The 72,089-nt window shown below is 33.7% G+C and overlaps 2 protein-coding genes across 3 annotated transcripts; both read left to right on the top strand.

Annotated features, from left to right (window-relative positions):
* The first annotated feature begins 19,018 nt into the window (after positions 1-19,018).
* On the top strand, positions 19,019-24,499 carry LOC112783906 (uncharacterized). Of its 2 annotated transcripts, none has more exons than XM_025826986.3 (7): positions 19,019-19,399; positions 20,654-20,851; positions 21,186-21,322; positions 21,740-21,836; positions 21,966-22,457; positions 23,445-23,782; positions 23,980-24,499. In XM_025826986.3, the coding sequence occupies exons 2-7, from the start codon at positions 20,695-20,697 to the stop codon at positions 24,193-24,195; spliced, it is 1,437 nt and encodes a 478-aa protein (XP_025682771.1). In that variant the 5' UTR covers positions 19,019-19,399; positions 20,654-20,694; the 3' UTR covers positions 24,196-24,499. The 2 variants fall into 2 exon arrangements, with proteins under 2 accessions (XP_025682771.1, XP_025682770.1); XM_025826985.3 differs by having other exon boundaries at positions 19,040-19,399; positions 20,616-20,851.
* A 16,763-nt stretch (positions 24,500-41,262) lies between these two features.
* Positions 41,263-65,702, top strand: LOC112783908 (meiosis-specific protein ASY1-like). Its single transcript, XM_072230938.1, has 22 exons — positions 41,263-41,496; positions 60,018-60,074; positions 60,535-60,631; positions 60,743-60,811; positions 60,919-61,011; positions 61,519-61,645; positions 61,742-61,811; positions 61,904-61,945; positions 62,123-62,251; positions 62,338-62,448; positions 62,533-62,575; positions 62,673-62,714; positions 62,879-63,003; positions 63,057-63,127; positions 63,247-63,367; positions 63,481-63,576; positions 64,070-64,220; positions 64,303-64,382; positions 64,468-64,525; positions 64,613-64,776; positions 64,871-64,996; positions 65,123-65,702. Exons 1-22 carry the CDS (start codon positions 41,263-41,265, stop codon positions 65,174-65,176), a joined length of 2,160 nt encoding a protein of 719 aa, XP_072087039.1. The 3' UTR covers positions 65,177-65,702.
* The last annotated feature ends 6,387 nt before the right edge of the window (positions 65,703-72,089 follow it).

Genomic DNA, 72,089 nt, shown 5'->3' with positions numbered 1-72,089 from the left:
AACCTTCGAAGTTGGATTTTCAATGGAGAGGAATTGGAGTTTTGGAGCTTGAGGAACTGTGGATATTTGAAGTGTTCCGAGCATTAGGGGGAAATTGGCCAAGGTATGGTTTTGATTTTTCGTAGTTAATGTTTAATGTCATGTGAAAACTTAGGCTAGAAGGCCTTAAGATAGGAATGAATTGAATGAATTATTGATGGATTATGTATATGGTATGTGATGTGTGATTTTATTTTATAAACGGTTTGCTATTGGAGTTTGTTAGTTTTTGGAAAAGATTTAATATTAGAATTGGTTTGATTTTGAAATAATTTGATATTGGAAATGATTTGAATGACTGAGAGGTGTTTGGTTTGGTGGTTGGGACCCTTGAGGGGTGGAAAAAGTCTAAGTTTTAGAGAGGAGATGCTGCCAAAATTTTTATGAAAATAGGAGGCTTTGTTTAAAGTGGTTATTTAGAAAGATTTGGATTTTTAAGGATTTTATAATTTGATTTTGAGTTAATAAGAAAAAGATTATGTTTTAAATTTGCTTTATTTAGAAAAGAATGAATTGTGTTTTGAGTATGAATTATAATGATAATGAGATATGTGTGATCAAGTAAGAGGCAGTGGCAGTGGCGTTGTCCACTTGCTCCAAGAAAGAGATGAGGAAGATGAATGATGAGAATTGAGTTTGATTATGAAATTGAATGAATATGAATGAATTGTAATGATAATAAAAATAAATTTCTGAATGTGACTTCGGGTAAGATGCAGTGGTGTTATCCACTTGCTCCGAATAAGAGTTTGAGACTCTGGGTAAGGTGCAAAGGTTGAGTTCTGTCGCCCCTTGCTCTGGGTTAAGAACTGTAACACCACTTGGGTAAGAGGCAAGGGTGAAGTTGTCCCCTGCTCCGGGTACGCGGGTAAGATGAAAGGGTTGAGGCGTTGTTCCACTTGCTCCCTGTTTGGTGTTATGTCCAGGGTTAGCTACCGGACATGTCAGATTTGGCTATAATCGACAGATAAGACTGATCAGCCATAGGACAGGCATAGATTATATGCATATGTGTGTTTTGTTTGATTGTACATTAATTGGGCTTGACTATGTGATTATTATGCTTACCTGCTATATTTGCTACCTGCTGTATCTGTATCTTACTTGTGTTTTCTTTGTCTATATTGCTTGTTTGTGTACCGGAGTTTTGGAGGTTTGGAGGAAGGCGAGAAGCTGAGAAAATAAGTAAAATTGAGTTATACTTAAGAACCTTAGATAGCCCACATTGTATTATGGTTTTAAACTTTAACCCTAAGCTTTATATGTGAGTATCGGAGTTCTAGGATTGCCTCTGCTTTTTCGAGACCTTTTATATTAACTATGCGGGCACATTTACCATGTTGAGGACTCCGGTCCTCATTCCATACATGTTATTTTTCAAATGCAGGTCGGACATCACCGCACTGAGCATTCTGAAGACTCTGTGGAAGCGAAGAACTCTTGGGACTCAGGATTGTATTTATTTATGTTTACACATATATATAGATTCTTCACCTTGTATATATTATGTTTTGTCCCTCTTAGAGGTTGACTTGGAGAAATAGGTTTGTAGCTTGGGTTTAGGGTATTCTTTGGGGTCATATATATATATATATATATATATATATATATATATATATATATATATATATATATATATATATATATATATATATATATATATATATATATATATATATATATATGTATATGTATACTCTGGCCGGCTTTTGCTTCACAGGTCGAGTCTAGAGCTTAATTATATTTACCGGTTGAAATCCTATATAATTTGTCTTTTGGTTTTCTGTATAAGCTTTCCATCTTATCGTTGACCATGAGCGTTGTACCTTCGCTTTTATTTTGATTGTATCGTTTCTTTCAAGGCTCCTAGTTATATTACTCTTGTCCCATATATAAGTACTTTTACTTTTAGAGGTCGTAGCGCCTCGCCACCTTTAATTTACGTCCTAGGCGTAAAGCTCTATGTGGTAGGGTGTTACAAAAGCAAACAATAATCCGATCCTAAAGGATCACGCGACAACAATGATTTTCTTTCGTTGTCATCTTAACAAAAGATTGAAAAATGAATATCTTACCATAAAAATCCAACAAAATTATGGAAGAGTTCAGAAGAAAGATATTATCACAAAAAATTGGTGATTCTTCCAAATGCCCGATATGAATGGTTACATTTGCGATTAAAGAATTTTAAATCCATCGTCGATTATAATTTCGTAATGTTCGAAATAACTCCCAATTAAAATTGTGTAGGAAAAATGCTACTAATAGAGATGTGTTGGAGAAAACATATTCGACCTTTCATACCTCGAATATGCTTCTGCAGTAGCAATATCAAGAGAAGGAATTTACAAAACATTCTAAATTAATTGCATGCCTTCTTGTGGCAAAACAGAATAACGAATTGCTCATGAAAAATCACGAAGCTCACCCCTCTAGTTCTACTCCATTCTTCGAAGTGAATGTGACACATTGTAACAAATATGACAAAGAAAAGAAGAAAATATTTTTAATAATAAAAAATTCTACAAAATGTAGGATAATAAAGAAAAGAAAAAATAGACAGAATAAGAATATAAAAAGCAGATGTCATCGTTGTGGTAGTAAAGGTATTGGTCACGTACTTGTTGTACGCCAAGCACTTAGTTGAAGTTTACCAAACATCTTTAGAAGGGAATGAAAAAACATAGAAACTAATTTTGTCTCAAAAGATGTTCCTACCATAACTCATTATGATGTGTTTGATTTCTTTGAAGAAGCTGAAGGAAATATTGGCCATCTAATCAATAATGAAAATATTAAATAATTTTTTTCTTGTTGTATGTTTGATTTTTGATATATTAATGTATGTTTTTACTTATTTATATTTGACTATATTTACTATTAAATTTATCCTTTTATGTAAATTTCAAAAAATCAATAAATAAATTTGTGCCATTATAATATGTGTACAATAAATAAAATAGTTATGCAAGTAAGAATATAATTTAACTCATTATATAACGACCTAACTTTCGACACATCATGACCAATACCAATCATTAGGTGTTACTATTCAATTAATCTAGGAGACTTTAGACTTGATATATTATATTATGATTATGAACATGTAGTGTTGTTTGAAATCATAAGTTAGTCGAGGTTATACAGATCTTCTTACCATGAGGTTCAAAAGGGATGAATTATACAATTAAAGTAACGGCAAAATATAACAAAATGGCATATATTATACAAAGATGGTCACTAGGGTGCAGTTTTATACATGAGTTTGGTTAGTACATTCGATCTCACTTATATATTTAATATCCATATTCAGATATGTACATAGTTGACTCACAGGCTCCGGCTCACGGACGAGCTCCTATGTTAGACCTACCTACCAAAAGTAAAAGTCCTAACCCTCTCAAAAGATTATCTATAATGAGGGTAAATAACTAGATACTAGACAACTTCCTAAGGATACCTACAAGAGTGATGCATAACGGTCCATCAGGCGTGGCCGTTGGTTTGCTGGCCCGGCTCTCTATCTCCCATCTCAGCCTCCTCTGACGAGTTGGGGATCAAATTAATAACCATATGATCATCTCCTGCATTGGGATCCTTCGAATGGTCATCCTTGGATGAGGTCGACACGAAGCTGTTGGGCACGACTGTGGCAAATACCTCTCTTAAGGGGCCAAACTACTTGACCATCGGGTCAAGTGGCTGGTAGTCTGGGATGTGCTTCACAAAGATTATCAACTCAGATACTGGCTTCAACCAAAGAGGATACTTGGGATGGAAAAAGATGGGTCGCTCTGGTTCTGAGTCCACTTGGTATAGTGCTGCGGTGGAAAGGGGTAATGGGTGCCTCTTGGGTGCAGCTTTGATATAGAAAGTTGTAAGGTGAGTCAGGGTCGAAATCCAGACTAAGAGATGTGAGAAATGTTGATCAGGGAGAATATACATTCGCATGCACGGCTTGCCCCATATGATAGTGCTACCCCATATGGGATCATCGTAGTGGCACAGTACAGGGTACTCAAAGAATATCATTTCCAAGTCCATCTGTAGAACAGGAGAAAGAAGGGGTGAGAACTTAAGGTTCCCAGCAGGATGTGAAGAGGGAGGTTGGGAGTTTGGATTTTTAGAAGGTAGGGAGTTCATTACTATGCTACCAAGTTACCCTGATAAAATTACTACTTAGTCTTATACAACAAAAGAATGGCAGCAGATACAAGTACACACATAATTACAGATCGCAAGAAAATGCAGCAAGTAGGCATGATGCATGTCTAACCTTACGAAGGCCATGAGCTCATGTGTTGGTTAACTACCTGCAACCTGATGTTATTCGGGGTTATGCCTAAATATAGTCTCTTACTATGTCAGTCATCCTATGTACATCATGGTCATAACCATGCAAGTCCTATACCGGGTAATCGACACAAAGCTTGATGCCACTATAGGCATCACAATAAGAAAAAATTTCTTCTGTTGGCATCCCCACCTCTTTTCGACACTGGCCAGGCAAGAAATTCCTCCGCTTACCTGGTGGTCTTTACTCTTTAGGACATTTTGGGGCTATTTTATTTATCTAGGTACATTTTGGTATATTTAAGGGACCATTTTGTCCTTAGTCTTTATTCATAAAGCCTTTTACATTCTTTCTCTTTTACTCTTAAAGCTTTTAAGATATTATTACTCATATTTACTGAGCCACCAAAACATTCGTTTTAAGTCTTGATACATCTTGGTAACTCTCGGGTGTATCGAGAACTTTCCTTAATGTACCTCCGTCAAAATCTCTCGTCGTAGCCCTTCATTTTCTGACATGCATATACGGTTCTTATATTTCCATAATCCTTCACTGCCTTGTCTTAGCTCTCCTTGTTTCTCTTTATTGATGCACGCTAGTAGTTCTGACATTTCTGATCCTTGGGTCTGTGCTTGCTGTATAGCAGCCTTGAAGTTCGGTGACACTTGCATCTAAGCCAGGCAAGCTCTATGCACAGTCTCTTTTAGTCCTAGTCGGAGTTTCTCACATTCTACTACCAATTCCTCTTTTTTAATCATCATTCATAAGATACTCATGCTTTTTCTGCTCAGGGCGTCATTTCTACTCAGGGAATCGGCTACCACGTTTGCCTTCTTAGTAGTAGTTCAGCTTGAAGTCGTAGTCTTCGAGAAACTCCATCCATTTTCTTTGCCTTATACTGAGCTCCTTTTGATCAAAGGTGTACTTCAGGCCTTTGTGGTTGGAGAAGACTTTGAAATGCACTCCGTACAAATTATGCCTCCACATCTTAAGCGCAAACACCACCACTGCTAATTCTAAGTCGTGAGTTGGGCAACTCTGCTCGTGTGGCCTTAACTATCTTGATGTATATGCTACGACACTCTTGTTCTGCATCAGTACATACCCTAAGCCTTTCAAAGAGGTGTCACAATAGACTTTAAATGGTCCTTGGGGATCTGGTAACACCAGCACTAGTGCCGTTGTCAGTTTCTCTTTCAGTATCTTAAAACTCTTTGCGCATTTGTCAATCCAGATAAATCGCACTTCCTTCTTTGTGAGTTAGGTCAAGGGTAGAACTATCTGTGAGAATCTTTTGATGAATCTTCGGTAATATCTAGCCAATCATGAGGAACTTCAGATCTTGATGACAGTACTAGGTCGTTCCCATTCCAACATTGCTTCTATTTTCGATGGATTCACTCCTATGCCTCCTTGAAAAAACAAATGTCCTAAAAATTTCACTTTCTTTGCCTAGAATTCACACTTAGAGACTTTGGCATATAGTTTCCTTTCCTTCTGTATCTGTAGTATCGTTCTCAGGTGCTCCTCATGCTCCCTCTCAGTCTTAGAATATATGAGGATGTCGTCGATAAATACCATCATGAACTTATCCAAATAAGGATGAAAAATTTGATCCATGTAGTCCACGAATATGATTAGAGCGTTTATCAGTCCAAAAAATATGAAAAAGGAAAGAGTGGTGGAAATCATCTACAGTAAAAAATTAAAAATTATGCTTGATACTTCACTTTGATTCAAAGATTAGACAAATTTCCATTATTCAATCTAGCATTTCATTTCCACTCTCCACCCTATGGTATCATAATCATGCACAAAACTTATTTATTTTTCATGATATATTTAAAAAAACCACAATAACTAACACATGTTATTAGATAAATGTAATAAACTTTTTATTCATACTATAAAAAATTATTATCTTGCTATGGGAGACAAATTTCATACATAATTGACCAAAATATACTTGTTGCACCAATAACAGTGGATGAAAAAAAATATTTCTTTCATTGTCACAATTAATACATTTATAAATATTTGTTTGGAATGTATCGCCAAATAAATATCATCACACGCTTTTCACAAAGTTTATTATAAACTTGAGTTCTCCTTTCGTAAATAAATAATAAAATACAAGAATTCATACATAGTTGCCTTCCTGCTTCCAATGCCTCGTTACTATTGTTATCTTTTCAAGAAAAAAACCTAAAACAGTCTCTGACAATTATCTCGAAAGACAACGAGGTCCTTGACAAAAAAAAATTCAATCCGGCCTCTGACAATTACCTCGAAAGGACAACGAGGCCCCTGTGCCAAAAAAAAGTCAGTGGTATTTTTTTTGGCACAAGGGCTAATCAGTCCCAAAAAAAAGATTAGGGACCGGATTTGGTGTTTTTTTTTCTTGGGAGCCTCGTTGTCCTTTTGAGATAATTGTCAGGGGTCGAGTGGGGTATTCACTCTATTTTTTAATAACTCATACTTCAAAGTATTTTTAAACGCTCTACATTTATTTTTGGGACATGTTTTAATTCTATATTTTTTCAATTCATTCAACATATATCATGTCGTTATCCACTCACCAATCAACACCAACTATTAAACAAGTTTTCTTACTTGCATTAACCACGTACAATGATTGTAACTTTTCTCACATCATTTGGTAGGTGTTACTTCCAAAAAAGTCATCACAGCTTATACCTTTAAAGTGGAAACATCGAAGACAGGAATTGAAGATCCTTTTGGGGATCTTCAATCTAGCCACTAGATGCTAAACTAAGCTGCCTTATAGAAAATATAAAAAATTTGATGAGCAAAAGACTAATGTCTTAAAATCTACTACTTTATCAACTCAATAGAATCCTATAATAGATTTTTAGGTCATCTGACACTACCTGCTACTAAACCGCTTCTTCCTTACACGACTAAATGCTGCAAATTCTGCATCAAATACGCGTCATATAGAAAAAACAGGACACTTTAGATCTATGCTTGTGGATATTTTACTTCAACTATATCTCATAATTTTGGTATATTGAATCAAATTACAAGACAAAAAAAAATCAATATTCCATCCGAGATTTTAAGGCTTTATTTGTTTGAGAGAAAAATGGTAAGAAATAAAAGAGAAAGAAAGAAATGGAAAGAAAAATGATTATTTTTCATTATTTAGTTAAAGAAAAAAATTAGAAAAAAAAAGTTAAATAGCATAAAAAGTTAATAGACTCTATCAAAAATTTTTTTCTTTTATGTTGGATGGAAGAATAATGAAAAACTTGACATATTGTTTTATTCTAGTATTACACATTATCTTTTTTTCAATACATTCTATAATACATGAGTAAAATTATCTTTTTATAACATTTATTTCCTTCTTATTTTCAATTCATCTAAACATATCTAAGGAAAACAAAAATTCACTCAAATTTTTTCTTTCTATTTTTTTCTTTTTACTTTTTTCTCTCAATTTCTTTCCTTCTAACCAAACAAAGTGAAAAAAAAACATTAGTGCAAATCATCTACGGTACAAAATTAAAATCATGCTTAATACTTCACTTTAATTCAAAAATTAGACAAATTTTTATTATTCAGTCTAGTATTTCATTTTCACTCTCCACCCGCATGGTATCATGATCATGCACAAAGCTTACTTATTTCTCGTAATAAATTAAAAAAAAAAAACATAATGACTAACACATGTAAACTAAATGTAATAAACCTTTTATTCATACTATAAAAAATAGTCATCTTGCCACAAAAGACAAATTTCATACATGACTGATGAAAATATGTGTTGTTGCACCAATACCAGTGGCCATTCAAGATGAGAAAATATTTGTTTTATTGTCACAACTAACACATTTTTATAAAATTTATCATAAACATATTCTCCTCTCATAAATAAGTATTAAAATACAAGAATTCATACACAGTTGCCTTATAGCCTCCAATATCTCATGACTATCATTATTTTTTGGTAACTCATATCTTAAAGTATTTTTGAACGCTTTAAAATTATTTTCTAAACATATTTTAATTATATATTTTTAACAATTCATTCAACCTATGTCATGTCGTTATTAGCAGTGGAAAAACGGATCGAATCCGTCGGGTCAAACTGCCAAAACCACCAAAAAGATATAAATCGAGGCGAGATTTTGAACCTGCCAAAACCGCAGATTAAGGTGGGGCGACGAAGACTAATTCGACGAGCTGTCATTTTTTTAAGGCTATTTTAGTCAATTTAAAGATTATATAAATAGAAAAGTAAAAAATCACTGCCATTAGAATAGGGTTTTGCATAAACATAGGCTCCCTGGGCTCCTTCATCACTCTCGTCTCTCAAGCTCTCTTATATTCTCAAAGCGCCAGTGACAGCAGCGACAATTTCGTCGTACAGTCGCACCGGTGAAGGTGTCTCCCTCTCTCTTAGCTCTCCCTCTCGTCCCTAACCCTCTGTGTTACGACTAGTTATTCACTCATCCAAAAAAATATATATATACATCATTTTTCAAAATAATCCATTACTCTTTTTCAGCTTATAATCTAAAAAAATTTAATCAACACCAACTACTAAATAAATTTTCTTACTTGTATTAACGTGCAACGATTGAACACCATTTGACACCATCTACTACTAACCACCTCTTCTTTACGAGATTAAATACTGCAAATGCTGCATTATATGCGTCGTCTAACTTTATATATTGCTAAGTATTTCTTCCTTATACTATTGGAAGCGGTTCAAGTATACCGTTATACTTTAATAGAACATTGTTGTTCTCATCATTTCAACCAATAAGATTTATAATAAAATATAACGAAGGATGAGATGAAAGCGAGAATTTTGTATGTGAAATTGTTTGTTTGAAGAGCATAATAGAGAAGCAACTTGCACTTTTCTTCACCCACATAATGAGAGATAAAGTTATCATCTTGTCCTTTAGACTGCGTTTGTTTTCGAGAACAGGACAGGACAAGACACTGAGAACAAGACAGGACAAGACACCGATGGACAGAGACACAAAATTTTGTGTTCTTGTATTCTGTTTGGTGATAAACTAGAACAAATTATGAAAATCCAATTTATTCCCATTTTTTATTCAAAAAATTTGAGATAAAAAATATAATAATAAAATATATAATTATGAAAAATTAACAAAAATAAAGAAAGAAAAAATAAAAAATAAGTTGTGTCTCTTGTTAGTGTCTCCGTGTCTTTCCTATCAGGATGGACACAAAATACACTAATTCAATGTCTCTGAACACACTGTCTCTGTCCATGTCTCCTCTGCCAAACATAATTTTGTGTCTCTGTGTCCTTGTCTCAGTGTCCTGTCTCTGTAAACAAACGCAGCCTTAATGCTTTAACTAGTTTGTGTTGAAAAGAGCTTAACGTTGTGATGGATTAACATGAGTGGGTCTCTTTTCTACTAGCATTTTTGGTACAAAATAATTATTATTTTATTTAGATTTTTAATATAATTGAAATAGTATTTAATGAAATATTTTTATTTAATAAAATGTTACACACATATATTATTTAAGCTTTTCTAATATATATACAAATTTTTTACAGTAAATAAATATTTAATTTAGATATTTATTATATCTTTATATTTTAAAATATTATCTTTATAAATTTATTTTATAACATTCATTTTAATATGAACTTTTATATTTATCATAATCTAATAATCTCAATAAATAATATTCACCGAAAGATCAATATTCAAATTTTATTTTTACGGAAATATTTTAGATGCAACCATAAAAATATATGTTTTTTTTTTGTGTTTGAAAAAAATAATGAATTATAATAAAATGTTTTCGTAAAAATAATCTTTATATCACTTTTTATATACATGTATAAGGAAATAATTTTTTCGTGATAAAATTTCTGTGTTAGTTACAAAAGAAACTTTACAAAATTTTAATATTATTAAAATGTTTAACACTTTTATGTCTGCAGGAGTGGATTATTTAATTTAATTTTTTTAAAAAAATTACACTTATATATATATATATATATATATATATATATATATATATATATATATATATATATTAAAAATTAACTACTATGTATTTGTATAAAAATATATAATATTTTTTTACATATTTTTAATCTATATTTTATATTTTAATATGTATTTTATATGAGTTATTTAATTCTCTTGTGTTTTAAAAACATATTTAATAGTATAATAATTAAAATTTTTAATTTTTTAATATAAAAACTATTTTTTATAATTTTTAATAAAATATTTTTTTCATGATATTGTTAAAATATTTCCTTAAGATATATTTTAATAAGATTAAAATTATATTATCATTAAAAAATTTGAATAGGAAATTAATATTGTGTAAATATTATAAATGACACAAATATATATGAATAAAAATAGATAAAAATAACTGAATAATAATTTCATACGTACTTGAATTTAGTTTGTGATGTATATTTATTATATTACTTTAAAAAAATATATTTAGAGTATTCTAAAATAATGTTATTGTGCTCTGAAAAAAAGTAAAGAGTGCAACGCTCTTTAAATGTTATAAACTATAAATCTTAATTTTTGAATTCTAAATTCTAAACTTTCAATCCTAAGTTTTAAACCCTAAATCTTAGTAAATTTTAAACTCTAAATTTAAAGCATTAATATAAAATATAATAATAAAAACTAAAATTTATTTAATTGACAAAAAATATAACATTTCTTACTTAATAAAAAAATATTTAAGAATTATCTTTAAAATTATAATGTTAGCCTAATTTGGTGAAAATTCAATAACAATGTATTTTACATTAAAAGTAATATACTTATATATATATATATATATATATATGAATTTGAGAGAGATATTATCAATTTTTTTTAAAAGAGGGACATTATCAATTTAAAATTATCAAAATTAACTCACTATTTATTTATGTATTATTTGTACAAAAATAAAAAAAATTACAATATAGTAACTAAAATCTGATCATCACCGTATATAAATCTTGAATTGTAGGTGTAAAACTACTTTTATATAAATTGAAATTGTGAAAATATATAAAATGACAAAATACCTTGTTTGAATTATTCTTATTAAGTAGGTTATATTGAAAATTAATTACTAAAGTGTTTTTTTTTTTGTGTCTTGATTAGACTCTTATTTATAAAATTTAACGGATAATTATACAATAAAATAAATTATAAAATTTAACATCATTCGCACAAAAACATAATATAAATTCAATAAATGTGTCCCATTATAATTTTAAAATAATAACACTTGAATAATATTTATGTATCATCGTATGAATTAATATTTGTAAATAAATATTTTCACCATATAGAAACAATATATACCTTCTTATGAATTATTATTTTTAGGTAATGTATCAAAATCAATGTTCTGAAATGTGGATCGGACCGATCGGTCTGACCGGTTCAACCACAAACCGGAGACATAAACGATTTGGTCTGATATTTAAAACTGAAAATTATAAAACCGGATGTAAGTTGTTGAACTGGACAAAATCGGCCGGTCAAATCGGAACCGAAACCGGTTGGTTTGGATAAAACGACGCAGTTTCGCGCTTAAGGGGGAGAAACAAAACGCGCTTCTCCATCTCCTTCCTTATTCCTTCGAACAGAACACACCCTGCCTCAACCCCGGAAAAACCCTAGCCGCCACCACCGCCGCAGGGAGGAGCCGTGTTTGCCGCCGTCCGTCACAGTCAGGGGCTTTTCTCCTCGAGTCTTCGTGCGTCACAATCAGGGGAGTTCTCCAAGTCTTTGATCTGTTCATAGTCACCAGTCGCAGGTGCATCGCTTCTTCCTCCAGCTCGGCGGCCGTCGTGTTGTCGCCATTGTTTGTCGCCATCTGTCGCAGTCAGGGGTTTGTCTCCTCGAGTCTTCGTGCGTCGCAGTCAGGGGAGTTCTCCAAGTCCTTCGCGACAGTGATCTTCATCATAGTAACATGTTCATCTGAAATGTTTGTTTTACAGTTTTAAATGGCAAAGTGATGCGAAAAGTGGGTGTGGAGGTTGTGGGGTTGGGAGCCCTAAAATTCACTGGATTTCTTAGAGAACAATGCAACAAAATAACATGAGTTTTGAATCAATGTACACTGTTCGAATGATGAAACAGGTACTAAACTACTAAAACCATTCCTTTTTGTTTTTGCTTGAATTTTAGAAGAAAGAGCAATGTAATGTATTCCTATTTATGATTCCCTAAGACCAAGGTTAAATTAACAATTCAGGTGGAGTTGAGTTTTGTTTATGAGTAATTAAATACACGAAACAAGAATAGGATTGCTAATTTCTTTTGTGACTTTCATAGTTCTTTTTCCCTTGTTGTGCTGCTGTTTTGTTATGACACTGTGATTCTGCTATCACTGATAAGTGTTTTGAATTCAGAATTTCTGATTAGTGACTTGTTAAGCTGCTGTTGTTGTTATGCTGCTGTTTTGTTATGTCACTTTGATTGTGTGATCACTGATCAGTGTGATTAGTCTTTTGAATTTGGAATTTGTGATTAATGACTTGTTAAGCTGCTGTTGTTGTTATGCTGCTATTTTGTTATAGCACTGTTGTTGTTTGTAATGGTTGTTGTTGAATGCTAAAAACGGAAATCAAATCAAATGCTGGTTGTTGCTGAATGAGTAGGGTAGCTACCTGCCAATGCCATATATAAATAAACTGATAAATGATGATGATGGTAGTGGAAGGAGAGTCAAAGTATATAGGTAGTTGGTGATATGTTATGCTTTCTTATTCAATGACTACTTGTTATGTTAATACCTCAACTTGGAAACAACACTAGATCCCGTTTATGGCTTGCTCAGCAAGAAGAATCTGTTGCTAAGAGAGCTCTCTTACAACAGATGAACGCAACGCTGCCTAAGATTAAACTGAAAAGGTCATCTTGCAAGGTTCAGGTTTATGTTCAGTTAGCATAATACCATGGAATGATCAATATTTTCTAACTGAACTAGCTCAACATTCTTTTGAAATTGATAATCCTTTGTCTCCTGACATTTCTAAATTAGAATCTGAGGTGTTAAGTGATCCTGTTAACCCTCAAAGTCAAAATTTAATATTTAGATATTTCTTTTTACTATTTAACTTTTGAGTTTGTATTTTGATAAGATCATATGAATTTGGTTGATGATTTTTTGTGTAGTGTTTTAAATTTGGAAGATATTTTAGGATGTTTATTTATAATTTATTTATTATTTTATTCTAAAACGATTTTTCTGATTAAACCATCGGTTAGACCAATAAATCAATAACAGAGCGGTTTGATGACCGGTCCAATTTTCAGAACCTTGATCAAAACTATATTAATATCAATCAAGAATAAAATGTATACTTATACTATATGTATATTAAAAATTATTTACTAAATTAACTATTTATATAAAATATATAATGAAAATAATATACACATTATAATATATATATTAATGTATTCTGTACCTATACAAAATATTAGTAACATTAATAATTATAAATTAATAAATATATTATGTACAAGAGAAATACATAAAAAAAATAAGAAGTTTTCTTGCCGATGTTACTATGACATTGTTAAAAATGTGATATATATATATATATATATATATATATATATATATATATATCAAAGTATAAATAAATAGTTGACTTAAAACATTAAAAAATAATATTCAAACCTATATATATGTTTTTACTTTTTTTGTACATACCAAAAATAAAAAATAATATTCCAACTATTAAGAGTTTTTTTTAGAAATTTCTCAAATATATAATAAAAAAATATTTTACACCTAGTCCACCCACTAAAAAGATTTTGATCCATTAATACCTTATAAAAGAGAAAAATATTAGATAATATTAATTTAAAAATTAGACAAAAATTAAAAAAATATATTAACTCCTAAAATTTTTTATATAGTATTTTTTTCAACCACCTTAAAAAAAATTACATATCAAATAATCCTTTAAATTTATCGTGGTCTTTCATTTCAACACTTATTTGTAGAGTCATTTTTAAAGTTACTATTTTTATCTTTTTCTTTCTTTATTAAAGGGTTATATTCGTCATTTTATGAAAAACTACAAGACAAATAAATTTACCTACAACTTGATCGTATAAAGAACATTGAAGTTCCAAAAAAGTACTATGACATACGTGATAATTTTCCTATACTATTAAATATTGCAAATTTTGCATTACACAAACATGGCTGATTTTTTTTATATGATTTAGTGGTGTGAGTTATGCTGGGTTATGATCATTAGGGGTGAATTACACTGTTATGACGACGTTGCTTTTAAGATTCTGGTGGGAAAGAAATCGGACCGACCGATTTCAAGTAAATAGAGAAAGGAACACAACTCAGATCCACCGATTTGTGCGAGGGAGAAAGTTTGTTTGCATGAAATCGGACCCACCGATTTCTGGGTGTCCAATTTTCTAAAACGAAGAATGCAGTAATCGGACCCACCGATTTCTGTTGACCAATTTTTTTTTAATCCGGGAGTGCACCGGTCAGACCCATCGATTTGTGATGCGCACAAAATTCGATTTGATAGCACGCGGTCGGTCCGTCCGATTTGCCTGTAAGTGCATACATAAAATGGAAAAATATCACAGAAGCTCCATTTATTCAGTGTCGGTCTCAGCTGTTCTTCTTCTTCTCTCATTCTTCCTTCTCCTTCATTGTTGTAGAATAAATTTCAGTGACATTGAGAATAGTCAAGTACGTATACTGTTATGGATGATAGAGTTGTGTTGAAGATTTATTGTTACGGGCAGATTTTATTGCAAACATTTGAGGGAGTTCAATTTGTGTGTGAAAATTCATTAGATGTTATTCTGTTCACATTGTCATTTGAGGAATTGAAAGGGGTGATTTGTGAGAAGATAGATTCTCGAAGATCTAGGAGAATATTGTGTATTTTGTACAGGTATCCTTTATCTGTGTTTGGTGGGTTCGTTCAATTTCAGACTAAGTACGTGACGGATGAAGCGAGTATTCACGAAATTTTTTCAATGTATATGGAAAATCGCCACCGAATGTCGTGCATCGAGTTGTATATTGAGTTTGAGCAATCTGAAGCGGACCGTAACATTGAATTAGAAGATTATAATAGTGAAAGCGATGATGAATTTGAAAGTAACTATGACATCGTTGGTCCAGGTGAAGACGAAGATGAAGCTGGCGGCGCCATGAACGTAGATGTGGCGGAAGTTGCAAATGCACTAGCAAACCCGCATCCGTTTCAGGAGCCTTCTTTCATGCGGTCGTTGGATTTGGAGGCTATGCACGCACCGGAATTTCCGCAATATATGAATGCAGGTGTGTAAAGCTAGATAGCTATGTGAAACTCTAAAGTAGCTGATCAATAAGTCAGATGAGTAATATATGTGATATGTGGATAGTCATTTGTGACCATAGCATTTGATTTTTTTATTAATTAATAGTTCTTTGTTATGAATTATATTTAGTTGTTCTTTACGTAGATAGAATAGCGAAAAAAAAGACTATTATGATCTTACATGGTAAAGTGTGTTTATTAATTGAGTTGTAATAAATGATTTATTATTGAGTATATAATAAAGAATTTATTTCTTTTGATGTATGCAGTGCTTCCTGTTGTGGCAGATGGTGAGTTCACTGTGGGGATGAAATTCAGTTCAAGGGAGGCAGTAATCAAGGCAATGAAAGATTATACTATCCGGAGAGATGTATACTATCGGGTATATGAGTCGAAACTGACGACATTCTATGCCAAATGTACAGAATATGACAATGGTTGTGACTGGTTGATCAGGGTTACCAAAATACAGAAGAAGTACTGTTGGGAGATAAGGAGGTACAATGGAAGTCACACTTGTACCAGGTCTACTATTTCTCAAGACCATTCGAAACTGGATTCCAAGACAGTTGCAGAAGCAATTAAGCCGTTGGTAGAGGTTGACCCGTCTATAAAGGTGAAATCAGTCATTGCTGAAGTCCAGTCAAAGTTTAACTACACCGTCAGTTATCGCAAGGCTTGGTTAGCAAAGCAGCAGGCGGTGGAATCAATTTTCGGAGGTTGGGAAGCATCGTATGAAGCTTTGCCCATATGGTTTGAGGCCATGGGTCACAAGGAGCTATCAGCAGTGATTCACTTTGAAACAATGCCTGCTTACCAGGGGGATGATTTGGTTCCTGATATACGTGTACTGCATAGAGTCTTCTGTAGTTATTACTCTTGTATAAGGGCCTTCAGACACTGCAAGCCAGTGGTGCAGGTGGACCGTCCATCTCCTTGCAGTCGACATGAGTTGCCCTACACAATGATCTATACAAGTGTGCCAGGCATGCCGAACCCCCAACTAAACTGTATGATCCCACCGAAGTTACGGAGCAAAGGTAAAAATTTCCAATGCACCGCTGCACCTGACTTATCTCCAAACAGAATTATCCCAAATAACAACTTTATGTGACACTTTACATACATGTGAATGTGAACATCATCATTCAACACTATATGATCTTCTAAACCCCTAAACCACGTTAATTTTATAAAGCTTCCTCTACAGTCCGTCTTCCTCGGTGCAACTCCAAATTGGTGCAAGCACTCGGCTTCCAATGCCTCAAAACTACTCATGGTCGGCCTGTAACCGGAAGACCATTTGTCGGCAGACCGAGAATTATCACCACATCCTCCAAGGTCATGGCACACTCACCAACCGGAAAATGAAAAGTGTGAGTCTCAGGCTGCCATCTCTCAATCAGAGCATTAACCATTGCTGACTGACATTGGATAACTCAAATCTGGGAAACATAATAAAATCCAGTCTCGCGTAAGTGTGATTCAACAATTTCGTTGTATGGATCCGGTGGCTTTAAATGATCACACATCAACATCCGTGAACCCTACAATATCATATTTCCATTATAAGTATCGGTATAATATAACTATATTATCAAAAATACAATTATTCTTACATGTTCATTATAACTAATTTTCAGTATAATTACATTTCAAACATACACAATAAATCTATTATACAAAAATCCTTCAATCATATTGATTACCTTATAACAAAAAATAATTAACTTTAACTAACTAACCAGAATAATTTCACGACTGAAGCACAAATATTTTTTTTCTTTCAACCTCTATTATTATTATTATTATTATTATTATTATTATTATTATTATTGTCTAATTTTACTGAATTAAAATTCAATTATTAATCATCATAAATAAAAATAATTTATTAAATTTTTATTATTAATCATAATGATTTATTAAACTCAATTACTAATACTAATAATAATAACAACAACAATATATCAATATCTACTCTAATCTAATATGTACAGATCTCATTCTCCTTTTTCTTTCATTCATTCATTCTTTACATTCATCACATTCATTCATACTTTCATTTTATTTTAACCAATAACCATAAAAAAAAATCCAACTCAACGGTAAAACTTACCATATTATACATACATACATACATGATTAATTCCTATTTTAATTTCTATTTCTAACCACCTAACAATAAAATCATACACACATACATGATTAATCTCTACTTAGTGCCATTATAATATATATTACTAATAAAATCTAATATTATCACTATTATTATTATTATTAAATCAGATTATTAAAAAATAAAAACTTACATAATTTGGATGTCCAAAATAGTTAACAATATGAAGCTCCGATTGATTTACTTCTTTAAGTTTTGGTCTTCTTAGCATTTTCTTTAAATTTTTTTGAAGGTTTGTCGTGGTCCAACAATAGTGAAGAATGAGGAAAATGGTGGGATTGGGAGCATAAAGAGAGGGATACGAGAGTAAAAAAGATACTGCTGGGAGGGGGGGGAACAATCGTTGCTTTTGGAGATAGAGTTACGAGCCAACCAAAGAAGCCAAGTGCATGCGTGACGCGTGGACAGGGTACTCAAATCGGACCTACCGATTTGTGCCCCCTCCGCATTATGAAATCGGTCCGTCCGATTTCCATTCTCCTAATCGATCCATTCGATTGTAGCCGTCACATCTCGGTAAAACATCCTAAATCTTCATATCGTTACTATACTCTATCAACCCCTCCATATCAAAATTAAAAAACTCCACAAACATCGTATACGAAAAATGTGACACATTAGATCAACGCTGGTGGATATTTTATTTCATCCATATTTCATAATTTTAGCGTATTGAATCAAATTACAAGACAAAAAAAATCAACATTCCATCCGAAATTTGTGTGGATTAAATGATGAATTTGTGCAAATCAAATCTAATCTAATCCGTATAGACCTGTTGAAAGAAACTTCTACTCTAGTTGCTTTAGAAATTCATTCAACAAACATCACAAATAATTCAGGCCCTCGTCAGCAAAATCCAGGAAATAGGAGCATTCAAAATAAATTAAGGAGAGTTTTGCCACCATTGACAGCACTGTTGAGTAGTGTCGTAGTATGAGTACGGAGTCGGGTTTTGAAATTCAAAATCGCAACCAAGAAGAGATTGGTTATTACACATGACTTTGACGCGTGCATCTCACTCTCCTCGCAAAGGACGAAACTAAGGACAACACTCAACACACGTGCCGGTTCATCCACACGCGCGTGACGACGACTAACACCCTCGCGTCTACTCTTCAAACCTGTAAGAAACTACTAAGAAATAGTCTCAGCTTCAAATTTCGGTGGACAATAAATAAAATTTTTATAATTTCATTAAATTTAATCAAAATTTCAGATGCATAAGCATAACCATTTATATTATTTATCGACTCATCGCTTTCTTTCAAAGAAAATAATTTTTCCGTTCGTCAATGTTTTGTTTTCCCTCTCACTTTCTCATTGGAGGGAAAAACATCCAAAAACTTTCTGCGGAAAGGAAGTGTTGGAATACAAATCTAGGGTTTTAGAATTAGTCATTTTTCTTCTTTGCTTAGTTACTCTTCAGCTGCTTTTAGCAATTTACTTATTCCATTTTACTATTTGGCTTTTCGATCGAAAGAAGAAACATTGCTGAGAGCTAATCGCTTTTGATTTTTCCCATCAGGTATCTGTGATTTCAGCTGAAATTTGTTGCTTTAGCTTATTTGTTTTGTCATTTTATAGATGTTCTGCGTTTTTTGGGCTCTGTTGTGCTTTTAGGGTTTTAATCTGATGTCAGTGTTGAGGTTTTGGTTTTGGCTGTTCCTTGTTCATTTTGGTGCTCAAATTTTGGTTTGTTGAAATGGTAATTAATGCTGGATGCTTTACTATGGTGGGCTTGCTTGTTAATTTTGAGATGCTGTGGAGTAACTGGACTATGGAGTTCTGATGATTCAATGTAATCTTTTTCTCCTTGTGAAGATTCAACGATGTCATTGATATATGAATAACCCTTGAGTGGAAATACGTCATTTCTTGAATTTCACCGTGTTTTTTTTGTGATTTTAATTTTTCTTGAATTTCTTCAATGCGCACAGTACATGATATGATATGGACATACTAGTGATGCACCGAATACTGAAAATTGTTGGATATGAACGTGGTATTGATGCATGATTAAAATCAAGCCAAAAAAACCGATCGTCCATTATTCATATCATCTTGCACGCGCACACACACATATACATAAAGCTTGAACCATTCATTAAATATTCTTTCTTCATTATTGAGAACTGCTTAGAAGCTTGAAAAAGCTTAAAAATTCTGTGTCATTTCTGATTTGAAGTTTTGAATGGCTTTGTGTATGATGTGTTTCTTGTTCTATGTGGGTGAAAAACTAGATTATTAAATTGGAAATGTGAGTATGCTTGTTGTGATTTGTCAAATTGAAGATTGAACATGCACTTTTATAGATATTAATTATGAATTAATTAATGGTGCAAGATTTGGATATTATCCCATACTATCAAGCTAATGGGTATTTGGCAACCTATTGGCAGTTAGAAATGAAATCATGAACATGCTTCCTTGCTTGTGAATTAGGGGAAGGCAAGTCATGAGAAAAGTGTAGTTTGATTTATCAAGTTCCATTGGATATTTCTGTGATGGTATGTTTGATGAGAGTGTATTTTGGAGAAATAATAGCTTGTTTATTTTTACTGTTATAATTTTTTGAGTTATTTCTAGAGGCTTTTGATTATAAGATGCTTTATAAGCTTATTCAAATACAAACTAGAGTTTAATATCTTAGTTGTTGGTAGGTCTAGTAAGATATCTTCACATCTCCAATTGGCAAGTTTCCTTGATCATATATTGATAAATGTATCTTATGTTGGAAACAGGGTAATAGTTGTGGAATTTCTTTTGCTTTCTCCTGCAGAACTCAACCAGGAAGGTTTGACATTCTTCTCAAAAGTAAACATGCAAACCAAGAAAAAGGGCTCCAGACGAAATGCTACTCAACAGCACGGTAGTCCTCGAGTTTCAAGAACACAGAGGAAGGTATCTGAAAATGGGCAAGCAGTTGAAAGGAAAGTTGCTGACTTAATTACATCATCATGCAGAAAAAATAAATCTTGTAAGTAGGCAGTATTAGTTTGTTCTATTATGTAGATATTCTTGGTTATTGGTTGGCTTTTTGCTTGTGACTCCTGGTACATATGTAAATTTCACCTTATCTAATTTCAAGCCTGCCTGATTCATAACCATTTTCGTTCTTCATATGACCCTAATAATTTTTATTCTTGAAGTTCCTTGTCTACCTTTATTATACCAAAACAATATATCTTTGGATAGAAAGTAAACAAGCATTCTATATTAGTTGGACAAATTATTCATTTTAGAACAATCTGAATGCTAAATGATGATTAACTTGATTTTTTTTTCTGGTAACCCTGTTGGTGTAACCTCAGTGACTGCACTTGAGAATAAAGCCGGAGAGTCAATTCCTTCAACAAATTTGAGTAATCAGTATGACTTTGTGGACCATGGGACTTCCAATGCTTGGTTGGAAAATGATGCTGTTAATGGTACTTCAGTAGATGTTTTGGTAATTCAACTAGACCCATCATTTTAGTTGTGTTATTTAGAATGGCTGTTTCTTGGTATATGGGTGTTGTGCATGGATGCTACTACAAAGTTTTTCTTTTGTTTGAATTTTTGAAACTTCTAGACCTCAACTGCACAAGGAGTGAACCTTGTCAAAGTTTCCTAGTTAGTTAATTTGTCTTTTGCTTGAAAGATGGTTTTGAAAACTTCTAGACTCCAACTGGATGAGGAGTGAACCTCATTTGTCAAAGTAGCGTACTTATTATCCTTCTGATGTAATTAATTTCAGCAGATTCTGACTTATGCTGAGAAAATTAAATGCAAATAAGTTGTGAAATGTCTCTTTGAAGGGGCTTGCTTTTATTAAACTTTGCAGATTGTCTTGCATACTTGTTACAAATTCACTTTATTGGTTTAGGGCTACAACAAGCAAGCTGCTCATGTGGAGTCTGGAACTATATTTTCTCCTGGATTTCACTTATCCAAAGGTTCTGGAGGAAAAGTTGTTGACAGAGGTAAATGACATAACTTTGTTCTTACAATCATCAGCTTTGAATTATTATTTCTAGTTGCCTATGTAATCTTACTAGTTGCAGTGTTTATTAAAGGTTTCATTGACATATGTTTCTCTTTTTTTTTTCTAGTTGATTTTGTCAAAATTTTTCAGCATGAGGACCAAAATAGAATTTGTTCTGACCAAGGAACAGATTTGTCACTGGTGGATGCCATAGATGATCCTGATAGTCGAGGATGTGGCACTGCAATGGAAGTAGACATAAATAATTCATCCAACTATGACCAACACAGATGCGGTGATCCAATGCTGGATTTAAGCACAAATGATGTGAATGTTTGCAATTCTGATTTTGATGAAAATGTTTCCTTGGAAGTTTCTGCCATATATCTTGCCATGAAAAACTCAAAGCTGGAATGCAATGATGAACCTGGTCAGGAGTCTATGTCAGCAGATGTATGCCCAGAGGATGATGAATTTGAGGATTTTGATGACTTTGATCCTTACTTATTCATAAAGACCTTACCTGACTTGTCAACGGTGGTTCCTACCTTTAGACGATTGTTGCTACCTAAGCAGACACGGAGCTGTCCTCCTACTACTCTTGTCCTGGACTTGGATGGTAGGAATAATTTGTTTGCCTTGCTGTAGAACACATCTAACATTTTATTCATATCTCTGTTTTTTATGCTGTAACCGAGTTGTTATGATCATTTTAGTTCTTGACTTCATTCCATGTAATTTCCTTCTCTTTGGGTGTCATTGCTTATCTCTTTTCCAACTTAACCACCAAAATGAACCTCAAAAAATTCTAGTGCTTACCAAAATATATAGGACGCTTGCCAAAATAGTCCAATTATGAGTAAGTTCAAAGCAGCTGTTCAATAAATTTACTCATGGCTGGACCATTTTGGTAAACTCTCGAACCTTTTAGGGACTGTTTTGTCATTTCTTTCTTTTGAGGTCTGTTTTTTTAGCGCTAGACTGTTGGGGTCCATTTCGGTAGTTAACCCTCTTTTTCCCTATGATTCTAATTGGTGTTTCATTTATATGGATTTCTGTTTCTTACTCTACCCTTATCATCATGGTCCAAATTGTTATATTGCTAATGATATAATTTGCTGTTATCACTTCTATGCAATTATGATTTTTTTGAACTTATTAAAGTGGTAATGTGGACTAAACTTTGGTACTAAAGCTGCTTCATTGGGGCTTTGAAGTGGTGGACACTAGTCAGTCACGATACCTTTCTGCTCCTGACTGGGCTTCCTTTAACTAAAGGGGTGTTATCCTAATGTGTTAAATTAATAGGATGGAAAGACATAATTTAATCCATGTTCTGTAGTGATGATGTTGTATTTGATTTGTGAAATGCTTGCCATAGGTAAACAAAAACTTTTTGAAGTGAAAAAGGCTTTTTCCTTCCGAGCTGAGGGGATTCTGTAGTCGTGAAAAGGGCTTTTGTTATTCCGAGCTGTTATTTTAGATTAATATGATCTCATTTTTGCATAGCTAACAATTACATGAACTGCTCATATTTTTATTCCGTTTCGTCTTAATGTATAGATTTTTATACCCTGTATATTGACTATAATTTTCTGTTTGGCAGAAACTTTGGTACATTCTACCCTTGAGCCTTGTGAGGATGTCGACTTCACTTTTCCCGTTAATTTCAATTCCGAAGAGCACATTGTATACGTACGCTGCCGCCCTCACCTCAGAGATTTCCTCAACAGAGTTTCTAGCCTTTTCGAGATAATTATATTTACAGCTAGTCAAAGCATTTATGCCGAGCAACTTCTAAACGTGCTTGATCCAAAGAGGAAGATATTTCGCCACCGTGTATACCGTGAATCCTGTGTTTATGTGGAGGGTAATTATCTCAAAGATTTAACAGTGCTTGGTCGTGATTTAGCTCGTGTTATAATAATTGACAACTCCCCTCAGGTATAGTTATTAATACTAATTTTAGATCATTACTGCAGTCATCATGTCTTACTATATTTCCCCATAGTTATCTAATAAAATTGGGTTATGACCAAGAGCTTTTTTAATATAGAAGAAATGCTTTTGGATAATGAAAAATGCAAAGTTTAGTGTTACATCGTAATACCTTTTCTTTGTTTGATTTGTTGGCTTCCCAGGCATTTGGGTTCCAGGTGGACAATGGAATACCGATCGAGAGTTGGTTTGATGACCGTTCAGATCAAGAATTGCTTTTATTACTTCCATTCTTGGAGAGCCTGGTTGGAGTTGATGATGTACGGCCTTTAATCGCGAAGAAGTTCAATCTCCGGGAGAAAATTGCTGCGGCTGCCCTTCCTCTAAATACAAACAGGAGAGAGTTCTTATCGGAATGAATTGTGGGTTATATACAATATAGAGAAAAATGAAAGCATTTCTGTATGTTGTAACAATATTAGGGTTATTATGATATTAACAATACCATTTTCTTTGTTGTGGAAGTTGTAATGATCACACTTTGAACCAGAAAACAAAAAAAAAAAAAGAAAGAAAAAATGATGGGAGAAAAACATAATAGCGTAGCATGTTTTTCGAGTATAAACCTTATATACGACTAGTGAGGATGCTTGGTTGGTTCGGATAATAAAAGTTCCCCAATTATTTAATTTATAAAACCTATTTGGAGCTTGTTTGGTTTTACCTGTGTGCTAGTCTCGTACCAGATTTCAATTTCTTTATTTGGAATTAGTAATTTTCCTATTTTGTGCTCGAATTGTGGGTTGATTGTAATTTATTTGCCTTGACTGGTGCTACAGCTTGCTGCTACCTGTATGATGTACTGTGATGCACGGATACTAATAAGAATACGATAATATGTAAATATGCAAATTTAAAATTTTTGACATAGTATATATATAAGGGAAATTCTACGGTGCTGACAGTCAAAGTAAGCATAGCATGCTGAACTTATGTGTTTAAAGAGGAGATGAACTTGTGTATTTAAAGAGGAGAGTAACATGTGGGAGTTTTATTTTTTTTATAGAAAGATTGCGACAAACCCCGTTTTGTTCTATTCCCTTTATTACAAAGCTAATTTTAATGTCGGTAACTTTTTTTTTTTGGGACTGGTCTTGAGTAACTCTTCAGCAATAATTATTTTTGGTATTGGCCTAAGAATTATTTTGAATGACTAATAGAGATTGGATAACAATGATTGATGATTTATTGACTCCTTTTTTAAGTTTAGTTGAAATTGTCTTTTTTTTTTTTTATGATTAGAAAATAGGAATGTTTACTGATTTTAATAGTTTTTATTTATTTTAACTATGGTGAACAAGTATAGAAGTTTTTATTTATTTTAAATTTTTAGAAAATAGTAATTAATGTGTGCACACAAATATTTCTATTTATTTTGAGAGAATTTATTTTTCTGTTCATAATTTATTTTGTTTTAAATTTTATTGATTTCTATGAATAGTTATTGATTGGATGAACTCAATTTAAATTTAAACTTTTATTGACTGAAAAAATTTAATTTAAATTAAACAAAATTAAACTAATATATTTTTACATTATATTACACATTTATTTAAATTTAAATTAATATAATAAAAATTAATATAATTTTATTACGATTTAAATTGTATCGATTTATCATCTAAATTTTAGTTTTAAATTAAAAATTATTAAATATTTATTATTTTCAACAAAATATATTAATTTTTAATTACCTTTTAAATAGACTAAAAGTATACTACAAACACTCCCCTTTTTTTTTTGTTTATTAGTTTGATCTCCTTTACAACGGGAACAAAATAGGTATACGGCAAAAAAAAAAAAAAAAGAAAAAAAAAAAATAATAATAACAACATGTATCTTGTTTAGGATAAGAAAATGTGATTTTGAGATACATGCATGTATTATTTTTTTTCATTATAAATGAGATAAATAATATTATATAAAATAATAAATATTTTTTAAATTGTATATTTGATAAATAAAATATTTAATTTATTTATTTTAAAAAATCCAAAACATTAATATAAGATATTTGTGAGGCTGCTTTGACCATTGAAGATGTTTACCGTGATGGAGTTTGGCATTTGGAGAGGATTTACTCTTTTATTCCTATGGACTTAAGGGAAGACATTCTTAGTTTAGTACATATTTCGGCTTCTGGTCGTGATTTGGGTTGGAGTTGGGAGCACACTCTTTACTCTGCTAAACAAGGATATTTATGGTTAATTCAGAATAAGTTGAATTGGGATAGGAATATCAATTGGCTTTGGCTTTGGAAGGCGCGGGTCCCTGAAAAGTTGAGGCTCCTAGTGTGGCTTTGCCTTCATGATACTGTACCAACTCAATATCTGCGTTTTCGGTGACATCTCTCCTCCTCATCATTATGTACACGTTGCAATCAACTTCCGGAGACAATTCTTCATTGTTTTCGGGATTGTGAAGTGGTGCGATCAGTTTGGGTTTCTCTAGGTTTTTCTGATGTGTGTTTCTTTGGCTCTCACGAGGTGCATGATTGGTTCAAGCATGGCCTCCTCAATGAAGGTTGTTCCAAATTTGCAGCTATAATATGGTCAATTTGGCAAGACAGAAATATGGGTAATTTTCAGGGAATTTTTGGATCTGCTGGGTCAATTGCATACAAGGCTGGCAGGTGCATGGTGGATTTTGAATATACAACTCAGAATCGAGTGTGTTGCATCCAGGGATTAAAATCTCTGTCTTGGTCTCCGCCAGAACCTGGTGCTTGGAAGTTAAATTGTGATGGGAGTGTGAACTTGGGAGATGATTATGCTGGTTTTGGATGGGTAATTCGCGATAGCTCCAGTCAATGGGTAATGGGATGCTCAGGAAATTCCTTTGGATCTAGTGTCATCAAGATGGAGTTGTGGAGTATATGGAAAGGTTTGGCTTGGGCTTGGGAGGGGGTCTTAAGCTTGTTGTCTGTGAGACAGATTGTGCATCAGCTTTTGAGCTAGTGACTAGTTGGCAAGTTCCACTCTGGCATCTTGAAAAAGAAGTGATACAACTGATCTTTGACTTGAAGTTAAGAAGGGATTGGGATATTCGTTTTGAGCTTATCCCGAGAGAAGCTAATGTCGTGGCAGATCGGTTGGCAAAGATGAGATCTGGAGGTAGCGGAGCTGATGAGGTTCACCTTTGGCACCAGCCGCCAGAGGTGATTTATTCTCTCTTGCTGTTAAGAACCTGATTTTTTTTTTTCTGCTCTTTTATTTTTTCTCTTGGTTGTTCATAAAAAAAAATATAAGATATCATAATATAGTCCAAAACTTAATTAAGTATTACTAACAAGCATAGCTATATTTTTGTTTTTGGCAATCGTAAGTATAATGCCTATTTACTAATCACAGTGAGTGAAAGGAAATTTCTAGCCTCTATTAGTCATTTACAAATAAATTTTCAGCCCAATACCAAAAGCAGATATTGCCCAACAGCCCAAGAATTACACAAAACATTAATTATTAATAATTAACTTTATAATAAAGGAAATAGAATGATTTTTATAAAGAAACTAAAACCCCAACGTGTTACTCTCTTCTTTAAACACGCATGTTGAGCATACTATACTTATTTTGACTCAGCACCATAGAACTTTTCTATATATAAAATATAAAGTATTTTTTTAGATAAATTATAATAATATTTTATTATTTTAGTGATATGAAAATAAAAATAAAAATTTTAATTATTTTTTTAATTATATAAAATATTTAAAATATCTTTTGTTTTAACATCAAATGACAAAGATATTGTTGAAAAAAGGATAAAAATGACTTTTTGAAAGAAATAGTTGTTGCTATCCGATTCGATTTTTGGGAAGAATCACGACCATCCAATAAAGGTTTTAATTTATATATATCGTTTTGGCAGCATGGTCGAAAGGCGGGGGACGATTTTTCAACACTAATATTGACAAACAGTATTGAAAACAAATATAATTCGATCAATAATATATACTATTTTTAAACTTATTTTAAGAATATATATTAAGAATAAGGTATGACATGTTGACACGTGATGATATTTAGGTGTATTTAAGCATGTCTGGAGAAGAATCTTTTATTTTTTATCAAGATACACAAAAAATATGTGTGTCGGACGAGTGTTGATGAGTGTCGTGTTCAAAATGTATCCGACATGCGAACACGGCAAATAACAGAAATATCCGTGCTTCATAGATGATATATCATGCTCATTCATTTTTCTTGTATCCAGACTATTTAATTGGGAAAATATTCGATAGTTAATAGTTTTTTTAATTACAGGAATTCCTGTTTTATATTAAAAAAGAATTTTATCTATAATATTTGTTTGGAGGGTTACCTGAAACTGATTGCTTTTGAGCCTGAACGTGAGGTCCAAGTTCCTTTAGGGATAGGGTCCGACTTCTATTGGTGTCGAGGTGCCGTCATCCGAGTTTCTCGTGAGGAGGTAGGGGGTGGTACCTACAAGGGACTCTAATGCTTAAGTTAGCCAGGATTTAAGCAGGTTTTTAGTAGATTGGGTCCTGAATATACCTGTGGATGTCAGTGTATTTATAGTAGAGTAAATAACTATCTTTTAGAGTAGATTCCTTTCTTAAAAAAATTGTTGAGATCTTCCTTTTAAATAAGTAGGAGAGATTTTGAGGAGTTAATTACTTATTTGAATAGATAAGATTGGACTCATGTCACCGCGTCCGATCTCTATCAAAGTCGAATAGGTGTAGACGAAAAGAGATGTCCTTGTTGAGCTTTTATTTATTTGAGCATAACTTTATCCTTGTATCAGCGTATAAATAATATTGTTGAAACAACCGTGAACCACTCAATCTAAGAACAACATCAAATTTGAATATTTGTATTCAATATCAGCTTGATGGACATTGAACTAAGTTTTCTCTAATGATCATTAAGTGTGAATCAATATTAAGAAATCCAATTTGTGAGACAATTTCACTTTTGTCTTTTATGGGAAAATGGGTAAAACATAATATGCCATCACAATTATGTTGCCTCTACCTAAATTAAAGTATACGATAATGGGGAAAATAGGTACATTTATAAAATAATAATTTAATTTTGATGAAAAATTATAAAGACAATAAGATATTTAAAACAAAAATACGATGCTTGAACGTTAGAAACTAACTTTAAGATAATATAAAGTTGCTTTTAGATATTTTTCACCCACCAACTAGCCAGTTATTTGGATATATATACATGCATGACAAGTCCATATGGAGATCACTTGGTCATTGAAAGTTCGTCCTAGTGAGATAATTTATATAGAAGGGGTTTCACGAGGCTCTGCAAAGAAAGTAAATTTATATAGAAGGGGTTTCACGAGGCTCTTCAAAAGAAAGTAAAGCCTACATTGGCGTATTTCAACTTTTCAAGCATAGATCAAAATTGTAGTTGGTGTGGAGATGCAAGTGAAACAAGTTTACATTCAATGTCACAATGTCCCCATGCAAATGCAGTTTAAAGAATTCTAGACATTTAGAGTAGAAGGGATTTGAGCTCTATATTTAATAATTGGGTATCATGTTAACAAGAAAGCTAAAAGTTGGAAATAAATCTAATACTAAACCTTTATTTGAAGGTTGAGTGGAATGCTAACCTGTCTTCAAGGAGAGGGCATGAACATTGGATTTTTTAAGGTGTTTTCAGTTCTGAAGATCTCATCCGTGTTCCCTCATTCTATACATTCATTCATGTTATGTTTAATTCCATTTGCCATTCCACTTTTTCTTAATTTCCATATGAAATCCTTCATCATGTACCCCTTTCTCCCCTTAATTCCCTTATGTTATAAGGGATCGTTTGTCCACTTTTCAATTTAATGCCATCAGATGTCATTATTACAAAACCATTGCAAAAATCTTGGTAGGAAAAGCATTGGTTGGAGAAGCACAAATAACATTTGTACAGAATAGAAAAATTTTGAACGGGGGCTTTAATTGCCCGTGAAACAGTGGCGTGGTTGAAGAAAAACAAGAAGTCAGGGTAATAGTGAAGCTAGATTTCAGAAAAGTTTGTGACTTGGATTGGTGGGACTTCGTTGAATTTGTTTTGAAGCAAACATGATTTGGTGACAGATGGAGGAGATGTATAAATGAGATTATGAGAACAGCGGTAATGTCAATCATGGTCAACGGTTTCCGACAAAGTCATTTGGTGAGCGGATATTTTATACGTTTTTTGGCATTATTTTCATATAGTTTTTGTTATGTTTCACTTAAGTTTTATGATGTTTTCATAAGTTTTAGTGCAAAATTCACATTTTTGGATTCTACTTTGAGTTTGTATTTTATGGTGATTTCATGTATTTTTTGGCTGAAATTGAGGAGTTTGAGCAAAAGTCTGATTCAGAAATAGAGAAAGGATTGTACATGCTGTCAGGATTTGACCTCGGTGCACTTAAAGGAGCTTTTCTACAGAAGTCCATTGCGTTCTCAACGGCTATAGAAAGCTAACATCTAGGGCTTTCCATAAATATAATAGTTTATATTTTGCTTTGGAATGAAGGCCCAAAACTGGCATTCAACGCCAGCCACCAGCCCCATTCCTGGCGTCCAGTGCCCACAAGGGAGCAGCTGGTGTCCAACGCCCAAAAGGGAGTCCCAAGCCAGCGTTCAACGCCCCTAACGGGTATAAGCACGTGGATACACCCTTGGCTTAGCTCAAACACTCACCAAGTGGGTCCGGAAAGTGAATTTTCGTACTATCAACCTAGTTTATCCTATTTCTGTAATCCTTAGTTATTAGATTAGTATATATAGGAGAAGATCACCCATGTTTAGGATCTTCTTCCTCCCCCATTCGAATTCATCACTACTTTTGTACAGTATGAGTCACTAACCTCCTAAGGTTAAGGTTAGGAGCTCTGCTGAGTTTCATGGATTAATAATATTACTGTTCTAGTTCAATATGTCTGATTCTATTCTCTTATGCATTTTCGTTTTTTATCTCATGAATTGAGGGTGACCCGTGACAATCACCCTTATTCTACATGGGTTCCTTGCGAGTCTTGACCCGGATGGTGTTGAACCAAAACTAGAGATTGCATTGCGGATTCCAATAGAGTACATGGGTAACTTTGGATACGGGACATGAAATCCTGTTGACCGTGGGTAAGTGAGGTCTCTGTGGCGCTAAGGCTAGAGTATGAGAAGCAGCGTTCCCTGATCCAGAAGATCTGCCTTGTCTGTGGCACCTTGAGTAGGATCGTGAAAGGGGAGTGGATTGCTTAGAGCTTCATCTTCTACTAAAGTGAGAAACCTAGAGGTGGCTTGATGAGAGGACATGAGTCACTTACAACATGGTGGATTGTTGTAGTGGAGGAGGTTAACTTGATGAGAGGATATGAGTTAATCACTTACGGCTTCCATTGAAGGAATCAGAACATTATTGAAGTAGACAGTAAGAAAAGTTAATCCGGAAAGATAAAGCATCTCCGAAGCCTCAACCGTTCTCATACCATTGATTTCTCATCTATCTAGTAATGTTTTATTTATTTATTCTGTTTTATGCGTTTTTCGTGACAAACTATAGTTTTTATCTGCCTAACTAAGAGCTGCAAGTTAACCATTGCTTCCTCAAACCAACAATCTCCGTGGGATCGACCCTCACTCACCTGAGGTATTACTTGGACGACCCGGTATACTTGCCAGTCTATCTGTGCGAAATGTGCAGAGCCAGTTTCGTGCACCAGGTTTTTGGCGCCGTAGCTCGAGATTGTTCGGATTTGACAAATTACCGGATTATCTTGTTGCTTAGATTAGGTACTTTTTAAGGTTTTATTGCTCTTTTAATTATGTTTCTTAATTTCTTTTTAGAAAACTTCTAAAAAACGCTTCAAAACCTTTTCTTTTCTTTAGTAATCTTTTTCCTTTATTTGAATCTTGTGTTAATCTTTAAGTTTAGTGTCTTTTTGGTATTTCTTTATTTTTCTTTCCTTAGTTTTTCGAAAATTGTTTTTTGTTTTCCGTCTTGGTGTTCAAACTATTCTTGTTATTTCTCTTGTGTGATTTCAATTTTGTTTTTTAGTTTGGTATCTCTTTGTGTTTTTCTTTTCTTAAATTTTTGAAAAGTGTTCTTGAGTGTTCTTCATTGTGTTCGAATTATTCTTGGTATTTTTCTTGGTTTGATCTTAAAAATTTTAAGTTTGGTGTCTTTTAATGCTTTTTTTTGTCAAAATTTCAAAAATTGTGTTTTTAATTTAAAAAAAATTAAGTTTGGTGTCTTTTAGTGTTTGTCTTTTAATTTTTCAAATTTCAAAAAATTCAAAATTCAAATTTTAAACTTTCTTGTTATCTTTTCAAATCTTTGTCTTATCTTTTTCTTTAACTTCAAAATTTTATCTTATCTTATTTTAAATTCAAATTTTAGAATTTAAATTTCAAATTCTTATCTTATCTTAATTCAAATTCAATTTTCAAGCATCAAGATTTCAAAATTCAAAATTTTAAAATTCAAATTTTTAAAATTCAAATTTCAAATTTTAAATTTCAAATATCAAAATTCAAAATTCAAAATTCAAATTTTAAAATCAAATCTTTTCAAGTCTTCTTCAAATCTTTTTCATATCTTATCTTTTCAAATCTTCATCTTATCTTTTTCTTTAAATTTAAAATCTTATCTTATCTTGTTTTAAATTCAAATTTTAAAATTCAAATTCATAATTTAAAATTCAAATTTCAAAATCTTATCTTATCCTAATTCATTCAAAATTCAAAAATTTCAAAATTCAATCTTCAAATTTTAAAATCAAATCTTTCTTTGTTTGACCTCCTCTTTCCAACTTTAAATTTTTAAAATAAAATCTTATCTTATCTTTCAAATCTTTTGTTTTTTTCTCTTTTTAAATTCAAAACTTTTCAAAATCAAATCTCTTATCTTAATTTCAAATCTTCTTTCAATTTTGGATTTCAAAACCTTTAAATTTTTAATTCTTATCTTATTTTGTTTCTCTCTCTTGATTCTTTCTTTCTAATTTTAAAATTTTAAAATCTTTATTTGACTTTTTTCTTTCCACTTTTCAAAAATTTGCTCTTTAATTTTAAATCTTGTTAGTTAATTGGTTGTTCATATCTTTTCTTAATCTTTCCTTTTCTTATTTTTTTTCGAAATTTTTAACTTATTATTGTCGAATTAGTTTTCCATCTTTTATTTATTTATTTATTTATTTAATTTTTTAAAAAAAATTAATTCTTGTCTCTTTTCTTCTTTTTGGTATCTCACAGGGAGCTTTCTATACTCTGACATAGAGACTCCTACTTTTCTTTATCTCTTGTTTGTGTATGCAGGAACACAAATAGTGCATTATGGATCTAGAGGGAGAGGCATAACCAAGAAGAATCTTGGGGTCTTATACAACCCCTACTTCTGACTTCTATGGAAGCAGCATTAGTATACCTCCTATTGGAGTAGCTCATTTTGAGCTCAACCCCACAATTAATCACTCTAGTGCAGCAAAACTGCCAGTTTCAGAAATTTTCTCAAGAGGAGTCCACAGAATTCCTTGCTGAATTCTTGCAATATGCTGACACAGTGTACACTGACGAAGTAGACCAGGATGTCTACAGATTGCTGCTTTTTTCCTTTGCTGTTAAAGACCAGGTAAAGAGGTGGTTAGACAACCAACCCAAGTCTAGTTTGAAAATATGGAGTCAGCTGGTGGATAAGTTCTTGAATCAATACTTTCCACCAAAGAAGCTAACCCAGTTAAGACTGGACATTCAAAGCTTCAAACAAGGAGATAATGAATCCCTTTATGATGCTTGGATGAGGTACAAGATGATGCTACGAAAATGTCCTAATGAAATATTTTCAGAATAGGTAACGTTAGACATCTTCTATTACGGACTCACAGATATGGCTAAGATGTCCTTAAACCATTCTGCTGGTGGTTCAACCACATGAAAAAGATAATTCAGGAAGCTCACGAGCTCATTAAGACAGTTGCCAGCAATCAGCATCAGTACTCATCTAGTGAGACTTCAATGAAAGGAGAGGTTAAGACAGTGTCCACTGAATCAGACCCTCATGAGCAAAGTGAGTCATTGACCCAATAGCTGCACTTTCTCACACAACAAGTGTAAGACCCAAAATTTTTAAATAAATCTTATTATGAGTTAATTTCAATTTATTTATTCATTAGAAATTTTATTTTCAGAAATTATTTTATTAAAGCTAATTAAATCAGGTTTTGATAATTAATTAAAAATTTTACTTAATTTCATAATTATTGAATAATTTTCTATATCTAAATTATAAATCTTAATGGTTTTAAAAGAATAATAATTTTATATGATTTAGTTTAAATAATTGAGATTTTAGAATTTAATACTTCAATTTTTATAAATAAAAAAATTAATCATATTATTTTATATTTTAAATTAGAATACTTAATTAAAAGCCAATTATCAAATTGATAAATGAATAATATTTTTTAAAAATAATTTTAAAAGATTAAATTAGATTTTAAATTTATACAATATACTCTAATTTTATTAAAACTTATCAAATTCCAATTTACCCAAAATCTCTAATTTCACTTTTGTCTTAAATTAAACCCTAATTCCCAAATTAAACCCCACAAACCTTAACCTCCATCGCCTTTCACCGCCATAGTTTCCCTTTTCTCCCCTCACCAGCCGCCAAACCCCTCTATTACTCACCACCGTCACCCGCATCTCCCTCACACCCTCACCTTCAGTTTTCATTCATCAACCCACACACTAAACAAACACACGCATGGCAGAAAGGAAATCTGGGAAATAGAGGGATAAGCGTCGTCGAGCTGCCGCAGGCCATCGCTGCCGACGTTGATGAGGGAGGAGAGGACAGCGCAGCGCCGTTGAGGAGCATCATTGCTGTCGCGGGAGAGGGAGGCGCGAGCCAGGGATGCGTCAGAAGGAGATAGAGAGATTGACGGGGTACTGTCTGGTCCAACTCGCCGCCGCCTTAGCATCACCGTCATCGTGTGCTGCTCGTCGCTAGTCGCGTCGCCGTCGAAGCTCCTTTCATTGACGTCAATACCGATGTGACTAGAGAAGAAGATGGAGACCAACAAAGAGAAGGAGCCCGACATGCGTGAAGAAAAAGGAGAGGTCCGAGGCTGAGATGGTTCCCGTCACCGTCGTTTGCCTCCGTCACTGCCGAACTGCTGCGCCGCGGTGCTTAGTCGGAGCTTCTGTTATTGTTGCCGGAGATCTGTGGTTGCTGGGAAGCACCGCTGTTGTCGTTGCCAAAGGAGAAGGAAGTCTCGCTGCTGTTCTAGCTTCCAGGAGCAGTCCTGTGGCCATCGGAACCACCGCCGGGGCTGTTGCTACTTGGCTCAGTAATTTCTTCTTATTTGCGGTAAGTGATTTTGTTTTGAAAAGCCCTTTAGTCATTATTCTGTTACCTCACGCTGAGGTTTTACGGCGTTAATTGCTATAAGATTGAGTCTCAGTTATTCTATGTTGTGATTAGAGTTGTTGTGGTTGCTGCATAAGCGGTTTGGAGCTGAGGTTGCAGCTGCCGTTGATTGCGGGCCGAAAAGAAAGGGTTTCTTGATGCGTTTGGTTTATGGGTGAAGGTTGTGGTAGGCTTAGAGAAGGGGGGTTGAATCTATGCCTTCCTTGTAAGTTGCTGTTATTACCCTTTTAAAATAAACTTTCAATTCAGGTTCTGTTTGAACTCAGCAGCGGAAATTTATGAGACAATTTATTTTTGTCTCATGGATATCAGAAAACAGAACTCAGCAGAGAAGAGAAAAGCTAACACCAGCATGTATCCTGGTTCAGTTGCCTTGTGCTATGCAACCTACATCCAATCTCCTCCACAACTATGGAAAAATTTTCACTATAGTTAACAGTATTACATACACCAATTTCACAGGATTGACCCAATTATTTCACACTCAAGTTCTACCCTAACTTGACATTGGCTATGCTAATACCTAACTATTCACTCTTAGTGCTAACCCAACTAAGAAAAGGATACCTTACAGGTACAAGATACAAGACATAGACATACCTAAAGAAATCTGAAAATAACTCTAGGCTTTTTCTCTCAAGTGTATCACTCAGCCTTTTTCCACTCATGGCTTTTACTTGAGCTTTCTCAATATGCCTTTTCTCACAAGAAATTATAGAAAGATAAACATAGAAAAGTACATTACAATCTGTAAAACATGAAGGAGATTGACTTCATCAATAGCCTCTGTGCTATGCGAAAAACCAGATTAGCAAGCCTCTGATTCAGTTCTTCATACTGGCGGAATGCACCTTTGATTAGGTTACACTGTCCAGTTAGTTGAACTTCTTCAAAGAACTCTCTCAGAACAAAACCTCTATTCACTGGTTTTCTCTCCTTGGTTTCTGAATGAACAGCAAACCTCTTTTATCTCCTTGCATGTTGCTGGGTTCTTCTTCCAAGGTCAACACCTTGAGCCTTGAGCTTCTCCAATCCACAGATTCACTTTTTCACTTTAATCCTTAGAGTAGAAACTTTGCTTCTGACTTCTTCATCTTGACCGAAAGCCATAAAGCAGTAACCATAGAAATCTTCCTATGATCAACTTGATCTTAGCCATTGAGAAACTACTTGGTCCCCAAGACATGTTTGAGACCGTGGATTTACAGCAGAAAAGAACAGAAATACTCTTTTCCATATAACCCAAAATGGAGATACAGAGAATTGAAGATGAAGAGAAGAAAGTGTGTTGCATGTATGAGGAAATGGGTTACCTTTAACCTAAGCTTGATTTGGTTTGAAATGGTTGATTAGACTTCTGAGTTTCAAGCTTGGACTTTCTTGCTTCTTTGATAATCACCTTAAAGAAGAAGCTTTCTCTTTCTCTTTCTCACTTTTCTGAGTTTTGTGATTTGACATGGTTAGAGAAAAAGGAACGTTGCTTTGGTAATAGCAAGTGAGAGAGAATGAGGACTTCAATCTTGTATGAGAAGCTTGGATCAACTTGAATTGATGGACACGGGCTTGGATCGGATCACTTCTTTTTGCCCGTTTTGATTTTTCAGCCTTGTTTCCTCATGGGCTTTGTTTATTTATTGACCCACCAGCCTTGCTATATTATTTTCATACCAATTTGGGCTGCTGAACTAAGTTTTGGCCTGCAACATATAATAAATAATTAGCAACATATAATTATTAATAGTTAACACTAATTATTTATTTTGCCCAAAAATAATGTTTGTCATCACTAATTAATTTAGTTAATTTCTTAACTCAACAATGGGTTTCGATTATTCGAGGTAGGGTTTTCTTAAAATTTATTTTTATCTTATATAATTGTTATAAATAGATATTAATGTGAGAAACATATGTCTGTGGTTATGATTGTCTTACAAATGTGGTTGTTTGCTGGATTGAATGACTGATTGCTTGATTGCTTGAGTGGTGTGTGATTGTTGAAAAGGAATCAGTTTAAAAAGTTATTTAGTTGATTATTATGAAAAGTGGTTTTCTTGGTTTTGAAGTTATTTTGATAATGGAAATGAATCGGCTTTGAAAATGATTTGAGGTATGAAAATGAATTAATTTTGAAATCAGTTTAATTTTGAAAAAAAGTTGGAAATGGTTGGATTTGAAAGTAATTTGATTTGCTTGCTGAATTTTTCTGGCATTGAATTTTTGCAAAATCGTGTTATTGATAGCATCTTAAAAGTTTGTCTTTGTGATTGAAAATCAGTAATTGTTGGGAGTAGATTGAACATCAGTAGTGATTTGAATTGAAAGGAGTGAGTTGTAGGCATTTGCTAATGAAGCTGTTGTAACTATAAGCTTATCTTCTTGTGTTTACTTCAGTTTTGTGCTTATCTTGCTTTCAATATTGAAAGGATCCACCCTTTTGGTCTCTCAAGTGTTTGTCACTTTTGCTCAGTAATACATTACACTTCACCTTAAAGCTCCCCCAAGAATTTACGATGTTACAGGACTGAGATTTAAACTGATTTTGATAAGAAATAATAATTTACTGGCTTATTACCAATAAATGACACACTTGTAGTGCTCTAGCTCTTAATAAGCATGTTAGAACTAGTTGAATTTTGGAAAATGATTGAGATTTTGAAATGGTTGAGAAAGGGTTTGAGGAATGTTTGGATGGGACCCGAAAAGGGTGGCAGAGTCCGAGTTTTAGAGGAGATGCTGTCGAAATTTTATAAAATTGGAAGTTTCGTTTGAAGTAATTATTTAAAAAGATTTACTTTTAAACATTATATGTTTTAAGATTGATTTATTTAGCAAAGAAAGAATTATGTTTTGAATTGGGATTGTTGATGAATGGAATGGAAAGAAGGATGATGAGGATTGACTTTGAAATATGATTTTTGAATGAATTTGGAAGTGAGATATGGATTAACGAATGATGATGATATTGAGAATGACTTAGATATTAATGAATGTTGAAAGAATTATTCATATGGCTTATTTATTTGAATTATCTGAGACACGAGTTTCCCTGGATAGACGCAGTGGCTTGCCATCACTTGCTCTAAGTTGAGATTCAATACTCTGTTGAGCCTACGACGTAAGGGTGACTGAGTACTTATAAATTCCCGGGAATGGTACCCCCATTGAGCGATTTGATATATATATATATATATATATATATATATATATATATATATATATATATATATATATATATGAGAAAAAGCTATGAATAGACTTATGGGGATGCGCGTCAGGGGACAGTCCAAGGGTTTAGTGATAAACCACTATTTTATGGGTTATTTCGTATTGAATTGAGTAGATTTTATCCATTATTCTCACACTTATTCATATAATTTGCATGTTTTACATTTTCCTTCCTAATTTTGTACTATGATTGAAAACATGCTTCTTTGACCTTAAATTCGCTAATCTTAATCTTCTCTTCTTACCATTCGATGTCGTGATATGTTTGTTAAGTGTTTTCAGGGTCTATAGGACATGAATGGCTTAGAGGATGGAAAGGAAGCATGCAAAAGTGGAAGGAACACAAGAAATGAAGTATTTTAGAATCTGGTAGCGACGCGCACGCATGGACCACGCCTACGCTTGACTGGTGCATTCGACATATGATGCACACACGTGGTTGACGCCTATGCGTGGCCAGTGAAATGTCCAGCGACGCGTATGCGTGGCTGACGCGTACGCGTGACGAGCGTCACGTGCTATAATTTATAAAAAATGCTGGGGGCGATTTCTGGGCTGCTTTGGACCCAGTTTTAGGCCCAAAAATACTGATTAGAGGCTGCAGAGTGAAGCTGGAAGAGAGGAATGATTCACTTCTCATTCACATACAATTTTAGGTTTTAGATGTAGTTTTCTGGAGAGAGAGGCTCTCTCCTCTCTCTAGGTTTAGGGTTTCTTCTTTCAATTTCCCCTTAGGTTCAGATTTCAATCTTCTTTTAATTTAGTTTTCTCTTACTTTTATTTGTTCCAACACTTTAGTTATCTACTTCCCCTATTGAGTCCTTTATTTTGCTAATTTAGTTTATGAGTTCATGTGTTACTCTCAATTTTCATTAATGCAATTTATGTTTTATGTTTCTTATTGTTCAATTGCTTTGTTATGGTTATTTCTTTGCTTTGGTTAGTCTTAGAATTTCCTATGTGTTGTCAATTTTCTATGCTTTTATTTTGTACCTACCAAGTGTTTGATAAAATGCTTGGTTGGATTTTAAATTAGATTTTTGTATTCTTAGCTTGGATTGAGTAATTTAGAGACTCTTGAATTGTCAAAGTCTCTTGTTGGTTGGTGATTGAAAGTTGCTAGTTGGCTTGAGCTTTACTAACTCTAATCTTTGATTAGGACTTGTGAACTCAAGTTGATTTACTCACTTGACTTTCCTTCAATTGTTAGAGGTTTACTAAGTGAGAGCAATTTGTAATTACCATCACAATTGACAATGATAACGAGGATTGGAATTCCGATTCTCAACCCTTGCTAGGACTTTTCTTAGTTGTTAGTTATCTTCTTGTTATTTACATTCCTTGCTTATTAAACTCAAAACCCAAAAATATACTTTTTCATAACCAGTAATAACCATACTTCCCTGCAATTCCTTGAGAGACGATCCGAGGTTTAAATATTTCGGTTAATTTTATTGGGTTTGCTTAAGTGACAAACAATTTAAACAATGATTGAGGTTTAATTGTCGGTTTAGAACTACATTTACAAGCGATATTTTTGTGAAAATCTTTACCGACATTTTCCCTCCGTCAAGTTTTTTGTTGCCGTTGCCGGGGAATTGCAAATGTGTGCCTTATTATTGGTTATTGTGAATATTGTGAATATGTTTGCCTTTTTGTTCCTTTGTTAGTTGTTTCTAATTCTAGGAGTTTATTTTCATTATTTCTTATTAGTTTTTGTTTTTATTTTCTCTTACTACTATGAATTCTCACCCCTTTGATTATGAGTTTGGTTCAAATTATGTTGTAGGGAATGAAAGCTACAATGAGAACATGCATTAAGCATGGGACAATCAAAGGTGGGAGGAGCCTCAAGCTTATGGACAACCCTCTTGGCAACAACCTCCACCAACATACTATGAGGAACAACCATTCCATGTTGCATATCAAGACAATGGTTATGGTGGACCTCTTCGTGACGATCAACAACCACCACCATATGCCTATGAACCCCCTCCTCAACATAGCTTTGAACCACCATACTCACACGCCCCTTTCCACCATTTACCTACATATGACCCTAACCCTTATCCACCATACCAACCACCATATGAACCATATGAACCATACATAGAACCACCCACATTCCAACACAATTACTCCCAAGAACCACCACCTCAATATACACCATTTCCATATCCTTATCAAGAAGAACCACCTTCGTATTATGAGCCATTTCTCCCAACAAATGAACCCTCCTATCCACCCTAAACTCCCATAGATGATACCTTTAGTGTTATTCGCCAAGGGCAACGAGAGCTTCAAATCACATTTACCTCTACTCTCCAAGCTCTTATATCCCGTGTGGATCCACCCTCTATCCCCAATACTCAACCCTTGAGCTCTAGTTCACTTCTTTTTCACCCATATTCATCAATCCAAGAGCAATACGATCCCAATTATACTGGTAACATGGAACAAGAGAGAAGGGATCGTCTTAGGGACTTAATGGATCGGATTCACGTATCCATACTTCAAGAGAAGCAAGAGGAGGCCCAAAAGGTGGAGGTAGGAGAGACCCTTGAAGATGAGGGAATAGTTGAAGAATTAGGGGAAGTTAAACAAGAGGTGGAAGTCATCAAAGAGGAGCTGGATTTTGTACTAGAGCAAGTGGAGAACGCCGAAATTATTGAAGAAGAGGAAGTGGTTGAAGATTTAGGAGATGCGGAACCTCCTTGGGAATCTCAAGTCATAAAGCCTCCTTCTAAGATGTTTGAATTTGATGTTGAGGAGGGTGTACAACCTCCAAGGCATATCATGGTCGGAGACTTTGAGGAGGTTGATCATGAGATGGATTCAATAATTGATGAGTTTTTATCTACAATAGAATCCTCTCCTATTGAACTTGAGGAAGAAGTTGATGTTGAAGAAGCTTGTCAAGAGGTGGAGATCATCAAAGAGGAGTCTAAGAGAGTGAAGCATACATTGGCAGAGTCGCCACTGGAGACACCTCTTCCGAAGCCATCACCATCCGTCCTGTCATTCAAGGGGGTAAATCTCTACTCCTTAAGCTTTAATTTCTCGCTTGCATATGGTTTGCTTGAGACGGATGGACAACTTAAAGCTCTTTGTGATTTTAAGAGTAAAAGGGGAATGGTTAGTGGTTGGCTACACAATCCTAGGTTCGTTATGGTTGGATGTTCAAGGTCTAAGTGCAATGGTTGGTATAGTTCTCAATTGATTAGGTCTAGGAAGTTGTTGGGATGCCTCAGTGAGAATTTGGATTGCTTGCCACCCGGTTGGAACAATGATGATCCATTTAAAGACGGGTGTAGAAACAAGATTTGAGATCCTGACATACAAGAGGATCAACTTTGGAAGCTCAAAGCTTGTGAAGAACTTCATCAGGGCTTGGTGAATTCACTTGGAAATGTTGGAGTTTCTTGGAAGTCCAAGTATTGGTGGAAGTTTCAAGATGAGTTCAAGCACAAGCCACCATGACAAGGAGCTCACCAAATGTCCAACTTAAGGACTTTAACTAAAATTTCTAGGTGGGAGACACCCCACCATGGTTGGCCACCAAGAAGGGAAACGAAAAACTTCTATATGGGGCAAGAAACAAGTTCCGCCGCACATTCTTTGGAAAAAGCATCAGTTGTAGCCACCCATCCACTTGCACATCTTTGCATGCACCGAGGACGGTGTAATATTTAAGTGTGGGGAGGTCGATACGACTTCCACGAGTAACAATTTCTTTTCTAAACACCAATGTTTAATTTCTTTGTTAGTTAGTGTTGTATTGAATAATAGATTGCATGTGTAGTTAGTTGCTTGCATAATAGTACTACTTGGTTGAAGTGATGAATTCTTTTCCAAGAAATTATTTTATAGCATTTCACTAATTTGAATTAAAATTGTTGTTGAACTTGCGTGAAGAAATTTATTTTGGAACATGGTTTAGAGCTCGAACACACAAAACCCAGCAAGATTTTGAACCTATTTGATTGGTTGCATCTTATAAACCAATGTTTTATTTTGGTGTGTGTTGTTCTCTCTAAAATTGTGATTTTTGTCTTGCTTAATTCTATATTTTCATTGTTTGATGTATGCATGCACTTATATGATTGAGGCCTTTGTTTCACTATAGCTCACATACCCATATGGCCTTAACCTTTTCATTATCCTTTGCAAACTAATGTTGAGCCATTTTACCCCGTTTATTCTTTACTTTAGCTCATCACTAACTCTAAGTGGAAAACAATAATGTCCTTAATTTGAATCCTTGGTTAGCTTAGACTAGTGAGAGTGCTCATGATTTAAGTGTGGGAAAATTGAGTTTGGAATATTTGGTTTAGAAATTGGGTATTGTATATTTTTTGGTGAAAATAAAAAAAAAATAGTTGAGCACAGATTCTTGCATTCAATACCTAAATCATATGCATTGAGAAAAAAAAAATAAATAAAAAAAGAGAAAAAAAAAAGAAAAACAGCAAGCAATAACAAGGGGACAAAATGCCCCAAAGTAAGTGTTGGTAACAATGTATATAAGTTGTACTCAAATTCGGATGCATGAATATGTGACAAAACATAGTTAATGGGTAGTTAGACTTTATATTTTGATTACATGGATTGTCTTAAGTTAGGTGGAAAGTTTAGGTTAATCAAGGATTCAAATTTTAGTCCACTTGACCAAATACAATCCTACCTTGGCCCTAACCCCAATACAATCCTTAAAAGACCTCTTGATATGTGTATTTGTGCATTAAAATTTTGTTGATTGGTAGAAGAAGAGCAAGTCTTAGAAAGCAAGATTAATAGAGAATTGAAAGAGTCGAACCTCAAACACTTGAGTGATTGGAGTATATACACTTCTGGTGAGGATTCGATGCTCAATTCTTTGTTCCCGGCTTTCACGAGCTTTCTTTTTGCACATCTACTAGTATTTTTTTTTTGGAATTCAAAATAGTGGAATTCAGTTCATATTTGTTTGTGGAAGGTTGATTTACTTTTAGCCAAGTAGATAAAAGCATTTTGTATTTAGTTTCATTCATATAGATAGGTTGCATTTCATAAATTCTACCATCCCTCTTCACTCTTTTGGTTCCCTTGAGCTTAGCATGAGGACATGCTAATGTTTAAATGTGGGAAGATTGATAAATTGCTATTTTACAGTTTATTTTGTATTGAATTGAGTGGATTTTATCCATTATTCTCACACTTATTCATATAATTCGCATGTTTTACATTTTCCTTTCTAATTTTGTACTATAATTGAAAACATACTTTTTTGGCCTTAAATTCGCTAATCTTAATCTTCTCTTCTTACCATTCGATGCCGTGATATGTTTGTTAAGTGTTTTCAGGGTCTATAGGGTATGGATGGTTTAAATGATGGAAAGGAAGCATGCAAAAGTGGAAGGAACGCAAGAAATGAAGTATCTCAGAATCTGGCATCGACGCGCACACACGGACCACGCCTACGCGTGACTGGTGCATTTGACATATGACACGCACGCGTGGCTTACACCTATGCGTGGCCAGTGAAAGGTCGCGTACGCGTGGCTGACGCATACGCATGACGAGCGTCACATGCTGCAATTTACAGAAAACGCTGGGGGCAATTTCTGGGCTGCTTTGGACCCAGTTTCAGGCTCGAAAATACTGATTAGAGGCTGCAGAGTGAAGCTGAAAGAGAGGAATGATTCACTTCTCATTCACATACAATTTTAGGTTTTAGATGTAGTTTTCTAGAGAGAGAGGCTCTCTCCTCTCTCTAGGTTTAGGGTTTCTTCTTTCAATTTCCCCTTAGGTTCAGATTTCAATCTTCCTTTAATTTAGTTTTCTCTTACTTTTATTTGTTCTAGCACTTTAGTTATCTACTTCCCCTATTGAGTCCTTTATTTTGCTAATTTAGTTTATGAGTTCATGTGTTACTCTCAATTTTCATTAATGCAATTTATATTTTATGTTTCTTATTGTTCAATTGCTTTGTTATGGTTATTTCTTTGCTTTGGTTAGTCTTAGAATTTTCTATGTCTTGTCAATTTTCTATGCTTTTATTTTGTACCCACCAAGTATTTGATAAAATGATTGGTTGGATTTTAAATTAGATTTTTGAATTCTTAGCTTGGATTGAGTAATTTGGAGACTCTTGAATTGTCAAAGTCTCTTGTTGGTTGGTGATTGAAAGTTGCTAGTTGGCTTGAGCTTCACTAACTCTAGTCTTTGATTAGGACTTGTGAACTCAAGTTGATTTGCTCACTTAACTTTCCTTCAATTGTTAGAGGTTAACTAAGTGAGAGCAATTTGTAATTACCATCACAATTGACAATGATAATGAGGATAGGAATTCTGATTCTCAACCCTTGCTAGGACTTTTCTTAGTTGTTAGTTATCTTCTTGTTATTTACATTCCTTGCTTATTAAACTCAAAACCCAAAGATATACTTTTTTCATAACCAATAATAACCATACTTCCCTACAATTCCTTGAGAGACGACACGAGGTTTAAATACTTCGGTTAATTTTATTGGGTTTGCTTAAGTGACAAACAATTTAAACAATGATTGAGGTTTAATTGTCGGTTTAGAACTATACTTACAACGCGATATTTTTGTGAAAATCTTTACCGACATTTTTGAATGAATTTGGAAGTGAGATATGGATTGACGAATGATGATGATATTGAGAATGACTTAGATATTAATGAATGTTGAAAGAATTATTCATATGGCTTATTTATTTGAATTATCTGATATACAAGTTTTCCTGGGTAGACGTAGTGGCTTGCCACCACTTGCTCCAGGTTGAGACTCGATACTCTGTTGACCCTACGACGTAAGGGTGACCGGACACTTATAAATTCCCGATAATGGTACCCCAATTGAGCGATTTGATATATATATATATATATATATGTGTATTGAGAAATAGCTATGCATAGACTCATGGGGATGCGCGTCCGGGGACAGTCCAAGGGTTTAGTAAACCGGACTTGTCGTGTTAGCTGTATAACCGACAGATGAGCTCATTAGCCATAGGACAGGTGTTCACACCTAGGTTCGAGCCATCCGATCCGGGATGTTCAGTAATAAAGCGACCGACCTCTTCAGGTCAGGCTATCTGACCTATTCTCGAAAGAGGTCGGTCAAATCGACAGAAAAGCCCAGTAAAGGGCCCAAATAGAGGAACACGACCCAAATCCAAAGGCAGTCCAAGCCTATAGAGATAAGGGCGGTTCCCTTGAAGATAAGCTGACCTCAACTCAAAGATAAAGATAAGATAAGATAACTAACTTATCTTATCTAATAAGGTCACTCTACAACCATTATAAATACACTGGAGCACCCATGTATAACTCATACTCTGATTCTACAAAAAACCTGTTTAATACCCGTGCTAACTTAAGCATCGGAGTCTCTTGCAGGTACCCCCACCCTCCGGTGACCAAGGATCAGAAGTGCAGCCAGTCCAACAAGTCGAACACGACAGCCCCGGCCGCTACCCACCAGCCGGACCCGTCATCTCCGACCAGTATAGAAGATCTCGTCCGAGATCGACCTACAGTTTCAGGTAACCCTCGGAACAACAGGCATGCATCATATGCATTTGTATGCTTTGCTTGGGTTTGAATTTGTTTTGGTTTGCCTAATTGTTAAACTATTATTAACTGCTACCAGAACTATTTGCTGTAACTACTACCTAAATCTGTGCTTTCCTTGTCTATTTTGCTTGTGTTTGTCCTGGTGTGCTACTTTTGAGAATGAGCCTTGGTGCTGAATTGGTGATTGTGTTGATTGATTGCGTGGTTGGTTTCTGATTAAGATTTTCTTATAAGAAAAGAAAGGTTTTGGAATTTTGGATATTTAAATATGGATTTTCGAAAAGGGTTTTTAGATGACTAGTTGTTGGTTTTTAAAAGATTCAAAGGACGAACAATAATCACTGAACTTAAAAATAAATTTCTCTTTAAATATCTTATTATTACAATTCTAAAACTCTGTGGTGAGACCGTGTGGTTAGGTTCTCATCCCCTACATCTTTATCTTTTCAGGAGACGGATGAAAAAGCTCACGAAGGGTTGTATTGCGTTTCGCTTAGTCGATAGTGCTGTTTAGTTTTTTATTTATTTATCCCTCGCCATCAATATTATATTATGTAAGAGGGATAGAAGTTGTATGATTTGTATGTATATAATATGTATAAGTTACATGAGTAAAAAGTTTTGTACATGTATATGTATAAGTTTTGTACGACGATCCCATGGTCATCACCATCATACTGGCAAACGCCAATCTCCACCGCACACTAATAGACCAAGGGAGATCTGCCGACATCTTATTCAAAACTGCCTTCGACAAGCTCGGCTTAGAAGAAAAGAAGCTTAGAGCATACCCGAACAGCCTGTTCGGACTGGGAGATACCCCAGTACAACCATTGGGATACGTGTCACTTCATACAACCTTCGAAAAAGGGAACCAATCCAGAACACTCAAGATAGACTACATCGTGGTCGATGTGAGCTCAGCCTACAATGCCTTAATAGGTCGGACAACACTAAATCAACTCGGCGCAATAGTCTCAACTCCACATCTATGCATGAAATTCCCAACTACAGAAGGGATAGCTACGATAAAAGCAGATCAAAAGATGGCACGCCACTGTTATAACGAAATTCTAAATCTCAGAGGCAGAGGAGAAGAGTTCCATACAATTGAGTTTGTGGGAGTTCAGAGATAATAAGAACTCCGTCCACAGCCCGTAGCTGAAGTAGAGAAAGTTCAGATCGGAGACACCTCGGACAAAACAACTAATATTGGCACGATCCTAAAAGGAGACGCAAAAGAATTAATAGTACAGTTCTTACGAGATAATGTCGATCTCTTCGCATGGAAAGCTGCAAACATGCCAGGCATAGACCCCAAGCTAATGTGTCACAAGTTGGCGGTCTATCCAGGATCTCGACCGGTACAGTAGAAACAAAGAAAACTTGGGCCAGAACGATCCCAAGCTGTGGAAGAACAGGTACAAGCACTACTGGAGGCAGGATTCATAAGAGAAGTCAAGTACCCACTATGGCTAGCCAATGTTGTCTTGGTGAAAAAATCAAATGGAAAGTGGCGAATGTGCACCGACTACACCGATCTCAACAAAGCCTTCCCAAAAGATCCTTATCCGCTCCCAAATATCGACGCTCTGGTGGATGCCTCATCCGGATATAAATACCTCTCGTTTATGGATGCATATTCCGGATACAATCAAATTTCCATGTATCCACCAGATCAAGAAAAGACCTTGTTTTTAACACCAAAAGCAAATTACTGCTACATTGTGATGCCTTTTGGTCTCAAGAATGCGGGAGCTACTTATCAAAGGCTAATAAATAAAGTATTTTCAGATCATATCGAAAAAATCATAGAAGTCTACGTGGATGATATGTTAATAAAGACATAAAGTGAAGAGACATTATTGTCTGACCTGGCCCAAGTGTTCGACACTATAAGGAAGCATGACATGCGACTCAATCCGGCAAAATGCACTTTTGCAGTAGAAGCAGGCAAATTCTTAGGTTTTATGCTCACACAAAGAGGAATTGAGGCAAATCCGGATAAATGCCAGGCCATACTCAACATGAAGAGCCCAACTTGTGTCAGAGAGGTACAACAACTCAACAGGAGATTGGCAGCCTTATCCAGATTCTTAGCGGGATCAGCGATAAGATCTCTCCCCTTCTATGCTTCTTTAAGGAAAGGAAAGAAGTTCAAATGGACAATAGAGTGCGAGCAAGCCTTCCAGAATTTCAAAAGTTTTCTGGGATGACCACCTATCCTAACTCGACTACGAGAGGGAGAGCCACTTGTATTATACCTTGCGGTAGGAAGTCGGGCAGTAGCTTCAGCACTGGTTCGAGAGGACGACAAAGGACAACAACCTGTATACTTCATTAGTAAAGCGCTGCAGGGATCCGAGCTGAACTACCAAAAAATAGAAAAGTTTGCCTATACTCTCATACTGACATCTCGACGACTTCGCCCGTACTTCCAGGCTCACACCATTAAGGTTTGGACCAACCAGCCCATAAAAGAAATATTGCAGAAAACAGATCTAGTAGGCAGAATTTTACAATGGGCAGTCGAGTTATCCGAGTTCGACCTCCAATATGAAACTCGGACAGCCATCAAGTTACAGTACTTAGCCGACTTCATTGCAGAATTCACAGATACCCTGGAAACCCCCATAGAATGGAATCTCTACGTGGACGGTTCCTCGAATAAGATTGGAAGTGGCGCAGGTGTGATAATCGAAAGCAACCAAGGAACCCAAGTTGAGCTTTCCCTCAAATTTGGGTTCCCGGCCTCAAACAACCAGGCGAAATATGAAGCGTTACTAGCTGGTTTGAAGCTAGCTAAGGAGGTTGGAGCTCAAAAACTCAACATCTTCAGCGATTCACAAGTAGTCACCTCACAAATAACAGGAAGCTACCAAGCCAAAGATCCCACCATGAAAAGGTATTTGGATAAAACCAAAGAACAGCTCGGACAACTCAGAGAAAATAAGATCTGCCACATACCCCGCGAACAAAATGCCTGAGCTGACGCACTCTTAAAACTAGCCAGTACCAAACCAGGGGACAACAATAGAAGCCTCATCCAGTGAAATGCTACAGAACCCGTCAATCTCGGAAGAGGAAAAAGTCCTAGCCATAACAGGTCAGGATCAAGGATGGATGACCCCCATAATTAACTACCTTAAAACAGAAACACTCCCCACAGATGAAAAGGAGGCAAAGAGGTTAAAACGGAAGGCTCAGTACTACACTATCATAAACAACACCCTATATAAAAGAGGGATTTCAATACCACTATTAAAATGTGTGCCGACCTCCAACACAAGGGAAGTTTTAGAGGAAGTACACAGTGGCATTTGTGGTAATCATCTCAGAGCACAAGCTCTCACCAAAAAAGTACTCCGGGCGGAATTTTATTGGCCAACTCTACAAAAGGAAGCTACAGAGTTTGTAAGGATATGCCCACCATGCTAGAAACATATCGCTCTGCCAGAAGAGCTCATCTGCGTAACCTCACCTTGGCCATTTGCAAAATGGGGACTCGATCTTCTCAGACCCTTCCCCCAGGGATCGGGACAAGTTAAATTCCTCATAGTAGGGGTAGACTATTTCACAAAGTGGATCGAGGCAGAGCCCCTAGCCAACGCCACTGCTCAAAGAAGCCGGAAATTCCTATATAGGAACATTGTCACAAGGTTCGGGGTTCCACACTCCATCACCACAGACAATGGCACTCAATTCACAGACGCAGGCTTCAAAAAATTAGTAGCCGACTTGAACATAAAGCACCAGTTCACCTCCGTCGAACATCCTCAAGCCAACGGACAGGCCGAAGCTGCCAACAAAGTCATATTGGCTGGGTTAAAACGGAGATTACAAGACGCAAAGGGAGCTTGGGTTGAAGAGCTTCCACAAGTCCTATGGGCATATCGAACGACGCCACATTCCACCACAAAGGAATCACCCTTCCGATTAGCATACGGAACGGAAGCAATGATCCCAGTAGAGATCGAGGAAGGGTCGCCTAGAGTGGTTCATTACAATGAAGAAGCCAACTCCCAACTTCAAAGGGAAGAGCTCGACCTACTTCCTGAAATCCAAGAAAGAGCTCGGATCAGGGAAGAAGCACTAAAACGTCGAATGGCTTCCAGATATAATCAAAAGGTAGTGCCAAGAGGTTTCGCTGAGAATGATCTCATCCTGATCCGAAATAATATTGGAACAACTCGACCCGGAGAAGGAAAGATAGCAGCAAACTGGAAAGGACCCTACCGAGTCATAGAAGTACTTGGGAAGGGCTACTACAGACTATCCGAACTCGACGGACGAGAGCTTCCCAGATCATGGCACGCCTGCAACCTAAGAAGGTACTATAGCTAGAGAAGGTAAAAGATCTCATCATAGGATGCACTCTTTTTCCTGAAAAGGTTTTTTAATGAGGCACCAAGTTGAGATCCAGAAATTCTCCGACTCAAAAGGATAAAAACTCTATATGTACATATTTTCATTTTCTTTTAAATAAAATATATTAGACGTTCTACAAAGTTTTCAAGACGCATTAATCTAAAACATTCATCGTCCGATTATAAAGCGACAGATTGGCAAAAAGTGAAAAATAACTTCACTGCACAATCACGATAAGGACCAACAGAGATGAAAACCGGATTCATCTAAAGATTGACTAAACGAGGATTTAACCCACCTTCTACAAATCGGCAAGATGAAAACAAAATAATGCAATAAGTTATCGAAAGTAATCCAGAGAAAGGACCCGACGAGGTCCTGATGGATTGCTAAATAATAACTTAAATGACTGGCCGACGTTAAGAAGTCGGACCAAGTCAAACCAAGTTATAAGTAAACCCTAGAAAGAGGTCTGGCCAACCCTATAAAAGAGGATTACTTTAACTTAGAAGGGCCCGACATGACAAAGTCGGCCCAAAACATAAAGTTATAGAAGTAATCCCTGAAAGAGACCTGAACAAGGTCCAAGAAAGAGGATTACAAAAATAACTTAGAAGGGCCCGACATGACAAAGTCAGCCCAAAACATAAAGTTATAGAAATAATCCCTGAAAGAGACCTGAACAAGGTCCAAGAAAGAGGATTACAAAAATAACTTAGAAGGGCCCGACATGACAAAGTCGGCCCAAAACATAAAGTTATAGAAGTAATCCGTGAAAGAGACCTGAACAAGGTCCAAGAAAGAGGATTACAAAAATAACTTAGAAGGGCCCGACATGACAAAGTCGGCCGCGTTCCTTCTATTTTTGCGTGTTTCCTTTCTGTCCTCTAAGCCATTCCTGCGCTATGAAGCCTGAAATTACTTAACACACAGATCACAGCATCGAATGGTAATAGAGGATAATTAAAATAAATTTTTTTAAGGCATAGGAAACACGTTTTCACATATATCATAGAATAAGGAAGGAATTATAAAACCATGCAAATCTTATGAATAAGTGGGTGAAGAATTGATAAAAACACTCAATTGAGCACAAGATAAATCATAAAATAGTGGTTTATCACTATTATCTAGGAGTATTTTTCTCCTTTCATTATTTAGTTTTTCTTTTTTTCTTTTCTATAATTAAATTTACTAAACTTACAATCTCCCATTTAAAGCTAATTTTGGTGAATTTTCAAAATTCATGTTACTCATATATTCGATAGGCCATATGAAGATCTACACCATTCAAATTTTTTAGTGTTGATTGGTTTTGTCATGGCATCTGCTAGGTTATCATTAGTGTGAATCTTCTGCATATCAACACTTCCTTCCTCTACTACTTCCCGGACAAAGTGATATTGTACTCCAATGTGTTTTGTTCTTGAATTAAAGGCAAGATTTCTTGCAATGTGCAAGGCACTCTAACTGTCACAATACACAAGAATCTTTGTTGTTTGTGCCCGAGTTTCTCCATCAACTTTTGGATCCAAATAGCTTCCTTGCATGCTTGTGTAGCTGCCATATATTAAGCTTCTGTAGTAGATAAAGCTACAATAGTCTGTAATTTAGATAGCCAGCTCACAGCTCTTCCTGCAAGCATGAACACATATCCTGTAGTAGATTTTTATTTATCAAGATCACCGGTAAAGTTTGAATCGACATATCCATTGACAATGAATTCTGATTCTCCAAAATATAATGCAACATTCGAGGTCCCTTTGATGTATCTCAAGATCCTCTTAACAGCATTCTAATGCTCTTTACCCGGATCTTCCATAAATTGACTTACCACCATAATTGCTTGAGCAATATCTGGCCTTGTACAGATCATGGCGTACATAAGGTTTTCCACCGCTAATGCATACGGTACTCGAGACATTTTCATCCTCTCTGCTTCACTACTAGGCCACATACTTGAGGATAATTTGAAATTCGTAGGAAGTGGGGTTGAAATTGGCTTACATTTTTACATATTAAAGTGTTGCAAGATCTTCTTCAAATAATTCTTTTACGATAGCCAAATCTTTTTATCCCTTTTGTCTCGGTGGATTTGCATCCCTAAAGATAAACATAATATAACAAACAGATAAATATTAATATTTATATATAATTATTAATTTTTTTTATCAAAAAGTTTGTGGGGTCAAATGCCCCTTTTTCTTTCACCTGGGTTCATCTTCTTTATTCACAATCTATAAGGTTGGTTTACTTTTTCTCCCAAAAATACTTGTTTTTTATAGTTTCTTCAATTTTAGAATTTTATCCTTTTTGCCTCTCATTTATATATTTAAAATTATTTAATTACATTTACTGACTTCTACTTATTCGTTAATGACTTAATGAATTAATAATCTCTGATTGTAATGGTAAATTGTTAGGGCCTTTTATGTTTTGGGCTTTTGGTTTAAACTTTTGTGGTATATTTATGTCTTATTCTTGAAATCAAATTCGTAGTGCAAAGAATATTTATTGATATACGTAATGTCTTAATGTTAATACTTTGGACACTGTGATCCTATTCACATTACACACATATTCTAAGTACTAAATCATCAGGATATGATATAATAAAAACTGCACGTATCCCGAATATACACAAAAGGTGAATGAGTTAAATTAAGAATTAAATTAGGTAGCGATTTGAATTTGGTAGACCATTCTGCACTTTTACTCATTGCAACCCAATATTAAAAAGGTAAAACTTGAAAGTGACAAAGTGAGAAGAATAGCTCAGGAAAACAAGAACAAACATGTTATTCTTCTGTCACCTACTCTTTCTCTATTCTTGTTTGTAGCCACTCCCAGTGACAGATACAGAAAAATTTAGTAACCGAGCAATATATATATATATATATACACACACACACGCGCTAACATAACATATCATAAATTAATCTATAGTAGATCTGAATTCTATTTAAAGGTCTATTATTGTCTAATAAATTATTGTAAGCAGAATTCGAATTCTTAACCATTACTTAAACGAACGACTAATATTCTAATACATATTTCAAATAATGCCTAATTAGCTAGTATCATGAAATTAATTATCACTGTTTTTTTAGTTAATTGATTTATTTATTATTTTAGAGATAAATATAATATAACAAAAAGATAAATATTAATATTTATATATAATTATTAGTTTTTTTATCAAAAAATTTGTGTGTGGGGGGGGGGGGGGGTAAATGCACCTCTTTCTTTGACATGGGTTCATGTTTGGTTGCTGCTTATGCTTGGTTGTCCTCACTTTACCTCTTCATTCACAACCCATAAGATTCGTTTACCTTCTTTCCCAAAAATACTTATTTTTTTAATAGTTTTTTCAATTTTAGAATTTTATCAATTTTGCCTCCTATTTCATATATTTAAAATTATTTAATTATATTTACTGACTTCTACTTATTTGTTAATGACTTAATGTATTAATAGTCCCTGATTGTAATTGTAAATTATTGGAGCCTTTTATGTTTTGGGGTTTTAGTTTAAGCTTTTGTGGTGTATTTATGTCATGTTATAATTGTAAATTGTTGGGACATTTTATGTTTTAAGCTTTTGGTTTAAGCTTTTGTTATATTTGTATCTTACTCTTGATATACGTAATGTTAATATTTTGGATACTATGATCTTATTCATATTACACATATTCTTAATACTCAATCATCAGGATATGATACAACAAAAATTTTATGTATCCTGGATGCACTAAAAAAGTGAATAAGTTAAATTAAGAATTAAATTAGATAGCCATCTTAATTTAGTAGATCATTCTTCACATTTACTCATTGCAACCCAATAGTGAAAAGGTAAAACTTAGAAGTGGCAAATTGGAAAGAATAGTTTGGGAAAACAAGAATAAATGTGTTATTCTTCTTTCACCTACTCTCTCTCTCTTCTTGTTTGTAGCCACTGCCAGTGATAGATGCTAAAATATTTAGTAATTGGAGTAAAAATATATAAAGTAAAATATATATATATATATATTAATTATTTTTTATAGTATACACTAACATAACAGATTAAAGATTAATCTGTAATAGATCTGAATTCTATTTAAAGATCTATCATTGTCCAATAAATTATTATAAGTAAAATTCAAATTCTTAACACTTACTTAATCGAACAACTAATATTCTAAGATATATTTCAAATAATTCCTAATTAGCTAGTATCATGAAACTAACTATCACTATTTTTTAAGTTGATTTATTTATTTATTTTATAGATAAATATAATATAACAAAAAAATAAATATTAATATTTATATATAATTATTAGTTTATTTTTTTTATCAAAAAGTTTGTGGGGCAATGCCCTTCTTCTTTCACCTGGGTTCATATCTGATCACTACTTGTACTTCGTTCTCCTCATTTAATCTCTTCATTCATAATCTATAAGGTTGGTTTACTTTCTCTTCCAAAAATACTTGTTTCCATAGTTTCTTCAATTTTAGAGTTTTATCAATTTTGACTTCAATTGTATATATTCAAAATTATTTAATTACATTTACTAATTTTTACTCATTCGTTAATGAATTAATGAATTAATAGTCCCTCGTTGTAATTGAAAATTGTTGGTGCTTTTTATGTTTTGGGTTTTTGGTTTAAGTTTTTGTGGTGTATTTATGTTTTACTCTTGAAATAAAATTTGTAATGTATAAAATATTTATTAATATATGTAATGTTAATATTTTGGATACTGGAAAGCTATCCACATTACACACATATTCTGAATCATCAATATATGATACATCAAAAACTTTACGTATCTCGGATGCACTTAAAAGGTGAATGAGTTAAATTAGAAATTAAATTAAGTAGAAATTTAAATTTGGTAGACCATTATGCGCATTTACTCATTGCAACCCAATAATGGAAAGGTAAAATTTGAAAGTGATAAATGAGAAGAATAACTTTGGGAGAACAAAAACAAACATGTTATACTTTTGTCACTTACTCTCTCTCCTTGTTTGTAGCCATTTCCATTGACATACGCAAAAAAATTTAATAATCGGAACAAAAATATATAAAGTAAAAAATATATATATTAATTATTTTTTATAGGATATGCTAACATAACAGATCAAAGATTAATTTGTAATAGATCTGAACTTTATTTAAATGTTTATCATTATCCAATAAATTATTGTAAGTAGAATTTAAATTATTAACACTTACTTAAACGAACGACTAATATTCTAAGACATATTCCAAATAATTTCTAATTAGCTAGTATCATGAAACTAATTATCACTATTTTTTTAGTTGATTTATTTATTTGTTTTAGAGATAAACATAATATAACAAAAAAATAAATATTAATATTTATATATAATTATTAGTTTTTTTTATCAAAAAGTTTGTGGAGGCAAATGCCCCTCTTTCTTTCACTTGGATTCATATCTGGTAGTTGCTTGTGTTTCGTTCTCTTCACTTTACCTCTTATTCACAACTCATAAGGTTCGTTTACCTTCTCTCTCAAAAATACTAGTTTTTTTTACGGTTTCTTCAATTTTAGAGTTTTATCAGTTTTGCCTCCCATTTTACATGTTCAAAATTATTTAATTATATTTACTGACTTCTACTTATTCGTTAATGACTTGATGAATTAATAGTCCCTGGTTGTGGTTGTAATTGTAAATGGTTGGGTTTTATATTTTGGGATTTTGATTTAAATTTTTGTGGTATATTTATGTCTTACTCTTGAAATAAAATTCGTAACGCATAGAATATTTATTGACATATGTAATGTTAATATTTTGGATACTGTAATCCTATTCACATTACATATATTCTGAGTATCCAATCATCATGATATAATACAACAAAAACTTTACATATCTTGGATGCACTCAAAAGGTGAATGAGTTAAATTACCAATTAAATTAGATAGCAATTTAAATTTAGTAGACCATTATGTGTTTACTCATTACAATCCAATAATAGAAAAGTAAAACTTAAAAGTGGCAAAATAGAAAGAATAGTTTTGGAAGAACAAGAACAAACCTGTTATTCTTTTGTCACCTACTCTCTCTTTCTTCTTATTTGTAGTCATGGCCAGGCGCAGAAAAATTAGTAATCAATGTATATATATTATTCTTTACAGTATACACTAACATAACAGATCAAAAATTAATCTATAGTAGATCGAATTCTTAATACTTATTTAAACGAATCGCTAATATTTTAAGACATTTCAAATAATTCCTAATTAGCTAGTATCATGAAACTAATTATTACTTTTTTTTAGTTAATGTATTTATTTATTTATTTTAGAGATAAATATAATATAACAAAAAGATAAATATTAATATTTTATATATAATTATTAGTTTTTTTATCAAAAAATTTGTGGAGCCAAATGCCCTTTTTTCTTTCACCTGGGTTCATGTATGGACGCTGTTTGTGCTTCGTTCTCCTCAGTTCACCTCTTCGTTCATAACCCATAAGGTTCGTTTACCTTCTCTTCTAAAAATACTTGTTTTTCATAGTTTCTTCAATTTTAGGATTTTATAAATTTTGCCTCCCATTTTACATATTCGAAATTATTTAATTACATTTACTGACTTCTATTTATTCGTTAATGACTTAGCCTCAGTTTGGATAAACAACTTAATTCAGCTCCATTTGAAAAAATAGGTTAAACAATAAATAACTATATTAAAAGTAGTTTATAAATAAGTTATTTTTTATTTGGATTTTTAGTTTTAAAAATGCTTATTTTATAGAAATGTGATAAAAAGTAGTAATAATAGGGGTGTTCAAAACCGATCCGGACCGAACAAAACCGACGGACCGAACCGAAAAAATCGAAAACCGAACAAAACCAAAAACCAAAAAACCGAAGAAAATGTGTTTTGCTGTTTTTTTGCGGTTCGATTCGGTTTTCGGTTCTAACCATAAAAACCCCAATCGAACCGAACCGAACCGGAGAAGTAAAAACCCTAAAAAAACCAACCCACCCCCACCCCCACCCCACCCCCAATTCCCCAAATGAAACCTAGCGCTCTCTTGAATCTCTTCCACAATCTCGCTCTCTGCACTTAGTCACCCACGTTCTTGAGTGTCGAGGTCGATGGCGAGAGACCGTTCCTCCCAGGCTCCCACCACCTTTAGGCCTTCCTCCCAACGCCGAAGCCGTTTCACCCACTACTCCCAAGACCTTTTCACCCACCAGTGCAACACGGTCCACGAAGCCCCAGCCACAGCCAGCACCACCGTCACAGGCTCGCACCCAGCAGACAGAGGAGCGTTTCTGGCCACCAACGCAGCAGTAGCACAGCATGACACCACCATCCACTGACCCAGCAGGCTAGCACAGCACCACGCCAGTGACGCCACCAGCCAGCAGCGTTTCTGACCACCACCCAGTCAGGTATGTAATTTAACTAATTTTTGTTGGCATTGTTTACTTTATTGTTGGTATTGTAAAAAGACCGAACCAAACCGAACCGTAGTTTAATTAGACGATCAGATCGGATGACTTTTCCATCAAAAACCGAACCAAACCGCACCGCGAAAATATTATGAAAGAAGTCATTTTTTTAACTTCTCTATAAGTTTCTAAATAACTTCTTAGAAAGCTGCAATTTAGTTTTGAAAATTGCACCAGACATTAATACTGCTACTTTTCATAAGTCAAAAACTCAAAAAAGTTACTTTTGAAGCTTTTCAAACGAGCCCTTAATGAATTAATAGTCCCGGATTGTTGGGCCCTTTTATTTTTAGACTTTTGGTTTAAACTTTTGTGGTGTATTTATGTCTTACCCTTGAAATGAAATTAGTAACGCAGAAAATATTTATTGATATTAGTAATGTTAATATTTTAGATACTGTGATTCTATTCACATTACACACATATTTTGAGTACTCAATAATCAGAATATGATACAACAAAAAATTTACATATTCTGAATGCACTCAAAAGGTGAATGGGTTAAATTAAGAATTAAATTAGGTAGCGATTTGAATTTGGTAGACTATTGTGCGTGTTTACTCATTGCAACTCAATAGTGAAAATGTAAAAATTTAAAAAGTGATAAAGTGAGAAGAATCACTTGGGAGAACAAGAACAAACATGTTCTTCTTTCACCTTCTCTCTCTTTTTGTTTGTAGCTACTGTCAGTGACAGATACAGAAAAATTTAGTAACCAGAGCAAAAATATATAAGATAATATATATAATATTAATTTTTACAGTATACGCTAACATAACAGATCAAAGATTAATCTGTAGTTGATCTGAGCTCTATTTAAGAGTCTATCGTTGTCCAATAAATTATTGTAAGCAGAATTTGAATTCTTAACACTTACTTAAATGAACGATTAATATTCTAAGACATATTCTAAATAATTTCTAATTAGATAGTATCATGAAACTAATTATCACTATTTTTTAGTTGATTTACTTATTTATTTTAGAAGTAAACATAATATAACAAAAAGATAAATATTAATATTTATATATAATTATTAGTTTTTTTTTTTGTCAAAAAATTTGTGAGGAGAAATGCCTCTCTTTCATTTACTTGGGTTCGCGTCTGGTCAATGCTTGTGGTTCGTTCTCCTCATTTTTCCTCTTCATTCACAACTTATAAGGTTGGTTTACTTTCTCTCCTAAAAATACTTGTTTTTCTATAGTTTTTTCTATTTTAAAGTTTTATTAATTTTACCTCTTATTTTACATATTTAAAATTATTTAATTATATTTACTGGCTTCTACTTATTTTGTTAATGACTTGATAAATTAATAGTCTCTGGTCGTAATGATAAATTGTTGGAACTTTCTAGGTTTTGGACTTTTAGTTTAAGTTTTTGTGGTGTATTTATGTATTACTTTTGTTTGGAAATATTAAAGACAAATTTATCCAGTGGAAAAGTCATCTCTGTGTAATGTGGAGGTAATTTGAAGGTGTTTTTTTTTTTTTTTTGTCTTAGACTAAACCCAAAGCCATACCCGAACCCCGACCCACCCGACCAGGTAATTTGAAGGTTCATCTCAAACTGATTCAGGGTTCAGTTGAATCCAACAAAGAAGATGATGCTATAACACACCGTGCGGTTCATATTTTGGATCTAAATATCCAATTGGTCGATGTTGGCTTGAATTTCTATTATACCAAAAAATAAGCCCAAGTCCCAAAAAAAATACGAGCCCAAACAAAATTTATCTACCTGGCTTTTGGCGCCAACTCACTCACTCACTAAACTCGTGTGACGAGACACAGCCGAATTCAATAGCATCTTTCAAATTAGCAACATCGACTGAACCTCCAACACAGAAACGGTTACGGTGGTGCGAACTTGGGTACTGGGTAGTGCATCTGATTCAGCCTATAAATAACACCATGCTCCTTTGCTTTCATTCACTCCCGCTACATTCCTCTCATTCAAATAATAATCCTACAGAAACATCTTATCTCTCTTCTTCGCTGTTACTCTCGAATTTCAACTAACTGCAGAAACAATGGTGAGACCTGAAATTGTTTGCATACATCTTTCATTCCTTCGTATTCCTCTCTCTCTCTCTCTCTCTGATTTTCAGTTTCGTTTCTTCAGGTGGTTGCACAGAAAGTGAAGGAAGCTGAAATCACCGAGCAGGATTCGCTGCTTCTGGTTCTTAGCTGCAATTTAGCTTCATTTACGTTTCATATTTTCTATATTTTTGTTAGGTTTTCCTGCAAAATACGTATGGATCTGAGATTCTCTTGTGCTTACTTCTGAGTTTTCTCTATTTCAATCACTGCTGTATTTTCATTCGATAACTTTTATTCGCTTTGTATGAATTTGATGTTTCTTCTCTATATTAAACTTCAGTTTCAAAATCACGTTTATGCTGTTTCTTTTGGTATTGAGTTCTACATGGAGAAATTCGGTAGTTCATTTCAGTAAGAAATTTATGTTTAGCTTACGCCATTTCTTCCAGTCTTTAATTTTAGTATCTGGTTGCTCTGATTCTGTTTGATAAAATGTATTCTCTCTCTCTCTCTCTCTCTCTCTCTCTCTCTCAACGTATTATGAATACATTGTATCAGATCTTCTTGTTCGTTACCTAATTTGAAATTTCATATGCTAGACGAGGAACCTGCTCCGAATTGCGATATTTAACATCAGTTATATCAGAGGCCTGTTTCCTGAGAAGTACTTCAATGATAAGTCTGTTCCAGCTTTAGGTAGTTAAAACCTCTCTAGTCTTGAGTGTTCACTTTGTTTTAATTTTTCTTATATCAAATCTTACAATGTTTGTTGTTGAATCTCATCTGGAACATTGCTTGAAATTCCAGAGATGAAGATCAAGAAGCTTATGCCACTGGATGCAGAGTCTCGCAGACTGATCGATTGGATGGAGAAAGGCACGTTTACGACATCACCTAATTAAACTTCTAGAATGCGATTTTAAATTGATTATAGGCGTGATTTGTTTATTTTTAACTTTTGTTTCGTTCTATTCATTTTGCAGGTGTATACGATGCCTTACAGAAGAAATACCTGAAGACGCTTCTGTTCTGTGTGTGTGAAGCAGTAGATGGACCGATGATTGAGGAATATGCATGTAAGGCCTTGAGAAACGTATCTCAATTTTGATTAGTAGAATTCGGTAGATGGAATTTGGATAAATGTGCTATATGCTAGCGGGAAGTGGGGTCTCACCGAAATTTAATTATTGTCAGATAAATAAATTAGTCCCTACATTTTCGTTCACTTATATATGTCTATAGTTTAATAGTTTTGTTTGTCCTTTCAAGTGAGTTATAAGTACAAATTTAACAAAAGAAAACTGTTAGGACTATCAGAATTTATTATTTTTTGTCATTATTTAATTATTAACTTAATTTTTTTAGTCTTATTTTTTTAGTTTAATAATTAAACAATATATTTTATCCTATATTTTTAAACATTGATAACTAACGGATAATGAAAAATAATAAATTCTAATAGCGTTATAGCATTCCTCTTTAACAAAATAATGCAATTGATCAAGTATTTACCAAGCTTTGCAAAAAGTCGTTATAACTTTTTAAGCAAAAATCAACAACGGCATTATAACTTTGAGATGTAGTTTCCTTTAGCTATTCCGATTCGGAAAAGCAAGAGGTTTCCATGAATATCAACCGCACTGGAAACAAGAAGCAGGGTGGGACCTTCAAGTGCAACTCCACGACAGAGATAACTCCCCAACAGATGAGGTGGATTCAGGAATGAAAATATGATTTAGATAGTTGTCATTATCAAGATGACTCACTAACTAAACTAATATTATTCATATGCATTGTAATCATTAGGAGTTCTGCATGTAAAATGATTAGAACGCTAGTTCAGTTGATGAGAACTCTGGAGAAGATGCCAGATGAGGTAATAAATTTAAGTTCTAAGCTTTATAAAATGACATTATACATGCTTCATTATTCTTACATTGCGAAAACTAACTTCTACTCCTGTCTCAGCGCACCATTCTAATGAAGCTACTCTATTATGATGATGTGACGGTATGTTCTTTAGTATGCAATAACAAATCTCGATCCTTTTAAATTGTTGAAATTTTTTTGCTTTATGAATTCCTGCATTGCCCGAACTTTATTTTTCGAAGAGGTTGATGTTTAATCACAAAGTGCTGACTTATTATATACAGAGTGATTAATAGTATAGTTTTCTTTTTATTGCAGCCTGCTGATTATGAGCCTCCATTCTTCAGAGGCTGCTCAGAAGTAGAAGCTTACCATCCCTGGGTGAAAAACCCACTGAAAATGGAAGTTGGTAATGTAAACAGCAAGCATTTTGTACTAGCTCTGAAGGTAAAGGAAAGATATTACACTCCCATTTTACCTTTTTAAGTCTATTGCCGATGTTTTTGCCAATAAATTCTTCCTTCATTGTAAAGGTGAGGAGTGTGCTCGACCCTTGTGAAGATGATAATGAGGGCATCCAAGATGATATGACCACTGGTGAAGATTCGAAGCAAAATAATGAATATTATGATACGGACAGTGAGGTGATGGAGGATGTTGCTTTTGTAACTGAAACTTGAGCAATTACCGGAACTGTGTTTCTTAAATTTCGCGTTTTAACTTTCCAGGTTGATTACGCTGAAGGGGATCGATATGTAGTTGCTCCAATAGGTAATTTGGAATATTTTTCTTATTGCTGTGCAAATTTACATCTTCTTTTATGTTTTTTTTAATCCACTGTTAACTTTTAATAAGTACAAAATGACAGAGAAGCAGCAAGAAAAGGAAGATAATTCTATGGTTGATGAAGGTAAACTAGCTCTTTCTGCTTTCTTGCAGAAAACTCTGTGTGTACGTGGATATATGCATACAATAATTCAAAGGATAAATGTCTTAAGTATTCTTTTAGAGCTTGACTTTAAATATTTGTTAATCCAATACCAGAACTAAACTAAGAATATATATTATATTCAGACAATACCCAAGATCCTATGGAAGATGAGCAACAGCTGACCCGGGTCAAGGAGTGGATCAACTGTTGGCACCTTGGCACTATTGACCTTAATGACGTTTTATCAAATTTTCCAGACATCTCAATGGTACCTTATTTCTTAATCTTTTATATTTAGTTATTCTGTTAATTGCTATCCAGATGATGCTTTTTCTTGAGCCTTTCTTAGATTATGGCTTAACGGCAATTTTAGTTTCTTTTTCCCTCCTTGTGTTATGTCTGATTCAGATGGAATTTCAATTATATATTTTATTTCACTGCAGGTTCTAATTGAAGGTATGAAGGTTAACTATGTTCAATCCTTGCTGCAAATATCATCAATATGTTAAAGAAACAGAACACTCGGTTGCTCTTGTCTGATTTTATGTTCTTTAGAGATCATGGATAAGCTTGTTCAGAATGGGGTGCTATCAAAAACAGGAAATGACACCTACGCCATTAACAAAGACAAGGTTGATTTATCTCCTAACTGATCTAGCTACTTTATTTGTTTTTGTCAGTATCTTTTTGTTTTCCCTTCTCATTTTCTTTTTTAATTTTAAATCTGATGGAATTGTATTGTCAGAAATCAGAATATGAGTTCATTGTCAAAGAAGAAATTGATGGCCAGATTCCTCAGGGTGACAGAGCTTTGCAGGATGAAGATCACATGTACATGAGAGTGAGTGTTAATTCTTACTTTCCATGTGGTATGTATGATGATGTTTCTTTGGCCAAAGATCAGTCACTTACTACTAATCTCAACAAGGGCGAAAAGTGTCAACGGAATCAGTGAATATATTGTGACGTGTTAATATTAATTAAAAAAAATAGATATCTATTCTCAAAATTAATTTTTAAAATCAAATTTTGATTTTTTTTTAACTAAAATTAATCAAAAGAGACTTTTTATTTAAAAATTTGATGATTTTATATCATTTTTTTGTAAATGACAAAACATTATTTAAAAAAAATATCTAATGATCAAATTTGCATACACTTTTTAAAATTAAGTTATTTATCACTTATTATTTTTTTTCCCGTGTTTGAATTTTTCATATTATCACGGATCTCTTAGACTACCTTTTTCATAGGAGATTAGGAGTTATTTTGTATCTGCTTTGGGACTAATTTCTGCCGCAATATATTAACTTAGGTATGATTAATGTCTTCAGGCTCTCTATCATGCTCTTCCAATGACATACGTGTCAGCACCAAAGCTTCAAACATTTCTCAATGGTGAAATAAACCAGACAGGAGCACGGAAGATTATTGATAAAATGACCCGGGACGGTTTTCTTGAACCCAAAGGCAGCAAGAGATTAGGTGTCGAATTGAATATCACAGCATAGTCCTTCTCTTTTGCTTTTGTTGTTGCCTCCTTACATTTTTGTGTATGCGGCATCAGGAAAACGTGTGATACATTCTGAGTTGACTGAGAGGAAGTTCATTGAAGTCCAGAAAGTTCTAGGTGCTACCGACCCTATGGTACAATGGCTGCCTAGTATTCGATGTTTATATATAATCACCCGTTATTGTGTTTTCATCATTTTCTCGTTTTAAACTTTAACAGGATGTTAATAACGGTGAACCAAATAGCAAGTTCAAACCAGCTGGAATTCTAACCAATGGTAATAGATTAAGTCCATTACGAGCATTCTTTCATCCTATCTAATGTTTTGCTTTTCATAATTAGAAGTTACCTCCGTGATCATCAGGGAACAACTACGATGTGTCTACATGTGGTGTTCTGCACTCCATTGGATCAGATTTAACAAGAATGAAAGTGACATCCGATACAAATGGCAATGACTCAGTGAGGAGTGGACACAATATCTTAAAGGCCAAAGAGCCTGGAAGCACACCCACGAGCAGGGTTGAGGTATGTTCATATCTTTTTTAAAATTATCCAATAGAACTGGTTCCCTATTTTTGTTTCTTGTCACATAATATAACTGATGCTGTAATTTTTACAGCCAGTTGCTTCAAGAGAGAGTTTTGCGGCAGGCAAAGAGAACAGCAGAGCAAATGGAAACGACCAAGGTGATACAAATATCTGCAGTAAGCCCTCCCAGGAAAAGCGACCCAGGAAATCAAGCGCGGTATACTATGAGTCTATGACTTATCCTTTTTACTTACATTACACTATTTTTGTTTGATTTGGAGCATTTTTGTACCGAGTCTGAGGCTACTTTTCGACACTTTTCCTTCTTTTACATCCTTTGCAGGTCAAGGAGCCTATCTATCAAAACATGAAGCGTCTTAGATCTCAGGCCATTTGAACCTTTGAATTTGGGATCTGTGTGTCAAATTCTGATATATACACATAGCATACAAAGTAAACATTTGACAAAAGGCAGTAGTGACACTTAAGACGATGCACTAGGTAGAATCTGTTATTTGTATTTGGGCTAAGTATTACATTTGCCAACTTCTTTTAATTTGGTCAAGTTTATATTTCCTAGTTTATGCGTTACATTTAGTTGATGAAGTTCAATACATGGGCCTTAAGCGAGTCCTTGTGGACTGTGGAGTTCATATAACTTTTCATTATGCGGTGCCATCTTTCCCCACAGGCAACATACTTTAGCACATGCTATCATCGTGTCTTGTTTATTGTAGAACAAAACAGAAAATAACTAAATAAAAATTTAGATTGGGTGGAATCTTAGAAAGGTATGATTGCATAGAAGATCCGACAACAACGAAAGGATAGCATAGAATTGACTACCTCTAAGTTAAATATTATAAACTATAAACTACTGATTGTAGACCAAAATTGTAATTTTGTGTATGAATAATTTTAAAGGTATAGTATATTTGTGGCACTCAAAATTTGTTAAAAATTTTAAAAATATTTTTAAATTTTATTTTGTTTTAAAAATTTTTGATTGCATCAAATATATTCTTGACAGTTAATTTTTAAAAAATGTAGAATTAATTTAGTAATAATTTTACAAGAACAACTATCAACATAAGCAAATTAGAGATATTTTTCATGCATTATTATTGAATTAGTCCTAAATTTTAGGTGTCACGGTGTTTTACGTAAATAAAAAATTTTTAGAACAAAATTGAAATAAAATAAAAATTAATAATATTTTAAAAAAAATTTACAAATTTCAAGGACAAAAAATATATTTTATTCTAATTTTAAAATAGTCTAAAATATGATTAAAAAAAAAAGAGTAAAATTCCTTCTATAGGTGTTGGGCCAAAATAATAAAATTCAAAAAGAATACTTTAAAGAGTTGAATTTATCTTTTAAGTGGGAATTAAATTGGTGAAAGCAGATTAGTTGAATTTGTTGATTTAAAGTGTAGAAATTATCATCATCTTATTAGAAATGAACTAAACTAGATGTCTCTTCACAAATGTCACATATCACGAATACTCTTTTATTTAGACACCTCTTTGACACGAATACCTAAAGCACTGTCAGCTACCTTAATTTGTGGAAATCAACTTTTTTCTTATACCCATTTTTAGTTTAAAAAAAAAACTTAAAATAACGAGAACATCAAAAATACCTTTTGTTAATTATCTCGTTTAGTGACAAACTTTGGAATAAAAAGGATGGGCTACGGCATTGTAACCATTAGACAATATGCTCCTTCAAATAGTTTGAGACCATAAAAGGACTTCAACTCACTATTCTTAAGAGAGATATTTTTGAAATTTTGGAGATTATTTCTTTCTTTTTCTCTCCTAATTATTTTCATTGTTCTTCATTTTATCAATCAACTTCAAACAAAGATTTATACAATTAGCATTTAGGTGTTTTTCTAGAACACACAACAACAAGTTTTACTTAATTCTTGTCCACTTTAAAAGAGCTCATTCATCATTTGTGACAATAGTAAAAGCCTCAATACTTGTTCTCTATTACTATTTCTCATATTTAATTCTTATGTTGTTTATTTGTTACTAATAAAAGTATTTTTCTCACAAATTTACCTACATTTAATCTATTTCCATAATATTATTCCCGAATCAATTACAAAACCAACTCTATGGTGTTTATGAGTTAGTATATGAATTTTTTCTAATTTATTTTTTTTATAGTAAATTTTAAATTTTAAAAAATTATTTATTTTTACACATTTTAAATTAAATATTAATTTTTATTTTTTTTTTAATAAATTAGGTACCATCTTTCTAGACACTGTAACAATCACCAAATTAAATTACAATTTAAACATTCATCATAAGTTGATGTTTTGCATAGGATACTGGGGGAAGCCGTCAGGAACAGGCGCATTGCGCCGTTAATGGTAGGGGGAGATCATGTGGAACTATCGCACCTACAATTCGCAGATGACACAATTTTATTCTGCCCGCCAGAGACGGAAACAATTGTAAACTATAAGAGGTTGTTGCGATGTTTTGAGCTGATGTCTGGGCTGAGCATTAATTTTGATAAGTCGAATCTGATACCGGTGAACTGTGAGCAGGCTGGGTTGATCATGCGTGTAGCCTACTGGGGTGCCAAAAGAAGGAGTTGCCTGTTCGATACCTTGGGGTTTCCTTAGGAGCTAATCCGCGGTTGGTAAAGACTTGGAAACCAATCATAGATAAGGTGGAACAGAAGCTCAGTTTATGGAAAGCGAAGGTTTTGAATAAAGCAGGTAAGCTTGTCCTCATCAAATCGGTACTGAATAGCTTGCCAATTTATTACCTAAGTTTGTATAAGATGCCACGGGCGGTGGCGGATAAACTGATTGCTTTACAAAGGAACTTTATGTGGTGCAAGGAGGACGGAACCTATGGCATACCGTTGGTCAAGTGGGAATTGGTCCAGACTCCGAAAAAGGTTGGGGGCTTGGGGTGGGAGATGCAGTGCTTAGAAACACAGCACTATTGTTTAAGTGGTGGTGGAGATTTTCAAAGGAAGAATGTCCGCTGTGAAAAAAGATTGTCTGTTCTTGCAACAAGTTGTCCCCTAATGTAATGCTAGCAACTCAGTCTCTACTGGTCAAAGAGGGGCCTTAGAAGGACATATGACAGCTCAATATCAACGAGCAAAGGGTGCGAGATAAACTGGTGAGTGGTCTGGCGATGGAAGTCAGTAATGGTAGGAAAACCCGAATTTGGAAAGATAATTGGGTTCAGGGTGGTCCTCTGAAAGTGAATTTTCCACGACTCTTCTCTATTTCAAGCCAACAAGGATCTGTAATTGGGGAATGTGGGTTTTGGGATGGGTTAGATTGGATATGAAATTTTCAATGGAGGAGGGAGTTATTCCAATGGGAGCTCGAACTTGTCCATCAACTGCATGAGCGGCTAAGGCCAGTAAAGCTATCATCTGAGAGCGAGGATAGTGTGGTGTGGAAATTTGATAATACAGGTGTCTTTTCCATGAAATCCTTTCTGCAGGTAATGCAAATGGAGACGTTGTCGGATGAGATCACGAGCTATAGCTTCATAAGTGCACTATAGAGAGGCCTGGTACCCCCAAGAATTGAGCTTTTTGGTTGGTTTGTGCTAGTTGGTAGAATTAATACCAAGGAGAGGTTGACTAGATTAGGAGTTGATATTCATAGTGATAATATCTGCATCCTGTGCCACAAAGGGATAAAAACTGTTGAGCATTTATTTATTAGGTATGAGGTAACATGGCAAGTGTGGTGCTCTTGGTTGCGATTCTTTGGTAGAGAATGGGTTATTCCTGGGACCATGAAAGAACTGTTTGGAAGTTGGATTGGCATGCACAACAGAAGACAAGGACAGAAGTTGTGGATCACGGCGTTCTTTGCAGTAATCTGGAACATCTGGTTAGAACGTAATAATAACAGCGCAAGTATTGACTTTATTCACACAAGGATAGTGTTAAGCTACAAAGAGTGGACTGGCGGTGATTCTTTAGGTGGTTGGTAGCATAGCCGGAGGTGCCAGGAAATTGATCTCTGTCTGCATGTTTCATATTTTATGTTTTATGTTTTATGTTTTATGTTTATGTGTTTTGCTCCACTTTAATGTGTTGAGCTTTCTCTGTTTTAAAAAAAAAAACATTCATCATCATAAGTTGTAACATCACTCCTTGAATCTATCTTTTCTTAACCTTAGAAATTTTGCAACAATCATGTTTGGTATAGTGTAATTTGTTCGATTATGGCTATTTTAATTCTTTTCTCTTTTTTTTATGTTAATGACATATGATATCTTTCTATTGAATTGTTTAGTCTTTACAAAAATATTATATATACATCAAATTATGTATTTCTATATTTTACACAAATATATATTATTTAATTTATTTTTAATATATAATTACAATAAATTTGGGTTGAGACAACATTTTAAAAATATTGCCTATAATAAAAAAAAAGTGTTATTTTTTAATCAAAGACAACATTTTTTCGACAAAACATAACGCTTTTTGGGAATTAACTATACGGCCATTACCTTTAGTTTAAGGCAATACTTTTTTGTATCAAAGGAAACCCATTTTTTTACAACCTTTAAAAAATATTTTTTACTAAAAAAAGTAACTTCTTATAAGAGTTGTCTTAGAGAACCTAAACACAACGTTTTAATAAAGACTTTATGAAAATACTTTTTACGAGTTATATTTTTTAATATATAAAGTAACACTTGTCTAGATTTTTTTTAAGTTGTCTTTTCATATACTTAAAGCAATACTTGTATAAGTTTTTCTAATTATTTTTTCATATACCTAAAACAATGTTTGTTTAAGTTTATTTGCGGTTGTTGTCTTTTTCTAATACCTAAAGCAACACCTTATTGAGTTTTTCTTAGGTTCTCTTTTTTTATATCTAAAGAAATATTTTTTTTTACATTTCTTATATTTATATGACATTTGAAAGATATATAGCGTACATTAATAATATTTAAATATTTAAATTCAATTTAATCAATATAAGGAGAATAAACTAATAATATATATTGCATGTATATAGAAAAGTGTTTTAAGTATCAATTAATGTACTCGCTAAATTATCAAATTAAATAAATAATAAACATAAATAAATAAAATACATATTTTTTTCATGATAAACTTAAAAAACAAAAGAAACTATATATATTTTTTCATTTGAAACCAAAAATTTTGTGCTTTACCGTTATGCTAAGAATTGCCTTTATCTTATAAAATTTCATCCAACCATATGCAAGTTGCAGTTAAATTTAAATGACAAAAAAATACATTATAAAAAAAAAACAATATTGGTTACAGAAAATAATTGACATATAATAAATATGTATGTATATAGGTACTTGAATGAATACAAAATTGATGAGGTAGAACACAAGTTGAGGCTTCTTAAACTAGAAGAGGTCATCATCACCGGGATGCACCATCCGTGTGTCTTTTACTATCTCTCATCTTTCTTCAATTCTAAGACCCGTCTTTGTTATTATCACTTGTGACTCGCTTTCAACTACTACAATTATCTGTATTTTATTTCATTTCATTTCATTAATTTCCTCTCTCACATTAGTACATGTATGTTTTAAATAAATAATAATTTCAAAATATGTGCTTACAATCAAAGGAACAAAAGGCATCCACAAATAAGAGTACGACCCAGTGATAAGATTCATGCATAAATGTAGAGCTACATATAATATGTGTGCTGTGATTAGTTATAATAATAAGATAGATGTAGCATTATTATTGAATTGGCTTACCATGCGTGTGAAACAGGAGAAACAAAACACTGTGATGAACCAGATTGGAAGACTGAACCAACAAATAATTGGAAATAAAACAAAAGCACTTGCTTATAAATTCACTTGATTAATGTATTGGTAGCTAATTGCTAAAATACTTATAGTAACCATCACATGAACCTGATTTTTACAACAACTTTGAAGTCCTCTTCCAAAGTTCTTTCAATGTATTGCGTAAAATCAAACTTATGGTGACTTTGAGATGCCAAGTGTGCCTACATCAATTAAATAATGCATGAAATGGAGTTATCGCTAGATAATTATTTAATTTATTTGTGGGCTATATATATTAATTATAATTATAAATTATGTTATTTTAAATTAAATGACTTATATAATAATAATTTCATTTATTGTTATAAATACTAAATTAAATAAATTATAATTACTTTTTATTTAGAATTAAATGAGAATAAAATAAAATATTATTTTTATTTAGATTTTATATTTAATATTTTAATATATATTTTATATTAGTTGTTAATTTTAATAGATTTTCACATACACATACTGATGGAAGACAAGAACACTCTTGTCATTTGCAAGGAGTTGCAACACATTCTAAACAAGGTTATGAGAACCGGACTGGTCAATAAACCGGTAGAGTGATTGATTTACTGGTTCAAAGATTCGATCGGAATTCAACCAGAGTTCAACTGGTTTAATTAAATATTAAATAAAATTATTAAAAATTAAACATATAATGAAACATATAGCATGACCTTTTTTGTTACCATAACAATATCTGGTAAGTAAACTAAAATCTGATCTTTTCTTATTCTTTTCAAAATTAAAATAAGAAAAATCTAAACCAACGTTTAATTTCCTAAATTTAGGGTAAAAGGAGAAATTAAAGAAAGAAATTATTGTAGAATTAACAATGCTGAAATGGAAGGGAATAAAGATGAGGGCATGAGGGTGAAGATTTTATTCTGTTTCTGGGCATGTCTTTTGCAACCTTTATGCTGGGTCTAACAAATTTGTATAAAGAAGTTGTAACACATGTATGCCCCCATATGCAGATCATATGCAGATCAATGTAAAACACCATGACAAAATTAATCATACCACCACCAACTCTAATTCAGAAGTTAGAACTCAGAACACAACAAACAGAAAAAAATATCAACTCACCCCAATTCAGATTCAGGACACAACAAACAGAAAAAGAAACAGCAACTCAAGAATCAGATCTCAGATTTTAGTAACTCAGTAAAATTAACAAAATACACGACCATAAATTGAAGCAAACAGAGTTGAATCTTTAAAAAATAGAACCTCAAAATCATAGAAATTAACAAAAGAGAAAAACTAAAGCAGAGCAAAGGCAACCAAACTGACAGACGGAGGAACGAAACAGGCAGCAAGACTACCGGCAAGGGAGGAACGGAGAGACAGACCGGATCGAGCAAACTCACCAACAATGGAGGAATCCAGCCGACCGCGCTTCGATCTGCAAGTCCACATGACGAAGATGAAAATGATGTAGAGAAGACGAGGATG

The sequence above is a fragment of the Arachis hypogaea genome, chromosome 20 (genome assembly GCF_003086295.3).
Source record: "Arachis hypogaea cultivar Tifrunner chromosome 20, arahy.Tifrunner.gnm2.J5K5, whole genome shotgun sequence".
Classification (NCBI taxonomy): domain Eukaryota; kingdom Viridiplantae; phylum Streptophyta; class Magnoliopsida; order Fabales; family Fabaceae; genus Arachis; species Arachis hypogaea.
Note: the sequence above shows the minus strand (reverse complement) of the source record. Positions and strands in the feature narration are given on the sequence as shown.

Bases quoted from the DNA above. Each gene is read 5' to 3' on its own strand.
- LOC112783908 (XM_072230938.1), top strand. From the start codon at position 41,263: ATGGTCGGAGACTTTGAGGAGGTTGATCATGAGATGGATTCAATAATT. The intron at 41,497-60,017 runs GTAAATCTCTAC...TCGTTTCTTCAG, and splicing joins CCGTCCTGTCATTCAAGGGG to GTGGTTGCACAGAAAGTGAA. The intron at 60,632-60,742 runs GTAGTTAAAACC...TTGAAATTCCAG, and splicing joins TAAGTCTGTTCCAGCTTTAG to AGATGAAGATCAAGAAGCTT.
- LOC112783906 (XM_025826986.3), top strand. From the start codon at position 20,695: ATGCAAACCAAGAAAAAGGGCTCCAGACGAAATGCTACTCAACAGCAC. The intron at 22,458-23,444 runs GTAGGAATAATT...TCTGTTTGGCAG, and splicing joins TCTTGTCCTGGACTTGGATG to AAACTTTGGTACATTCTACC. The intron at 23,783-23,979 runs GTATAGTTATTA...TTGGCTTCCCAG, and splicing joins TAATTGACAACTCCCCTCAG to GCATTTGGGTTCCAGGTGGA.